The sequence below is a fragment of the Podarcis raffonei genome, chromosome 18 (assembly GCF_027172205.1).
Source record: "Podarcis raffonei isolate rPodRaf1 chromosome 18, rPodRaf1.pri, whole genome shotgun sequence".
NCBI classification, from domain to species: Eukaryota; Metazoa; Chordata; class Lepidosauria; order Squamata; family Lacertidae; genus Podarcis; species Podarcis raffonei.
The window spans coordinates 1,150,377-1,211,324 of NC_070619.1; the positions used below are offsets into that span (position 1 = coordinate 1,150,377).

At 47.2% G+C, this 60,948-nt stretch overlaps 1 protein-coding gene across 1 annotated transcript; it reads left to right on the forward strand.

The window, feature by feature from the left end:
- Window positions 1-34,056: 34,056 nt before the first annotated feature.
- On the forward strand, window positions 34,057-45,193 carry YJU2 (YJU2 splicing factor homolog). Its single transcript, XM_053372547.1, has 8 exons — window positions 34,057-34,182; window positions 36,938-37,038; window positions 37,721-37,865; window positions 38,938-39,072; window positions 39,238-39,419; window positions 40,482-40,605; window positions 42,118-42,280; window positions 43,986-45,193. Exons 1-8 carry the CDS (start codon window positions 34,159-34,161, stop codon window positions 44,105-44,107), a joined length of 996 nt encoding a protein of 331 aa, XP_053228522.1. The 5' UTR covers window positions 34,057-34,158; the 3' UTR covers window positions 44,108-45,193.
- Window positions 45,194-60,948: the final 15,755 nt, after the last annotated feature.

Genomic DNA, 60,948 nt, shown 5'->3' on the forward strand with positions numbered 1-60,948 from the left:
CATGGTACAAGAAGCAAAATCAGATCAGCAATTTCCCGAACTCTCTCCAGAGCTAGAAAACGAACTGCCCCCTTCGCTATGGGGTACAGTGTCGACCTCCGTAGGACTTTTGATATCAGCCATCCCAGTAAAAATCACTTATAGAACCGACCTACCCTTCCCTTGCACCAAACAATACCCTCTACCCAAGGAAGCCATTGAACGACTAACACCCATGATAGAGGATTTCCTAAGAAAGGGGATCCTGGTCCCTTGTGCATCACCTTGTAATACCCCAGTACTCCCCGTGAAGAAACCTTCACCAGAAGGAACCCCAGTCCGATATCGTTTCGTCCAAGATTTGAGGCTAGTGAACCAATTCGTAATACCCCGCCACCCAGTGGTGGGCAACCCAAACTCCCTACTGAACGCCATACCGGCGGAAACAATGTGGTACACTGCTGCGGACTTATGCTCCGCCTTCTTCAGCATACCTTTAGATCCCGCCAGCCAGTTCCTTTTCGCGTTTACCTGGGGACCCAGCCAATTAATCTGGACCAGGCTGCCCCAGGGTTACGTGGAATCACCTGCAATCTTTTCGGCAATATTACATCAAGACTTACAAGATATACACCTACCTGATGGCTCTGCCCTCCTTCTCTACGTAGATGACCTTCTCTTATGTTCTACCAGTGAGGAGGCGTGTAAATTAGACACTAAGCACCTCCTTTCTGAACTAGCACGCAAGGGACACAAGGTGTCCCCCAAAAAGTTGCAGTACTGTAAGCAAGAAGTTAAATACCTCGGGCACATCCTAGGAGTGGAAACCCGAAGCTTAGCAACCGACAGGATCGAGGCTGTCACCAGAATTCCCCTCCCCAAGACAAAACGACAATTGCGCGGCTTCCTTGGGATGGCAGGCTTCTGTAGAGCTTGGATTGCTGGTTATAGTGAAATAACCAAGCCCCTATCTGCTATGACCCACCAGGACCACCCAGATACGCTGGTCTGGGAAGAGGAAGCTTATAAATCCTTTGAACGCTTAAAACGGGAATTACGATCTGCCCCCGCCTTAGGCCTGCCAGACTACAGGATTCCCTTTAACCTGTTCATCCACGAACAAATGGGGGTAGCTTCAGGCGTTCTAACCCAACCCTTCCGAGATAAAGAGAGACCAGTAGCCTACTACAGCTTACAGCTAGATACCACCGCGAAGGGAGCAGTAGGTTGCCTTAGAGCCATTGCTGCCGCCGCAATCCTCCTCGAAAAAGCCCAAGAAACAGTCCTAGTACATAAAATCACCACCCATGTTCCCCACTCTGTCTCCACCCTCCTAACCCTGAGAGGCTGTCACCACTTCTCAAACTCCCGCCTAAACAAATATGAAGCCCTTCTACTAACTCTGTCTAACGTCATCATAAAACGGGTCAACTCCCTCAACCCAGCTACCCTGCTGCCCCTCCCTGATGATGGCACCCCACACCATGATTGCGCCACAATAGTCCGCCAAGCGGAGAAACCCCGAGGGGATCTAGATCACCTCCCCTTAGAGAATCCAGACGTAATACTCTACATGGATGGCAGCTCAAAGGTCATCGATGGGGAAAGAAAGACTGGATACGCTGTTGTCTCCGACTTCAAAGTATTAGAAACAAACCCAATTAATCCTCAGTATAGCGCCCAGGCTGCGGAATTAATTGCCCTCATACGCGCCTGTGAAATTAGTGAAGGTAAAAGGGCTACTATTTACACAGACAGCAAATATTGCTTCGGGCTGGTACACATGACTGGCCAAATTTGGCTCCAAAGAGGCTTCTTAACTGCAGCCGGTTCCCAAATTTCACACGCCGCCCTGGTCGAGAGACTACTGACAGCTATCCACCTACCTACCGCAATAGCAGTTGTCCACTGTAAGGCGCACACCAAGGGAAGGGATCCAGTCTCTAAAGGAAATAGACGGGCTGATAAGGCAGCCCAGGCAGCTGCACTCCGCCCCCCACAGAACGAGTCTGAATTCCAAGCCTTACAGATTCCCCTCGACATAGACCCTACACAAATATACCATTTGGCCCTAGAGGAAGAGAAAACCATGTGGAAATCTATAGGTGCTGTTGACCAAGGTGGTGTCTGGATCCTCCCCGACGGCAGGACCGTCCTGTTAGGATATTTCCGTTCCACCTTAAAAGGGAGCAGGATGTTTGTATAACAGCCTGCGCGTTTCCTGTCTCACAGGATGTTTATGTTGTCTGTTCCTTTCGTTTTCTGCTGTTTTGCCTGAGCAGTCGGAGCAGACGGTCATGTCTTTTTTGTTCTGACCAACGCCAAATAAACCGTAAATATGCTCTCATGCTGTGCAACTTTTGCTGTGTGAATTCTGCTGAAAGAGTGTGCACAAGTCCAAGAATGTGGCTATCTTTTCTTGAGGCTTCGTGCCGCTGATTGCTGATACTGCGTGACTACGGGAGGTCGATGGATCGTCCGGCACCGAGCTTGGGGCTCAGATGGACTTTATCTCCCTGGCAGTATCCCAACAACAGGTTTCGGGCCCAGATTCACGGCACTTGCAGGAGAGTAACACAGCGACAGACTGGTGAGGTATGTGCTGGAAAAGTGAAAGCAGAGGCTTTTCTGAATGCCGGCAAGAGTCTTTGATGTCCGGCAAGTCTAATTGGCCTGGGAGCCGAGCCAGAGGCATCGTGATTTATGTGCTGCCGAGATAAGACGTCTTTGAAGGCAAAAAGACGCAAGGCTCACGTAAAAAGCTGGAATGGATGTTTTCCAAGCTTCGGAGGCCACTGAGTGCCCAAAGTTAAATCGGCACAATTATCAGAGCTGGGCAGAATGGTGTGAGAGTTTGCTGCGTCAGTTTGGAGTCTGGCATACTGTGTTTGAAGCCACTCCAGTTCCTCGGACAGAGAAATGGGAGGGCCAGAATTTGAAGGTCATTGATATAATAGTCTTATCCGTCTCTCTGGAGGAAATAAAGACGCTTGCTGGAAATCTCACGGCACGTGACATGTGGGATGCTTTGAAAAAGGCCCACCTGCCAATCACCCCAGCCCAGGGTTTGAATGCATCGGAGGTCCTGGCTGTTTCCCAGAATGCGAGTGAATGCAGGGATGCTGAGGGCACCGATTGCAAGCTGCAGGGGGAGCAGACTGCCACGTCATCCCAGGCAGCATTCCAGCCTCCAGGGGGAGCCAAAGCGTTGGCAGCTGTGAAGTGCTGGAACTGTGGGAACCAAGGTCATACTCAGAAGTTTTGTCGAAAGACTGGAAATAAACAAAGGAAAAAGCCTGCAGATGGCCCGAAGCAGAAGGGGAGTGGAAGGCCAGGGAAAAACAAGGCTATGTTTGCTGGCACAGCTCCACCAAAGGCTAAAGGCATGTCTGATGGCCAGGAGCAGGGGGGCAAGCTGCAAAAGCCCACGCTGGTAGAAAACAACGTTTTGTTTGCCAGCAAATCTGCTTCGAAGGAAAAGGCCAGGTTTGTTGTGGATTCAGGTTGCACCCGCCATCTTGCCAAGGACCGCCATCTGTTTATCTCCTTCACACCTCAAGATGGAGAGATCCACCTGGCTGATGGAAGGACTTTGCAAATTGCAGGAGTTGGGACTGTGAAACTTGCAAGTCTGCATACTACCATCAGAGATGTCCTTTTTGTTCCAGGAGCTGCGGACAATTTGATTAGTGTCCCACAGCTGACTGGGCGTGGTTTTGAGGTTTCCTTCAAGAGGACTGTCTGTGTCATCAGAAAAGGCAAAGAGGACATGTGGCATGCAAAGTTGATGGATGGTTTGTTCTGTCTAACTTATGATGACATTGTTGTTATATCTAATGCTGATTCTTGTTGTGTTGCCCAAACTAACAAGGTTCTTCATGCAGGATGCATTCACGATGCACATAGAAGATTTTGTCACCTCTCTTGGCAAGCGCTAGCCAAGATGCCTGGGTTGGTTGAAGGTTTGGACATCAAACCCTGTAAATTTCACATGAAATGTGTATCTTGTGCAGAGAACAAGGTGAAGGTTGCTCCAAAAGGCAAGGAGTCTAGCAGGCAGGCTTCCAAACCCTACCAGCTAGTGCACGCAGACCTGGTAGGTCCTCTTGCACCCTCTTTGGGAGGAGCAAGGTACTTCATGGTTCTAATTGATTCTTTTTCCAGGTACATTCATGCGTTTATGCTCGAGCAGAAATCGCAAGCATTTCCTAAGTTCAAGGCATTCTGTGCTTGGTTGGAGAATGCTCACGGTAAACGTATCGGTTGTCTGTTTACTGATCGAGGCGGGGAGTTCACTTCTCAGCAGTTTGAAGCTTTCCTGACTGAGAAGGGAATCCAGCATGACTTGTCAACGCCTAGATCGCCATGGATGAATGGGCTTGCGGAGAGAGCAAATCAAACGTTGCTGCAAGGGATAAAAACCTTGTTGCATGATGCCAACCTCCCTGAGAAGTTTTGGGGGGAGGCTCTCTCGAATTTTGTTTACACTTTTAATCGCAGACTGTCATCACCTATTGGCTGCACTCCCTATGAGAAGATGTTTGGTAAGAAACCTAACACCAAGCACATGAGAATCTTTGGTTCTGACATGTGGGTACACACCCCACAAAGCAACAAGCTTGGGAAGCGTGGGGCACATGGTTTGTTCATGGGGTACGAAAAAGGTGCATACAGGGTATGGATGACTAACTCTAAATCCATAAAGTTCACAAGGAGTGTTGAGTACAATCCTAAGTGGGGGGGAAATGTGGGAATTTTCCAGAGTTACCCAGAGGAGGATGAAGGTGATGTGAAGAAAGCAGATCATGCTGAGAAAGCTGAGGAAACTGAGGATGATGATGATGATCAGAGTTCGGATTCCAGTTCAGTGGGCGGCGCTGCTGCTGGTGTCAGTGACAGTGATGACACAGCAGACTACAAGAGTGCAAAGGCCTCAGTCAGACCATCTGATGAGTCTGACAATGAACTGGAAGAACCACTGTTCACCATTGGTCACTTTTCTCCTAAGAAGGAGGAGATGAGTCCAGAAGACTTGCGTCTGGTTCGCAGGTCTGAAAGGGCGACCAAAGGCAAACCTCCGAAGAGATTTGCTGATGAGTTTGCTAAGATGGCAACTGCTGTTCTTAGTAGCTCAGAGAAGGTGTGGGAACCTTCAAGCTTCAAAGAGGTCCAGGAGTTAACCTCTAAAGATGCTGTGCCTTGGCTTATTGCCATGAAGGCTGAAGTTGATTCCTTGAACAGGAACCAAACTTGGGAGCTGGTACCGGTAGTCCCAGGGATGAGACTGGTTGGCAGCAAATGGGTCTTCAAGGCCAAGACAGACCAGAATGCCAAGGTTGTCAGACACAAAGCCAGATTGGTTGCCAGAGGTTTTTCACAGGTACCAGGACAGGATTACCACGAGACCTACTCACCCACGGTCAAATATGAGAGCGTTCGGCTGATGCTCAAGATCGCTGCGGAGGAGAAACTGCATGTTTCCCATCATGACATTAATACAGCTTTTTTGTACGGGATTTTTAACGAGCAGCTGTACATGCTTCCACCTGACGGGATGCAGATACAGAAGGGAATGGTCTGTAAACTGCGGAAATCCTTATATGGTCTCAAGCAGAGTGCCAGGTGTTGGAACACAAAACTCACTGAGACGTTGCTTTCTCTAGGTTTTCACCAGGGCAAAGCTGATCTGTGTGTGTTTGTCAAGGAGGAGGGGCAAAACAAACTGTATTGTTTATGTTTTGTTGATGATCTTCTGATGTTTTGGAAGAATCAGGCTTTCTACCAAAGCACCCTAGCTCAACTGAAGGAGCACTTTGACATGAAGGATCTTGGTGAGGTATCCAACTATCTTTCTCTGCAGGTGGAGAGGGACCAAGCAGGTAATTTTCTGGTACATCAAACACAGAAAATTGCTGATGTATTAACCAGGTTGAATTTGGTTGGTGCAAACCCAGCAGACACACCGATGGTGACAGGTTACCAGGTAGATAGTACTGCTGAAGCGTTTTCTGACACAACGCTGTACAGATGCATTCTAGGCAAGTTGAATTTCATTGCTAGATGTTCAAGACCTGACATAGCTGTAAGCACTAACCTGCTTAGCAGACATGCTAACAATCCTACTGTTCAGGATTGGAAAGCTCTGAAGCGCATAGCCCGGTATTTGAAAGGGACTATGCACTACAGGCTGAGGTTCACCAGTCAGAAGACTGGAGGTCTTGAAATCTTTGCAGATGCAAGTTTTGGAAGTGACACCACGGATGGTACAAGCACTTCTGGAGTATGCTACATGTACAACCACTGCCTGTTTGACTGGTTGTGCAAAAAGCAGACAACAGTTAGCCTAAGTTCCTGTGAAGCAGAACTCAATGCTCTGTCATTTTCACTCATGGATTGTGAATGGTTGATGCAACTGTTTAAGGACATTGGGGTTTCTGTGAAATGTCCTATACAAGTGTATCAAGACAATAGATCTTGTTTGGCTTTGCTGAACTCGGAGAGTTGCAAGCAAAGGACCAAGTACTTGCAGATTAAGCTACATCGTGCAAGAGAGTGTATTCAGAAAGGACTCATTCAAGTGTCCTACATGCCAGGAAATGAAATTCCTGCTGATCTGTTGTCTAAGGTTGTTAACAGAGAACAACTTAAGGTTTACGCACAAAGGTTGCAATTGGGTTGAACCACAGGTACTACAGGTTACACGGAAAGGGGGAGGATGTTAGGATATTTCCGTTCCACCTTAAAAGGGAGCAGGATGTTTGTATAACAGCCTGCGCGTTTCCTGTCTCACAGGATGTTTATGTTGTCTGTTCCTTTCGTTTTCTGCTGTTTTGCCTGAGCAGTCGGAGCAGACGGTCATGTCTTTTTTGTTCTGACCAACGCCAAATAAACTGTAAATATGCTCTCATGCTGTGCAACTTTTGCTGTGTGAATTCTGCTGAAAGAGTGTGCACAAGTCCAAGAATGTGGCTATCTTTTCTTGAGGCTTCGTGCCGCTGATTGCTGATATTGCCTGACTACGGGAGGTCGATGTATCGTCCGGCACCGAGCTTGGGGCTCAGATGGACTTTATCTCCCTGGCAGTATCCCAACACGTCCTTCCAAAAGCCTGGACTCCAAAATTGGTGAGGATCCTCCACCAACAAGCGCATTGGGGAAAAGAGAAGCTAATAGAACACGTTAAGAGATCTTGGTATGCTCCAGGAATAGCAGCTGCGGCCACTGCAGCTTCAAAGAACTGTATTACCTGTAACGCCTTTAACCCTAAGCATGAGCCCAGAAAACCACCAGGGGCCAGACCATGGGCCTTCGTCCCTTTTGAAAGCTTACAATTAGATTTTATAGATTTGCCCCAATGTCAGGGCTTCAAACATGCCCTAATCATAGTAGATCAATTCTCCTCCTGGGTGGAAGGTTTCCCCTTGCGGAAAGGCACTGCCTCAGTAGTCGCTAGGGCACTCCTACAGGACATTATTCCCCGATACGGAGTGCCCCGCCGCTTGGACAGTGATAGGGGAACCCATTTTACCACTGAAATAGTACAACTAGTGGCCAAAGCCCTCCAGATAAAGTGGGACCTTCATACGCCATACCACCCGCAATCCTCTGGCCAAGTAGAACGGATGAACCAGGAGATAAAAATACAGCTGGGAAAGCTCTGCAGACTCACGGGACTAAAATGGGTGAATGCGCTCCCACTGGTCCTCCATAACATACGGAGTGCCCCAACCGGACCTTTAAAACTATCCCTGTTTGAACTTGTATACGGGAGGGGGTCTCCCAAATAAAACACTTTATATCCCCTCTCAGAGCTTGAGGTGGGGGAAGCAGAACTCACTAATTATATTATTCAGCTCCAGACACAGCTACAGCGCCTCCACCAGTACGCGGCCATCGAGGGACAGAACTTGCCCATCGATGTCCAAGCCCACTCTTTTCATCCAGGGGATTGGATCCTGGTCAAGGTTTACCAGAAACTACCACTCCAACCTGCCTGGGAAGGTCCCTACCAGGTACTCTTGACTTCACCAACCGCCATGAAAGTGGGGGAGAAAACCGCGTGGATACATCACACCAGGTGCAAATCGGCACCACCACCCCAGGAGACACAAGACAGCCTCGGGGAGGACTACACCTTCGAAACTCCGCCCTCCTCGCCGACCTCCTACATCGACGACGACGAGGAACAGACCGGACTGGATCGGGGCCAGAATTGGGCCCAACAGACCAGACCAGATCGGGGCCAGAATCGGGCCCAACAGACCGGACCAGATCGGGGCCAGAATCGGGCCCAACAGACCGGACCAGATCGGGGCCAAAATCGGGCTCAACAGACCGGACCAGACGCCACTCCACCAAACTGGACCTCCAAAATTGTTCCAAGCACCGACTCCATCAAATTATGCTTTAAACGGGTTTGACAGCTCGTTTGACAGTTCATTTGACAGCTCGTTTGACAGCTCCATAGACTGTTCTGCTCCCCTCTCCCTAGCAGCTTCTTTGACAGCTCATTTGACAGCTCATTTGACAGCTCCATAGACTCATTTGACAGCTCGTTTGACAGTTCATTTGACAGCTCCATCGGTTCCTATACTCACTGCTCCGTCTCCACGACTGACAGCCTACCTCTTCTCCCCTCCTCCAGCCCTCAAAATCGCCGACTATGGACCTGATCTTCGCCTCGTTTTTCCTCACCGCCCTGACTGCGACCTCTGCCTTCTCGCCAGACAATTGCACTGGACTACAAACGGACTACCATTTCTTGGATTACCACCGCGTTGAGACCGGCGGGAGGTCCAACCCTGACCGAATGGGGGACTTTGACTTCTGCCTTCCAGAGTCCCGGACCCTGCTGCGCCATTTGCTGGTACCCCGACTCACTGATAACGAATACTGGGAACTTTTTATTCGCGATGAGAACCTGCGGCGCATCGGATCGGCAGCCGTCACCCTCAATCACCCTCACTTCCGGCTGAAATGCTATAATGGGACCTACCTCATTTATGGCAACGGGGAAGTCACAAGGAACCCAAACTGGACCGAGATCGAGGTAGGAGGGGCCATGCATGTATACACGGATTCGAACCACCCCTCCAACAATCTGATCTTCGGGTTCCAGTGCCTCCTTATGACTCCAGAACCCCGCAAGCCTCAACTGCAAGGACTCTGAGACGATTCTGCTGCCTGTGGAGTCTTGGAGTCACCCACGATTGGAAGGGAGCCGAATACCTAGAGGGCTGGTATCACCCTGTGCACCCCCCCGCTCCCCCACATGGGACCACGTTGGGCCCTTGAGGTGTGGTGGCATTGCCAAGGACAGGCGGCTCCTCAACACCACTGACCCACTCCACCCATTAGGCACTGCATCCCGACAACTTGGCACGGACCCCTCTTTCCCAGGGGAGGACCTCCTTTCATCCTGGGAACAAAACTCCTATATCAAACTCCTCAGCCAGGTAGCTAAGGAGGCACCCTACTCGGACTGTTGGATCTGCGCTCATGCACCCAGCCACCTTCAACAGAGTCTTCCCCTTGTCCCCGTACCAGTGACTCTAGAACAATTCCATTCCGGGGATGTCACCTCCTGGAACCTAACCGCGCTCAACTTAACGCGCGGTATCAGTATCTGTACCTTACTGGCCCCACAAGGGGGCCCCTCTGCCGCAGCTTCACCGGGGAAGGAACCTTCATTGGATCCAGCACCTGCAGCACCAACTTAGAAATCCTGACCACTGGCCAAGTCACTGTTACCGACGCAGCGGGCTCCCAGATTTTCCCGAACCTTACACTTGCCTGGGCCACTGCTGTCGGTCACCCATCTATCTGGAAACCTCAACCCACAGACTTCATGTTGCTACAAGCTTTCGCTTCCGGTAGGATGGAATCCTACCTGAGTGGTTTATTTTGGGTGTGCGGCCACCGCGCACACACCTGGGTGAGCCCACACATGTCTGGATCTTGCTTCGTAGGATACATTGTCCCCAGAATAAGAGTGGTCCCACACCTGCCCCCTGGGAGACAAAGGAATAAAAGGGAGAAAACGGAACTGTCAGACCTCTCAGATGTCGCTGAAATGGAGAGACCGTTGGCCGAGCTCTTTTCCCCGCCTATGGGGCAGGGTCCAACCATGTGGATATCCTTTGACTCACAGACATCCTTCTAAAATTCATGCAGGAGGCAACCCAGATTACGGACTCCCTGATGTCAGAACTGTCGGAGGTAAGGCAGCTCAGCTTACAGACTAGGATTGCAACAGACTTTTTACTGTCTAGCCAAGGGGGGACATGTGCTCTAATAGGCACAGAGTGTTGTACATATGTGACTGATCAATCCTGAAATATAACTGGACATCTAAACAACATCCACGAGCTAGCAGGGAGACTAAATGATATACAACATGTAGGACTATCTGATGTCGACTTACGGGGTTGGTTGCCCAAGCTAGGATGGCTTCGACAATTGCCAAAAGCCGTATTTCTCACTGTCCTTGTTGCTGTCCTCTGCATCTCCATCCTCTGTTGTACATTGCATCACCCCTTGTGTTCCCTCCTCCGCTGCCATGCTCCAACAACCCCTTTCTCCCTAAGACCGTTCCCAGCACACTCCTACCTTCCCAGAGTACATGCGGATGAGGCACTTGGGGGAAGGGGAATATGAGATTACCGAACTTTAGGGTGCGGAGAAAAGATTTGCAAGTTCTTACAGACTTTAATGCAAATCTATCTCCGAATGGGGGACTGATACAGAAGGAAGGGGGGGGACTCCTTCCACTGATCACCAGACAATCCGAGGCAATGACCTCGAGGGAACCCTGCCCCGCGCTGACCACCTCACCCCCCCCTCACCGTTCCATAAGCACCACACTCTACCCCAAACCCCACAAATAAAGTGCCTTTCCCTTTCCTACGGGCGAAATAAGCCCAATGCCTATGCTTTCCCCACTCTATCTGTGAGTCGACCGTATGAAGTTGTATTCCCCGTTTCTTTCAATGGCCGCGTTCTACCCAATCAGAACCATGCATTTGCTCTGCAGAGCTGGCTCAGCGAGCTCTTGCACGCCTCATTTAACCTCCTGACAAGCTGCTGACGGCTCCCCGCTGGGAGAACAATGGAACCGAAACTTCTGACCTCGTAAAAGTGTCAATTCTTGTTACAATGTATCTATTTTGTTTCTGATATCAATTACCTAATATAAAGTGGACTAAAATGACTAGAAACCTTTGAAAAATCATATAAAATCAACCACAGCTTCAATTTCTTCGCTCTTTGTGCCGATTGATCCAGTTTCCTCTTGGCTCCACAACACCTCACCGGACTCCATGATCCCTCAAGCGAGGAGTCACGTACTCAGGAAGACCCTAATCCCATCAAATCGCTCTGCCAAGCCTTTCCTCCGGGCGATGCCAGGTGGCAGACCATGCATATATGGACCATTGTTTTCCAACACCGGTGCTCAGGAAGTGCTTATCTCTGCATATCTCTGGCTCTGCATATCTCCCCCTCCCTCCTCCTATGTTAATCCCGTCAGACTTCCGGGGGCGGCGCGAACGGCAATGGCGGTCCCCTTTTACTTGTAAAGGGGAAGCTCCGCAGAAACGGGTCGTCCGCTACAGCGAAGCGGAGACCCTCGTCGGAAATCCACAGGCAGCGATAGCCTGTGGCCATGGGACTCGGCGGGCACCATTAGCGCCCCCCGAAAACGCAAAGGGACCCCGCAAGGGGCTTCAGAGCGTGACGGGGTTGGCGCGGTGCTGTGAGTCGATCGCTCTTTCTGTGGGGTGAAGCCGCAAAGCTGCTGTCGGTGAGCGCTGACCCTTTTCCTGGGACTATTCGGCTTAAAAGAAAACAACTACCCGTGAGTAGGGGATTGAACCAGGACTAAAAATAATTTAATTTGGCATAGAAGCGGGAGACGCAACCAGGAAGTCCGTCTCTCGGCTTTGTTTTAAGAATTAAAGCAACAACATTTAATCAACCTATGCTTTTGGAATTGGGATCTTAAAAGAATTAAATCTGTACATCAAGCAGAAGACCCCACCTCAATTTATTAGGGGTGGAGAAGGGAAAATTGACTTCTACCTCTTTGTTTCTGGATTTATAAAATAACTGAACTCCCGGTTATCGGGCTGTCAACTCTGGAACTAGAAGGCTACTTGGAACTGTTACATTGCATCTTGCACCTTTCTTTGGAGACATTGTAATTTCTTATGAGCAACTCTGCGGAATTTAAAGGATTCTAAAGGATTCTGAAGGTCCTCTGGTGATTGGCTACTGTTAACTTTTCGGGGACACTTTGTGATTTTGGGGAAAACTTTACAAACTGCGACATCTTTAAACATAGTGTCCCTCTAGTGGTGCATTGAAGTTTGACAATATACTGGGGGAATTTTCCATCTGTGGACTAGGGGATTTCCATGGGAAAAGCAGACTGTGGGACTGACCTTGACGCATAGACAAGTGGGATGAGTGGGAAGACAAGATCAGCTAAAGCCAAAACACAGCAGACTACTATAACTTCACAGCTACGCAGATCATCTGTTCCCACGATTTCTGTGACACAAGAGGAAGACCTAGATCAAACTAGGGCTGAAGGAATGGCCTCAGGAGGGGACTTCACTTCAGTGTTAAATAAAATTTTTGAAAAATTGGAGGGTCTGAGTAAGCAAGTGACTGACCAGTCAACTAAAATTGACCAAAATACTGCCAGTATCAACAATCTGACCCAGCAAGTCAGCTTAAATGCGCAAGCCATTGGGAAATTATTGGAAGACACTACTTTAAATCATAAAACAGCTGAGGAGGCCAAGCAGAAAGTTGAGGAAGTCCAAGAAGAAATTAAACCTATGCGTAAACAGATAGGGGAACATCAGGCACTTCTGTCTATGATAGAATTAAAAAATAAGGAAAACAATTTGAGAATAAGGTCAGTACCAGAACTTGATAAAGAGGACTTAATTAATTATTTGACAAAGGAATTTGCAGAATTCTGGTCTCTGGAAGAGGAGAAAGATTTTAAAATTGTAAGTGCATTCAGATTGGGAAAGGGAGGGAGGAAGATTAAGTTGAGAGACTGTCTGATCTCCCTCAGAACGAAGGAAGAAAGAGACAAGATCCTGAGTGCGCACTTTCAGAAGTCTTTAGAGATCAAAGACTCAAGGGTGGAAATTTACAAGGATATTCCGAAACATCTACTAGACCTTAGATCTAACTACGGAGATCTGGTGACACTACTGAGAAGTAACAGAATTATCTTCAGATGGGAATTCCCCCAGGGGATGTCCTTTACCTTTAAAGGGAAAAAAGTTAAAATTAAATCTGTGGAGGACAAGGAAAAATTCTTGAAGGATTACGGAGAAGACCTTCAGAAAGGGGTCGTAGAAGAAATAAGAGACTTAGGACCTGGACTATTAAGTTTGGTACCTACACCTTGGGGGTTGAAAGAGCCTGACAAAGAGATACCACAGTCAAAGGAGGAAAAACTCTTGGGAGCAGTAGGAGGAAAATAGAACTATTTCAACATGTCCCTGCAACTACTAAGTTGGAACATTCATGGTTTGAATTCCCCTGAAAAGAGGAGAAAAATCTTTCATCTATTAAAAAAGGAACAATTGGACATAATTTGTTTACAGGAAACACATGTGATTAGGCTTCACAGGAAAGTTTTAATTTATAAAAAACTAGGCCAAGAATTTATTTCATCAGACAAAGTAAAAAAGAGAGGAGTGGTTATCTATGCAAAAGAAAGCCTATCACCAAAATTTCTTTTTAAAGATGAGCAGGGAAGAATTTTGGCAATTGAAATTCAAACCCAAGGAGAAAAATTTTTGATTCTAGGAATTTATGCACCAAATGAGGGGAAATCGGAATTTTACAAGAAGTTGCATGAGACAATGTTGGACTTTACGGACTATAATAACATCATTATGATGGGAGACATGAATGGAGTGGTATCTACGAACATGGATAAAGCACAAAGACAGACTGTAATGAAAGAGGGCAGACTACCGAAAACTTTTTTTGAACTGACTGACAATATGGACTTGATTGACATTTGGAGAACCAAAAACCCCCTAGGTAGAGAAGGGACATTTTTTTCTGAAGCCAAAATGACATGGACTAAAATTGACCAAATATGGATAACTAGAGGACTGGCACCTAAGATAAAAAAGGTGGAAATCTGCCCAAAAACCTGCTCCGACCATAATGCTGTAAGGATGGAAATGAAACTAACACCTATCGGTTCCTTCAGATGGAAGATGAATGACACCTTGCTAAGAGATCAGGAGAGTGTAAGGAAGGCCCAAAAGACCTTGAGAGACTACTTTGAGGTAAATCTGAAAACTACGGTGGAAAAAAGAGTAATCTGGGACGCAAGTAAAGCGGTCATGAGAGGGTTCTTGATTCAACAGAATGCAATAAAAAAGAGATCTCAAAATGAGAAAAAAGGAAAATTTTTGGAGAAAATAAAAGAAGGAGAGAAGAAGTTAAGATCAAAACCAAACTCAAAAGAGATTTTAAGAGAAATTAAGTTATATCAGGTACAATATATGAAATTGATTAATCAGGAAGTAGAGTGGAAAATTAAACAAGTGAGACAAAAGACTTTTGAGTCAGCTAATAAATGTGGAAAACTATTGGCGTGGCAGTTGAAAAAAAGACAGAAGTTAAATACGATTACAAATCTTGAGATTGAAGGGGAAAATATACAGAACCCGGTGGAGATTAGAAGGTGCTTCCAGAGATATTTTAAACAACTCTACACGCAAGGGCCACAGAAAGAGACTGATATAGATCAATTTTTAAGAACCAATGGACTACAAAAAATATCTCAAGAAAATAAGATAACCTTAAATTATAAAATTACAGATCTTGAGATTGAAGGTGCCATTCAGAATATGCAATTGGGCAAGTCTCCAGGGCCGGACGGACTAACCTCCAAGTACTATAGGATCTTGAAAGACTATTTAATTCAACCATTAAAGGAGGTTTGCAATGAGATTATGGAGGGGAAGAAGGCGCCGGAGTCGTGGAAGGAAGCATACATCACACTGATACCGAAGACAGAATCTGAAAAGACACAACTAAAGAAATACCGTCCCATCTCCCTTTTAAATGTGGATTATAAAATCTTTGCAGATATTTTAGCTAATAGACTTAAAAAAGTGTTAGCTGAAGTAATACATAAGGATCAGGCAGGCTTTCTCTCAGGCAGACATTTATCTGACAATACAAGGAATATAATTGATATTTTGGAGCTGTTGCAAACGAATATTAATACAAAAGCAGCATTAATTTTTATTGATGCGGAGAAGGCCTTTGATAACATTTCTTGGAACTTTATGAAGAAAAATCTTAAAGGGATGGGTGCGGGACAGGGGTTCGAAAATGGTATAGAAGCAATCTATTCAGAACAAAAAGCAAAATTGATAGTAAACAATGTGGTGACAGAAGAATTTAAGATAGAAAAAGGAACACGTCAGGGCTGCCCTATCTCTCCATTATTATTTATTTCGGTCCTGGAGGTGCTGTTGAACATGATCAGAAGGGACCGGTCTATTAAAGGAATTCAGGTCGGAGCCAAACAATATAAATTGAAAGCTTTTGCAGATGACCTGGTTTTGACAGTACAGGAGCCAGAATCTAGTACGAAAAGAGCTTTAGAATTGATTAAAGAATTTGGTCATGTGGCAGGATTTAGATTAAATAAGTTAACATCAGTGGAAAAGGAAAGGTTTCAGAATGAAACAGGTTTAACTGTGGTGAAGAAAGTGAAATACCTAGGGATTAATATGACTGCGAAAAATTTGAATCTATTTAAAGACAATTATGAGAAATGTTGGTTAGAAGTTAAAAAAGATTTAGAAATTTGGTCTAATTTGAAGCTTTCCTTGTTGGGTCGAATTGCAGCTATAAAGATGAATGTTTTGCCAAAAATGTTATTTTTGTTTCAATCATTGCAAATTTTGGACAAGATGGATTGTTTCAAGAAGTGGCAGAGAGATATTTCTAGATTTGTCTGGCAGGGCAAGAAGCCCAGAATAAAGTTTAAAATATTAACTGATGTAAAGGAAAGAGGTGGATTTGCCCTGCCAGACCTTAAATTGTACTATGAATCAGCAGCTTTCTGCTGGTTGAAAGACTGGCTGCTTCTTGAGAACACAGACATTTTGGATTTAGAAGGGTTTAATAATGTTTTTGGGTGGCATGCATATTTGTGGTACGACAAGGTTAAAGCACATAAAGCATTTAAAAACCATATTGTCAGGAAAGCATTGTTCAATGTCTGGATAAGATATAAAGACTTGTTGGAAAATAAAACCCCAAGGTGGCTGTCGCCAATGGAAGCTAAGGCTCAGAAAAAGCTCAATATGGAGGCCAAATGGCCAAAATATTGGGAAATTTTGGAGCAAGAAGGTGACAAATTGAAATTGCAGAGTTTTGAGAAATTAAAAGATAAAGTGCGAGACGGGCTTCATTATTATCAAATAAGAGAGGCCTATAATTTGGATAAAAAAATTGGCTTCCAGGTGGAGAAATCAAAATTGGAAATAGAATTGCTAGAACCAAAAACCAAGATATTGTCAAGAATGTATAACTTGCTGTTGAAATGGAATACACAGGATGAAACGGTCAAATCAGCTATGATTAAATGGGTGCAGGACATAGGTTATAACATTATGTTTGCTGACTGGGAGCAGTTGTGGACCACCGGTATGAAGTTTACGGCATGTAATGCCTTAAAGGAGAATATTATGAAAATGATTTACAGGTGGTACATGACCCCAGTTAAGCTTGCAAAAATTTATCACCTGCCAGACAACAAATGTTGGAAATGTAAAGAAGCTGAGGGAACATTCTTTCATCTTTGGCGGACATGCCCAAGGGTTAAGGCTTACTGGGAAATGATCTATAATGAACTGAAGAAGGTATTTAAATTTACCTTTCCTAAGAAACCAGAGGCCTTCCTTTTGGGCATAGTCGGCCAATTGGTGCCAAAGAAAGACAGAACATTTTTTATGTACGCAACAACAGCAGCAAGAATACTTCTCGCTAAATATTGGAAGACACAAGATTTGCCCACCGTGGAAGAATGGCAGATGCAAGTGATTGACTATATGGAGATGGCAGAAATGACCGGCAGAATCCGAGACCAGGGAGAAGAGTTGGATGGAAGAGGATTGGAAAAAGTTCAAGGATTATCTACAGAAATATTATAAAATGTTTGAATGTTAAAATGATGTGGGATGTGAAGGTAACATGGCATTTGGGACATGGTTAAAAGAGGTATGAAAAAAGAATTTTAAAAAAGAGAAGGGGGGTATGACTAGAATAATATGTCAAAGTATATAGGGTGGAGTAAAGGATCAAGATAAGGGAAATTAGAGACATAATAAGTGGGAATATACAATTATAAACGAGGTTTGAAAGAGGGTTAGAATTTGCTGAATTTGACGGAATAAAGAGGAATACAAAAAAGGGAGATGTGAGGAGGTCAGGAAAAGAGGGATATAGAACCTTGAAACTTAAAAGTGGATTCTTTTTCTTTTTTCTTTTCTTTATTAAGTGTGTATTTTCTGTTTTCTGTTTTGATATATGTGTTTGTTTGATTTCTATGTTTTGTAAAATTCCAATGAACATTTATTTTTTTAAAAAACATATGTTAATCCCGTCTAACCCGACCCCTCTTTAATGTATTCATGACACAATTCTGTGTAACTCAACTCCTCTTTAATATATTCATGATGCAATGATGATGTATTTCGCACTGTACCCTGGGACATGGAGGGAAGTTTCAAAAGTTCATGTCACCCCTTTCTCGGGGTTCAATCTCGCCTTGAACCTGTTGTGCAATAAACTGGGATCTTCCGCAGTTTGCTCCTGTCTCCGGCTGAGCTCATTTTCCTCCGCAGGGACCCGCGGACTTAGTCCGATGAGCTGGGTGGCAGAGCAGCCTCGCACCCAGATTTTACCATAACAGAGGGAGAAGAGGTGGCTTACAAATTTACCCCAAGATATGTCCTCTGGGCTGGGCAGGCGGTCACAGTAAGTCATGGCTCTTTCCTCGGGCAGCCCCACTGGAGGAGTTCCACAAAATATTAAACACTGTGCCAGGAAAGAAACTGGTCTATGGCACACTGGAAGAAAAGAACGACGAAGGGCTTGGCAAAAAGAGAAAGGAAACCAAGGAGGAGATGATCAAGCCTACGTTACGGACACGGGTTTTCACTTCCCTAAAAATACAATCTTTACAAATCTCGATTTGCTTTTGGCAACAATATCAGGATTTGGCAAATAAGAACAAGGAATTGGAGAAAGAATTCAAAAGCACAAAACACCTGTGTGGCAGGCATTCTTTTTTTCTTCTCACAAAAGAAAAACCACCTCTGAAATAAATGCATTTTAAGCTTGTTGAATTAAAAAGAGAACCTCGGAAAGTACTTATTTCATTGAAGGGGTACAGTTAGGGTTACCCCAGAAAGCCCTAAAAACTGTTTGTGAATTCCCCCCCCAGCCATGCCTTGCTTCAAGCATTTTTAAAACTGCATTTTCCTCTAAGACAAAAAGCGTCAGCTAAGCAGTCCTCTCTGTAACAAAAAAGCTGTAGCAAAAAGCTGAGCTGAGAAGAGTAAAGCTTTTTGCTTTCCAGATCCAAGATGACCTTGTTCTGGCACATTGACTTGCAACATACTTCCGGGAGCAGAGCCAGAGAACGAAAAGAAACATTTCTATGTAAAACCTGTGAAGGGGGAAAGGGAAGAAGGGGGGGGGGTTGGGGAATAGGATAAAAACCTGATGTAAAATGCTTTTTGCTGCGGCCTGTCTTTTGTGAACTGAATCACACAGGTGCCTCTGCCCCCCCCCAAGATGGCAGAATAAAAAGCTCTTTCTCTGGATTTAACCCCTTGGTGTCGTTTGGCTTCTTTTGTCTCTGCTTGGGTGCAACATTTTCCTACCCATGGTTAATAAGGCTACAGGAGGAGCAAGCCCCTGTACTATTTACTATTAAAGGGGGGGTGTCCTTCTGGACTCCCATTGCCTCCCCCCAAACGCAGAGGGCTCCCCCTCCCCACAGAGGTCAGAAGCGGGGAGCCCCAACCCCCCCTGCCTCCTCCATGGGAAGCAGCTCCTCCTAGGGACCCTGGCAGGATGGGGCCATTGGATGTGGCAGGGGTGCCCCCCTGCCCTTGAGCCACCATAGCTGTGGCACAGCCTGCCCCTCACCCTATAAGTGAACCCCACCCCTCCCTCACTCTCCATCCTGCTCTCAGGGTCTGGCCCCCCAGGACCCCTCCTGCTCCATCCATGTGGGTATGTGGGGGAGCTCCCACTCTGCCCTAGGCCTTGCTCCAAGTTTGTGATGCTGGTTGGCTGTGGGGTGGGCAGAGAGAGGCAGCAGAGAGGAGGTGATTTTTTGGGGGGGAGGCCTGCAGGACCTCACCAGGAGGAAGGCCACTTGAGGGTGGAGCCAGAGAAAAGACTCCCCCAGGCCCAAAGGACAGCAGAAAGGGGCCACATTTGCTGCTTTTGTGGTGTGCATGCGCCTATGTCTTGCTCTGGGGACCGCCCCCCCAAAAAAAGGTCCAGAGAGGGTCCGGGCTTGAGAGCGCTGGGGTAGAAAGTGGCCCCTTGGCCCCCGCCTTTTATTATCCTCTCCAAAAGATGCGCAGGCACTGAAAGCAGTGCCCACGGTCACCCTGAAAGTCTTGGTGTCCCTTGCAAAGCTGGCTGCTGCACTGACTGCCATCGCTGGCTTTCCTGTTAACAGCCGGACGTGGCTCCGTGGGCTGGGGGGGGCTGGCAAACCCCAGAAGTGGCCCCTTGGAGTGGGATTTCTGAACCTGAGCTGCCAGTGAAACAGCCGGGCCTTCAAACTTTGCTCCAGGCATGGCGGAGCTCAAGTGTCACAGGTGAGCTGCCGCACTAGCATCCGTCACAGGGCAAGGAAGCAACCTTTGGGGTGGTGGCAGGTAACCTGTCCTAGTTTGTGTCTGCAGAGGTGGCTCCAGAAAGCTGCCTGGGTTCACAGGGGTGTGTGAGATGAAAGACCAGGTAGGGTTGGGGATTTCAAAACATGCACACGCGCCGGGGGTTGCAGCAGTGGCAAGGTCCACAAAAGCACTCAGGAATTCCATGCCCCTTAATTCTGTATCTGGTCCTTGCGGCTATACCCATCCATGAGACAGGCTCTGGGAGAAAAGCCTGAGGAAGTATCTGCACCCGCTGCCTTGTGGACATCTTTGGGAGGGGGAAAGGATCAGGAGTAAACCCTGCATAAATCTGGAGCAAAGTCCCTAAGGCGGCTGGATGGCACCTTCCACGCCTCCTTCCGGCAAATCCTGCAGCCCAGCGGATGCCCAACGTCTTGCTCTGCTTTCCTTTTTTACCCCATCAGTGAGGCCAAGGGGGGGGTGTCTCATTGTCTGGGCAGCCCAGGACCCCCAGACACACGACCGATAGGGAACCCACTTAAGGACTCTCTACAGGCTATGGATACCCCGTAAAGGAAAAGGAGCAGGGGTTTTTTTCTTATAAAGGTTAAACAGGAGTTAAGGTTGGAAAGGAGCAGGCTGGTGTGTTTGCCCGGGAAAGAAGCAAAAACCAGCCCTGCGGAGGAGGCCTGTGCAGCAGCGCAGGAAGGAGGAGCTGTTGGCCTCTTCGCAAGCTGCACCATTTATTCTGCTTTGAGGGCTGGAAAAGGTTCCCCAGTAAATTGGAAAGCAGATTCTTTTCACATTTCAAGTGCTGCCTTTTTCATACAGTCGGTTGCAAGAAATGCGGCAGAGTCACAGCACTTGCCTACTCAAGAGTTGTGTTCTGTGTGGCTGATTCTCACAGTACATGACTGAAGCCTTGTGCAGGAAAAAGAAGAGGCCTCCGACCATTGGTCCAATTAGCTCAGTACTGACCACACTGACTGGCAGGGGCAGCACCCGGGGGGGGGGGGCAGGAATCCTGGCCAGCTCCAGTTGGAGATGCAGGGGGCCGTCAGTGCTGCAACCGAGTTATGACTGACTAGAACCTGCACCCTCTCCTGACTCAAGTGCAAGCAACATCCAATTCAGTGGGATCTGCTCCCTGGAAAACCGCCCAGCGTAACAGGATTAACTTAGCAAAGTTTTGTTCACACTGCAATGAGCACAGATGGTCTGGCAGAGATTCTCTTAAGAACCTGCAAGAAGCACAGCTTTGCTGCTAAATATATATTTTAACACAGTGTACTCCGAGTTTCTGCTCAGTGACTGTTGTGAAAACGTAAGTGCTGAGCCACCCGTCCCTCTCACGCTGGCCACCTAAGCACAGGCCTGGCACGCTCGGATTCAGAAAAGGGGAATGTGGAACCAAGGCGGTGGAAATAAGACCCCCCTGACTTGTGGCAGGTTTTTATGGTTCTCCAGACCCAGCTAAAGAAGGGCAAGGAGTTGGGTGTTCAGGGCAGAGCCCAGCTCCCATGAACGCCTGCCCCCCTTTTGGGCCGGGACTGTCCCTTGCAGAGAATTGGCAGCTGTCTCTCCAACTTCCCTTTGGGGGGCAGTGGGAAAGCAGGAGGGGACCTATGGGAAATGTGCATCTAAAGGTCAGATAGTTCTTTATGTCCTATCACCCTCTGACAGGAGGGGGTTCTACAGGGTGGGCCCCACAGCTGAGAAGGCCCCCTGCATAGCTCCCTGTAGCTTCACTTAATTGCAGTGAGGGGAGATAACCAGAGGATGGACCACTCTGGTTTCTGCCCCAATAAGCTGGCCAAGAAACAGGAATGATGGACTCCTCCAGAATTTCTTCTCAGGAAAGCAGCAACTGTCCCGTATGGACAGTGCTCCATCCTGCGCCACATGGCACAGCATTTCCCAGGGGGAGAGGTACTGCCTGCAAAAACTCCTTTGTGATGGTAGATGATGTTCTGCTGCACTTTTGAGTTTGTGAGTCTATTTCGGAATGTGCTGCAAAGTTAACCCAATGTTTCTGCTGCAAAAGCCTAGTTGAGCACAATGCTCTCTCAAGCTAAAATGCAGTGTATGTATTTCATTAAGCATATGCCTAGGAAAATATGGTGCTCCTTCTAAGAAAATTTGTTATTAAAAGGTAGAAGCTTCCATAGTCAGCGATTGTTTGAGTCCTGATATCAGTCTTTATAAGACTTCTTGGCCTCTTTTCTTAGAAAATGCCCCCCCTTCAGTCTCTTTCAGTTTTTTCTCCTTCTTACTTCTGTGCCAGGTAAATTTACTCTCGAGTAAGCTTCCTTTAAAAGGAAAGTGCAAAGAAAGCGGGGGCGAACTTTGCTAAAAGTACCCTGCATCTCACTTTCCTATGTGTGGTAATTTTAAAATCCTAATTAGGCTTACTATTCCTATGCAAGTCCAGGAAAAATTGTTCACTTTTGTATTCCTTATAAATCAAATTTATGGCTGTTTTGTTATTTGTAAGTGGTTATAGCAACTGAAATTAACCCTATGCTTTATAAAAGATCCTCTCCCTATCTTAGGAAAACTGTTCACTTGTATCTTTCTTTAAAGATCATTTCTCTAGGAACTTGCACTCTTTAGTCTAACTCTCACTCAAATTAGCTGCAAGATCTGCTAAAAGGGTTCTGTTTAAAGTTGGGTACTTTTATTTTTCTTTTGCTTAGTACATGTGCGTACTTGCATGATAGGAGCATTGCTGTGTTTCCTTTCCTTTCCCAGTTATGCATCTGTACTTAAATGTGTGTGTCTCTTTCGTAGTACAAATCTTGCTGTGAACCCTATATTTTGGAGGGTTGGACTAGATGACCCCAAGGTCCCTTTCAACTCTCCCAATTTGTGGTTTTAAAAGGTGAGAGGTGAAACCGTGATGTTATTGAAGCAGAGCTGGCAATATCAAGCATTTGAGTGATAACAGTTTTTATCATTTTGTCTATTATTTAAAGATCAGACTTCCAAGTCTATTCAAAGTTTAAGCACATAACAATTCATATAGTCAAGTAGAATGAGCCTTGACCATCCTGTAAATAAAAGGCAGAAAAATTTGTCTGCAAATGCTAAGGCAGAAATGACTGAGAATGTTAAAGATCCTATGAATTCTGACTCTGGCCATTTTTTCCCATATATAAGGGCGTGGCTGATTGTTGCATGAATGACCAGAGGGAAATCACACAAAATGATAGCCCACATTTTTTAATAAACACCTGCGCTCAATTCCTGTAAATAAAGGAAGCGCTCCCTTTGCTTGGGCTGCAGGAAAACAATATTGGCCAGATGAGAAGGAAACATGATCCCTTAGAACTGAGTTAACAGAAATTTAATTTGACCAACTACTATTGCTAGCTTTGGTGAATACTTGAATTGCTGAGTTTCTTATTTTTTTAAAAAAATCTAACCCTATTTTTAAAATCTACTCCTTACGCTTCCCTTCCTTTATTCTAATGGTAATTTAGCCAAAAGATGCAACATTTTAAATGGTATAAAAGATTTGCTGAGACATGAACTCTGCACATGCACAGAGGTTAGGTCAGCTTAAAAAAACACACACTAAATACATCAACAACAAACCAGACCCAACCACCAACCCATCCCCCAGGGTAATGGGAGAGGAGCTAGGTGCTGCTCCTTATATACTAGATCCAACAACTCAGCAGCGCCTGCTATGTTTCACAGCGGTAAAGCTGGGTCTCGTTATTTTGCTCTGGCCCTGGCCCCTTAAAGACATACACATCGGGTGGAACAATGATGAACCTTTACATTTCAAGAAACCATTCAACACACTCTCCCTCCACCAGTTTGTCTCTCTCTCCCTGAGGGACTGCGCCTACACAGCTGGAGACTGCGCCTGCATGGAAACGTCCTCTGCTCCTCCCTTGTCAGTCCCCTCCTGGTTCTGGGAGACAAGTGGTGCAGGAGAGGGTGTCCCTTCCCTTGCCTAGTCTGCCTCCTGCTCCTCTTCCTCCAGCTCTGAAGCTTCCCTTGCCTCTGACTCTTGCCTCCGGGCTGCTACAGGTCTCCACAAATCGCTGCTCCCCTCTCCCGAAATGAACCCGCAGACTCCTGATGGGAAAGAAGCCCGGGGGGTGCTTACTTCCCACCTGGACTCTTGACAGTCCCCTTCAATTTGTGTTTAAGAAACGTTTTTCCTGCGTTTAAATTGGCCTTAGGTAACATCCAGCAGCTGCTTACCTTAAATGTGCCATCTAAAATAAAAATGCAAGCTTGCTTCAAAATTTTAAATCTAAGAAAGCCATGTTGGGCCTTATCAATCTTAAACAAGACAAAAATGAGAATGAAGTGTGCAAATGTTTGTTATTTGAAAAAGGCTCCAAAGAGTCTACAGACCAATCTCCCTACTTAATGTGGATTATAAAATTTTTGCAAATATACTGGCTAATAGGCTAAAAAAGGTTTTATCTGAGTATATTCATAAAGACCAGGCAGGATTTCTGCCTGGAAGACATATGAAAGACAATATTAGAAATGTCATGGATATTTTGAAAAGTTAGAAGCAAGAAAGAGTTGTAAAGCAATGTTAATGTTTATTGATGCTGAGAAAGCCTTTGACAATGTTTCTTGGAGTTTTATGTTACATAACTTAGAGAGTATGGGGAGAGGTCATGATTTTATAAATGGTATTAAAGCGATCTATCAAGAACAAAAAGCTAAAATTATTGTAAATAATGTGGTTTCAGAGGAAATTAGAATTGAGAAGTGAACCAGGCAAGGGTGCCCACTGTCCCCTCTGCTGTTTATCTCGGTACTGGAGGTCTTGTTCATCTTTTCTAATCATACTTAGCAAGTCAAAGGTATCACAGTAGGTTCGAAACAATACAAATTAAAAGCCTTTGCTGATGATTTGGTTCTGACATTACAAGATCCAGACTCCAGTGCAGTTAAAGCACTGGAGCTAATACATGAGTTTGGTCAGGTAGCAGGATTTAAATTAAACAAGAGCAAGACCAAAGTAATAGAGAAAAATCTGGATAATGAAGAAAGGAAAATATTACAAGAAAAAACGGGCCTAGATTTTGTGAAAAAAGAAATATTTTGGGGTGAACCTGTCTGGGAAAAAATTGCATCTGTATAAGGATAACTATGAGAAAATATGGAATGAAATTAAAAGAGATTTAGAGGTATGGTCTAACTTAAAATTGTCATTAATGGGCCGGATTTCTGTGATTAAGATGAATGTGCTGCCAAAGATGCTTTTTTTGTTTCAAGCCCTCCCAGTTATAGACAATGTGAAATGTTTTAAAGAATGGCAAAAAGCTCTTTCTAGATTTTTCTGGCAGGGGAGGAAACCCAGAATTAAATACAAATTACTTACGGATTCTAAAGAAAGAGGGGGATTCTCTCTGCCAGACTTAAAAATCTATTTTGAAGCTACTGCACTTTGTTGGATTAAAGAATGGATGAAATTAGAAGATACAGATTTATTAGATTTGGGGGGATTTGATAATGTGTTTGGTTGGCATGCATATTTGTGGTATGATAAAGTAAAAGCCCATAAAGCATTTAAAAATCATATAATTAGGAAATCGTTGTATAATGTTTGGATAAAATACAAAGACCTTTTAGAAAGAAAGACACCCAGATGGCTTTCACCAATGGAGGCAAAGGCCCAGAAAAAAATAAATATGGATACCAAATGGTTGAGATATTATGACTTATTAATAGAGGAAGAGAAGGGTTATAAATTAAGACCATTTGAGCAAATTAAAGGTAAGCTAAACTGGCTACATTATCACCAGATTAACGAATTGTATAAATTGGATAAGAAAAATGGTTTTGCCTTGGAAAAATCTAAGTTGGAGATGGAGTTGTTAGATACTGAAGGTAAAAACTTATCTAAAATGTACAAGCTTTTGCTGGAGTGGCATACGAAAGATGAACAAGTTAAATCGGTGATGATAGATTGGGCAAGAGATTTAGGACATAATATAATGTTTGAGGACTGGGAAAGATTGTGGAAGAAAGGAGTGAAGTTCACCCCATGTACTTTGTTAAAGGAAAATATTATGAAGATGATGTTGTTCAGTTTCTGTTAATTGATTCTCATGAAAACTTACAGATTCTGGCTTCACACAATTAACTCAAGGCAGTGTCAATTTAGTCTTGGCATAAAGCCAAGGTCAGCTTGACCTAGAAACTACTTACTCTGATTGGTTAATGACCAGCACTCAACTCTGTTATCTAGGAATGCTAGCACAGTTTGGGTTAGGTGTGTGTTAGGAGTAGCAGTGCTGTGTATGGTTAAGAGAGAGAGAGAGAAAGAAAGGATTTATTTTGCTTTGTTTTGTATGCAGAAACTCTGCTGGTTTTATTTTTCCTTTTAATAAATCCTGTAAATAGTTATTCTGAGTCTAGCTGACTAGTCATTTCCACCTCAACTAGCTTCTTCGCTGTGCAGGAAAACTCTGCTACGTTTGGGCTAAAGCCATTAGAGCTATGCCTGACACTTCAAAGTTCCATGATGGAATTTGACTCCTGTAAAATTAGCAAAGATGTATCATAATTGTGATAATACATGTTGGAAATGTAAAGAAAAAGAAGGAACATTCTTTCATATGTGGTGGACCTGCCCCAGGATGAAAGACTTCTGGGAAAAGATTTATAATGAATTGAAAAAAATGTTGAAATATACATTTATAAAGAAACCAGAGGCCTTTCTTGTAATAACAGGTTCGGAATTGCCCAAGAAAGAGATTAATTTATTTTTGTATGCCACAACTGCGGCTCGTATTTTGTTAGCTAAAAAGTGGAAAACTCAAGAATTACCAACAGTAGAAGAATGGCAGATGAAGATGATGGATTTTATGGAGCTAGCCGATCTAACCGGAAAAGTCCGCGACCAGAAGGAGGAGGAACACCACGAAGAATGGAAGAAATTTAATGACTATTTCGCTACATTTGTTAAGCTAAAATAACTGGAAATAGCTTCCAGCTGCTTGCTCTTCTTTCAAAGGACTCCAGAAGAGCTCCTGAGATCCGCGGCAGCTCACGAGTAGACACTCGCCTTCAGAGCCTGTTGAAACTCCCAGCACGGAAACATCAAATGGATGCACGAAGAATGCTTGCCAAGCAGAAGTTGGCCGCATACAAAAATGGGCATTTCTCTGTCCCAGCAACTCCTCTAAGGACAACAATCGTTTCAAGGCAGAGACCAGAATGGGTTTTAAGGAAAGATAATATAAAAGAGACTGTTGATCCTCTGCAAGCAATTCAGATGGTATTGGATACACTTGGAATTCCTTATTACTAAAGAATGACTTTTAAAATGATATTTAAAAAAGCATTGTCAGGATCAGCTTTCATATTATGTAGACTGTCATATAAATCTATATCCAGGAATAAAATTGAGAATGTATTGAAGAAAAAGAATCTTGATGTAATTTGTTTACAGGAAACGCATGTGGCCAAAAAACATAAACATATTTTGACAAATAAAAGGTTTGGGGTTGAGTTTATTAACTCAAATGTGAACAAAAAAAGGAGGGGTAGTGATCTATGTTAAGGAAAAATGGGAACCCAAACTAATCTGATTATTGGCCAAGTATTATAAAATTTTAGAAGATCAATTAACTCTGGTGTTATGCGAGGTCATGAACAGCATTTTGCGAGGAGGGAAGATACCAGAGACTTGGAAGGAGGCACATATCATGATGATTCCCAAACCCGACACTGATAGATTGAAAATAAAAAATGACAGACCCATATCACTACTAAACAATGATTACAAATTTTTTGCAGAAGTATTGGCAAATAGACTTAAAAAATAAATATAAAGGGTAGAAAAATTTGTCTGCAAATGGTAAGGCTGAAATGACTGAGAATGTTAAAGATCCTATGAATTCTGACTCTGGCCGTTTTTTCCCATATATAAGGGCGTGGCTGATTATTCCATGAATGACCAGAGGGAAATCACATAAAATGATAGCCCACATTTTTTAATAAACACCTGCGCTCAATTCCTGTAAATAAAGGAAGCGCTCCCTTTGCTTGGGCTGCAGGAAAACAATATTGGCCAGATGAGAAGGAAACATGATCCCTTAGAACTGAGTTAACAGAAATTTAATTTGACCAACTACTATTGCTAGCTTTGGTGAATACTTGAATTGCTGAGTTTCTTATTTTTTTAAAAAAATCTAACCCTATTTTTAAAATCTACTCCTTACGCTTCCCTTCCTTTATTCTAATGGTAATTTAGCCAAAAGATGCAACATTTTAAATGGTATAAAAGATTTGCTGAGACATGAACTCTGCACATGCACAGAGGTTAGGTCAGCTTAAAACACACACACTAAATACATCAACAACAAACCAGACCCAACCACCAACCCATCCCCCAGGGTAATGGGAGAGGAGCTAGGTGCTGCTCCTTATATACTAGACCCAACAACTCAGCAGCACCTGCTATGTTTCACAGCGGTAAAGCTGGGTCTCGTTATTTTGCTCTGGCCCTGGCCCCTTACAGACATACACATCGGGTGGAACAATGATGAACCTTTACATTTCAAGAAACCATTCAACACACTCTCCCTCCACCAGTTTGTCTCTCTCTCCCTGAGGGACTGCGCCTACACAGCTGGAGACTGCGCCTGCATGGAAACGTCCTCTGCTCCTCCCTTGCCAGTCCCCTCCTGGTTCTGGGAGACAAGTGGTGCAGGAGAGGGTGTCCCTTCCCTTGCTCCTCTTCCTCCAGCTCTGAAGCTTCCCTTGCCTCTGACTCTTGCCTCCGGGCTGCTACAGGTCTCCACAAATCGCTGCTCCCCTCTCCCGAAATGAACCCGCAGACTCCTGATGGGAAAGAAGCCCGGGGGGTGCTTACTTCCCACCTGGACTCTTGACAGTCCCCTTCAATTTGTGTTTAAGAAACGTTTTTCCTGCGTTTAAATTGGCCTTAGGTAACATCCAGCAGCTGCTTACCTTAAATGTGCCATCTAAAATAAAAATGCAAGCTTGCTTCAAAATTTTAAATCTAAGAAAGCCATGTTGGGCCTTATCAATCTTAAACAAGACAAAAATGAGAATGAAGTGTGCAAATGTTTGTTATTTGCAAAAGGCTACAAAGAGTCTTCCTCCAAGTGGTAGGAAGAAAAGGAAAATCCTGTATATGTCCTTGTGTTCTGAAAGGAGGATTACCCCACCTCTTCCCTCTATAGCTTAAGTGAGGAGGGTCTGATGGTAGATGATGTTTTGCTGCAACTTTTGAGTTTGTGAGTCTATTTCGGAATCTGTTGCAAAGTTAACCTAATGTTTCTGCTGCAAAAGCCTAGTTGAGCACAATGCTCTCTCAAGCTAAAATGCAGTGTATGTATTTCATTAAGCATATGCCTAGGAAAATATGGTGCTCCTTCTAAGAAAATTTGTTATTAAAAGGTAGAAGCTTCCATAGTCAGCGATTGTTTGAGTCCTGATATCAGTCTCTATAAGACTTCTTGGCATCTTTTCTTAGAAAATGCCCCCCCCCCCCGTTTCAGTCTCTTTCAGTTTTTTCTCCTTCTTACTTCTGTGCCTTACTTCAGGTGCTGCTGAGTTGTGTTCATCAAGCTGTGTCAGCAATTGGGTCTAGTATATAACCCTAACCCTGACCCGGAGGGGGGGGTTGGAGGGAGAAAGCTTTTATTTTTCAAAAAAAATTGATTGATTGAATTGATTTTGTTATGTAAGCCTTTTTTCAGAAACCATATATATATTAATGTTATGTAGTTATGCACTGTAGTATGAATGAATTGTTTTTTGTATTCTTTGTCTTATAGAATATATATAATAATGTTATGTTACAAAGCAAATTTACGGTAATAAAACAGGTTAAAATTTTTATTTTTTAAAAAAGGTGAAAGATTGTGAGGAGGAAAGCTCCCAGGGGACAGCTGGGAAGGCCGTCCACTTTTTGTGTGAGACAAGAGTTAAGGGTTGATTTTGAGAAAGGACACTGATTTCTTTTCCCTTTCTGTTTTGTTTTTATTTAGATTAGGTTCTTTTATCTTAATGTATTTTTTAAAACTGTAGCCTTTTAGGCCCTTTAATCCATGGGTAGGAAAATTGGTTGCACCCGAGCAGAGACAAAAGGAGCCAAACGACACCAAGGGGTTAAATCCAGAGAAAGAGCTTTTTATTCTGCCATCTTGGGGGGGGGGGCAGAGGCACCTGTGTGATTGAGTTTACAAAAGACAGGCCGCAGCAAAAAGCATTTTACATCAGGTTTTTATCCTGTTCCCCAAACCCCCTTTCTTCCCTCTCCCCCTTCAAAGATTTTACATAGAAATGTTTCTTTTCGTTCTCTGGCTCTGCTCCCGGAAGTATGTTGCAAGTCAATGTGCCAGAACAAGGTCATCTTGGATCTGGGAAGCGAAAAGCTTTACTCTTCTCAGCTCAGCTCTTTGCTACAGCATTTTTGTTACAGAGAGGACTGCTTAGCTGACGCTTTTTGTCTTAGAGGAAAATGCAGTTTTAAAAATGCTTAAAGCAAGGCATGGCTGGGGGGGGGGAATTCACAAACAGTTTTAGGGCTTACTGGGGTAACCCTAACTGTACCCTTTCAAAACTATTATTAAAATCTTATTTTTTAAAAAAAGGAAGGCAGGATCCCATCAGAGGACTGACTTGGAAGGACCTGGCAAGTAACATGTGCATCATTTTTAAAGTGCATGTTTCTTTGTTTTAAGGGCAGAAAACCTTGTTCTTCCTCCAACCAATATCTGATGTGAGTCGCAGGCAGTGCAAGGCAGAGGGCAAAGTATTTGGAGCCTCATTCCAGGTTTGCAGAAAGCAAGACCTTGATATGCTAAGCATCTGGCAGCTGACCAGAGCAGAATTTCACTTTCAGATGCAGCAGCAAACCACTGAGCGAGCGCAGGATTTTAAAAGCTCATATCCAGGACAGTAAAAATGGCACTGGCCACAAGCAGAGCAGTCAAATTTACACACCAGGGAGAAGTCAATGGTTTGTCAGCAACTCAGTTTTATTCAGAGGAGACCCACAACCAAAGTCAGCCGTGTCTTTTACTTTCAGTAGGTCTACTCTAAGCAACACTAACCCTGGATAAACCCTAGCGTCCATGCTCCATTGTCTTGCAACTTTAGCTCCAAGCAGAGAATGTTTCATTCAACGTGGATTCCTGAAAAGAAACCGGAGATCTGCACCCACTGGGTCCCAAATCTATTCCCCATGTCAGCATGAAGGCTGGCTAACAAACTCACCAAGAGCTTGTGAGAACTTTGGTCCTAACTTCATGTCACACGCAAAAGGTGTGCAGCAAACAGTTCCAGAGAGCCGCACCTTCTGCAGGGAAGCAGCTCCTGGAATGGGGGTGTAATTTGGAGCAAAAAAGTGTATGTGTGGGGTGGTGGGCTCTTAGCATCCTTTTCTCCAGCCTGTTCCCCCCCCCCCCCCCAGATTCTTTCCACAATATTTAAGGAGAGGGAATGCTTTCCTGCTGGAAAGCAGCAGGCAGGGAAAGCAGATAGCCTCAAGACCAGCCTTGGGAAGCCTGCAGCCTGGGGTCCAAATTCAGCCCTCCAGATCTCTCTGTGTCCCTTGAGAATCTCTCCCTGGGTGGAAAGCATCCTCACACTGTGAGAATGCCTTCCCTTCCCTTCCGGCCCAGGCACACTCACTCTTAAGGAATGCGGCCGAGTTGACTGAAGGATGGCTAACTTTGCTATTTACAAAGAATGGCACGTGGTCAGGTGCTGGAGCGGGGGGGGGGGGGGAGCAAGTGGAGAATGTTGGCTATTCACAGGTTAGTAGCGCTGCAGAGAGCTTGCTGACTAAAAAATTTTATCAAGGTTTTAAGAACAAAAACAAAAACTCCTTTTACACTAAAGATAACAACAACAAACCAGACCCAACCACCAACCCATCCCCCAGGGTAATGGGAGAGGAGCTAGGTGCTGCTCTTTATATACTAGACCCAATTGCTGACACAGCTTGATAAACACAACTCAGCAGCACCTGCTATGTTTCACGGCTGCAAGACTGGGTCCCGTTATTTGCCCTGGCCCTGGCCCTTAAAGACATACACAACTTGTGAAACAATAATGAACCTTTACATTTTACAGTGACGCTGATTCCTGAAGCGTCTGCGGGCCAGATTGAGAAGGCGACTGGGCCGGATCTGGCCCCCTGGCCTTAGGTTGCCAACCCCTGGCCAGGAATGATGGCAGCTGTTGTTTGTAGCTGAACAACAAAGGTTGTTGGAGGCCCAAAGGTTCCCCCCTCCTGCCCTACCCAGCAGTAGGCCTGGCCATAATGGAGAGAGGTCTGTAAGCATCTCTATACATCAGGGATGGGGACTCCAACTTGCCTCTGCTCCAACAAGCATGGCCAACGGGAAGGGATGATGGGAGTTGTAGTCCAGTGTGGGGTGTGGTGCCAAGAGACTACCAAGCCGTGGTCTGTTGGGGACCAGGAGGGTGGAGACTGTCAGTCTTTGTGGGCCAGAGGCAGGTTCAGGGTCCGAAACAGGGAAGGACCACAGCAGGTCAGGGCTGTAGCTCAGCGGTGGAGCAAAAGGTCCCTGGTTCAGTCCTGGCATCCCCAGGTATTAGCGCAGATAACAGGTGAAAGTGTGTTATATTGGGGGCAACTACTTTGATATATAGCGGGACGCGGGTGGCGCTGTGGGTAAAAGCCTCAGCGCCTAGGGCTTGCCGATTGAAAGGTCGGTGGTTTGAATCCCCGCGGCGGGGTGCGCTCCCGTTGCTCGGTCCCAGCGCCTGCCAACCTAGCAGTTCGAAAGCACCCCCAGGTGCAAGTAGATAAATAGGGACCGCTTACTAGCGGGAAGGTAAACGGCGTTCCGTGTGCTGCGCTGGCTCGCCAGATGCAGCTTTGTCACGCTGGCTACGTGACCCGGAAGTGTCTGTGGACAGCGCTGGCCCACGGCCTCTAGAGTGAGATGGGCGCACAACCCCAGAGTCTGGCAAGACTGGCCCGTACGGGCAGGGGTACCTTTACCTTTACCTTTTTACTTTGATATATATCCCCACTAACAAAGGCCTGATCCTTAACAAAAATCCTGGCTACATCTATGGGGAGGGGGAATAAAAAACTGAGAAATGGAGATTGTCAGATCTGCTCAACCCTATGCAATATTTTTCCCACCTGAGGGCAAAGCCTCATAAGGCTACAGTCATAAGGCCGTAAGGTTATTATGGTTGGGAGATTTTTATCTAGGGATGTTCTAATATAGCTTGTGGAAAAAATTGTAGTTAAATATGCTAGCAAAAGAATAGGTGTTATATGCTTTTGCAGAAATTGCAGTTAAGAAGAACAGCAAAAAGAACAAATATATGCCTCAGTGAAATAGAGAACATGGCTTTATTGCTAAAAACCGCATGTAGAGGGGTGAAAACATAATGCCAAATAAGGAAAATCACAAATATGAGAGATGGTCGCCAGCTTCAGAGGAATGGGAGAAGGGGAACAGGGGCGGGGAGTTTAATGTTGTACTAGGCGGACGTGATAGGTTGTGACCCCTGGACAGGAGGGGAATTTTGCCCTCGGAGAGAGCAAAAAAGCTTCTGCGATTATTTTCGGGTGTGCCTGCCTTGGTCACCCATCTTGCAAGTATGTTTTTGTGTTCGCTCAAATAAATGCATGCTGTTTCATCAATTTTGCTTAGAATTTATTTCAGGGGACCAGTGTTTTTATATCTAGCAATTGTCTCTCAAGACAGGCAGATGCCAACAACCTATAAGCAAACATGTCCAAAATTCTGAGCATGTTCTCCTCCGCTTTTCTTTTTCTCCTCTGGGGTCTTGTTTTCAGCCATCAGCCTCAGGGGAAAAGGGCAGATCCGGAACCCGTTTGTGGTGTCGCCTCAGAACCCCTTGAGAAAGCAAGAAAACCAGATTGCGCACAGCAAATTCTGGAGCTCAATGGCTCCCCCTTCTTCGAATTCTGTCCTGCCTGAAAGACTCGCTCCTCCTTCGGCAGCGAACCTACAATGTTCGCAGAACCGCGCCTTCCCCGTCGCCCCGGAACCAAAATGCGCGGGGTCTCGTTGCCTGGACGGACGGCCTTGAAGCGAAGGACAACGCATCTCACGCACGCACGCACGCACGCTGTACGCTCTAGGAGGAAGAGATTCGGTGATGGGAGCCAATCGGAAAGCGCCGGGAGCGCCGGCCGGAGAGGGCGCGCTTGCAGCCAATCGCAGGCGGGAAGAGGCGGGGCGGAGCGGAGAGGTCCCGGCGAGGCTGAAGCGGCGAGATGTCGGAGAGGAAAGTGTTAAATGTGAGTGGAAGGGGGGAGGGGGCTGTGACGTCAGCGGTCAGTTCTGGGGTCTCCCTCACAGGGTGGTTGTGAAGATGAAAAGATGAGGGGACCCCAAAGTGAGGCTTGGCTGGGGGGGGGGAGACCTGTGGGGGGATCCCGGGGCCCGAGGGGGGGCTGGGAAGGAGTGGGGAGGGGGGTCGAGGTCTGCCCCCAGGAGGGAGGGAGGGAGGGAGCCAGGACAGAATCGGGCCCTGGGGAGGGAGGGGGAAACTGGACCTGGGGGTCCCTTCCAACGCTGGGATTCCAGTGGCCCCTTGGTTCTCAAACTCGATCCCTTCCGGAAGTCCATTCCAAAACCAAAGCGTTCCAAAACCAAGGCGCGCTTTCCCCGCCCCTGTTCCCCTTCTCCCATTGATCCATAAAAGGAAAGCAATAACCAATATACTGTACAATAAATAAGACAGCATTGTATATGATAAAAACGAAAAAAAAACATTCTTACCTGCACTGATGACGGTCATTGCTTGGATGGGGGGCTTTTATCCATTTCCGCAGTCACACAGTCAATCAATGAGGAGCTGAACAGGGTACCACACAGTCACAAAAACAAATGAACCGAAAAAGCCACAAAAACACAAAATAAATAGCAAAAACAAAAGCGCCAAACTTAATCCATTCCAGAAGTCCGTTTGACTTCCAAAATGTTCAAAAACCAAGGCGCAGCTTCTGATTGGCACGGGCGCCCCTGAAACAATAGCCAACAGCCGCAGCAGACGTTAGGCTTCCAAAAAACGTTCGAAAACTGGAACACTTCCCAAGGCATTTGGGAACCAAGTTACCACTGCATATGGTTCTGTGTTATTGGGTAGAGAGACAGGCAGATAAAAGGCTCCTGTGTGGCTGGAGGGATGAAGAGGAGAGGTGGGGGGGAGGCATTGGGAAACAGCGGGGCTGGCAATCGGTTAATGGGGAGCCCCTGGTTGGGGTGGGGGAGAGAAGCCTACCTCGCAGGACTGGGGCGCTTTGATTGATTGATAGATTTGAATCTGGGTTGCCACTTCACTGGCTTTTCTGTGCTCATAAACCCAAGTTCAAACCTTAGGAAAGACCCTCTTTGAGACCCCGATGAGCCAGCCAGACAATGCCGGGTTATTCATTTGTATTTTATTTTATTTATAAAATATATTCAACTTGACTGTAAGAACAAACAAACCTCAAAGTGGTTTACAAACAACAAAGCAGTAAAACTGACAGAAAAAAACACAAAAATGTGTAAAAGTTAAAGTACTAAAACAGTTACAGATAGGTAGCCGTGTTGATCTGCCATAGTCAAAACAAAAATTTGTTGTTGTTTTTTTTTGGTATCTGAAGAAGTGTGCATGCACACGAAAGCTCATACCAAGAACTAACTTAGTTGGTCTTTAAGGTGCTACTGGAAGGAAAAAATTTTTTTGTTAGTACTAAAACAGATTCAGATAACCTCCATTTTCTGTATGTCCTTATAGCATTTACATCTCGTTTCCCTAAGAGATCTGGTTCTTCCAACCCCCATTCTATATCATTTATTACTGCTTTTACATCACTCCTTTCCTCCAAGGAGCTCAAGATGGCATACTGATTTGCCCCCTCCCTCCCTCCGCATGTTATCCCCTGAGGAAGATTAGGCTGTTGGCATCAGCACTGTGTTACCAGCACAGAAATGACCTCTCCAAGGAAAAAGTGTGGGGGCTGTGAGTCTGGGGGTCCTGGGCTGGGTCCAGAGGAGAGCAGAGCAAGATGCTTGGCTGAAGGAGTTGCTGGAAGGAGGAGTACAAGGCACAATCCACGTGCCTTAGGGACTTGTGAATTTGTGTAGGGATTACTCCTGGGCCTTTTCTTCTCCTGAAGATGCCCCACAAGGCAGTAGAGGTTTAGAACCAGGGTTTTCCTTCTCCCAGATGGGCTCCCTTCCAGCATCTCCTGCAGCCCAGCTGGTGCCAAATGTCTTGCTCTGCTTTCCTTTGGGCCACAGCAGCGAGGCTGAGAGGGGGTCTTGTCATCTGGGTCGCCCAGGACCTCCAGACACACAGCCCAGGCTTGTGCCCCGGGGAGATCACTTGGGTGCTGCTAATGCAGCAAAAACAATGTGGGAGGCAGCAGTTGCAAGTTAGCAGACTCTTCAGCCACAGCAGGCGCTGTGATTCTCCAGCAGTTTGACTTCACCCCTGGAGGCGCAATCTATGATCTCTCAAGACAGACGGATGTCAACACATGTGACTTCAGGTGTGAGGCAGGTAGAGAGATGGTTTTCAATATGCAACCAGGAACCTTGAAGTGCACTCCCAGTTGGCAAGGGAAATCTGGCTTCCTCAACTCCCTTGCTCAGCCAACACCAGTGTTGGTGCTTTTGAAGACATCGTGTGGTCAACTGGTGAGCAGATTTCTCAAGCAGACCCAAAAAGGTTCACCACTCCTTGCTGCAAGAGAGAACAAAGAGGCCAAGTTCACTGTGTCACAGGAGCAAATTTCAGCCAGTCTCTCCAGGGCTGGGAAATTGGGATAGACAAATAAATAAGGAGCTTGAAAAGCAAATTGACCAGAGAAGCTTGCGGAATAGAGAATTGGCTGGCCCTGTCTCATTTGGGATGGAGGTTGTGCTAAGTTGCTTACTAGGTGTTTTTATGCTACTGGAAAACAGATGTGGTTTTGTGACCACCAGCTCCTGGGCACTGCAAAGCCTGCATGAGAACGATCTGCTCTTTCATCTGACCCATCTTTTTTCCTTGTGTCCTAGAAATACTACCCTCCTGACTTTGATCCATCTAAGATCCCCAAGCTTAAACTTCCAAAGGACAGGCAGTATGTGGTCCGACTGATGGCACCTTTCAACATGCGGTAAGGAAGAATGTTGCGTGAGACCCTTTCCCCCCCTGAGAATTTTTGGGCCTTATTGGCTCAGTTACATCGCCAGAGCTTTCTGTGTGAAATGATTTAGTTGTGTGGAACCTAAAAAGATTTCATTTGAGATATAATAACGAAGAATAAAGAACCAGATGTGAACCTGAGAATTGAGATTACAGTTTCTGGTCTAATAATAATAATAATAATAATAATAATAATAATAGTAATAATAATTAACAATAATAATTTATTACTTATACCCCATTCATCTGGCCAGGCCTCCCCAGCCACTCTGGGCGGCTTCCAACAGGATATTAAAAACACAATAAAACATCAGACATTAAAAACTTTCCTAAACAGGGAAGCAATACAGGGTTATAATACTCACAGCAATCTGTGCAGATTTACGTTTTCTTGTACTTTATTACATCAATACACACACAGTACTGCATTTTTCAGTGAAAACATTGCCACACTCTCTTCTTTCCCTTACTCTTACCATACTTGTATGTTTAACCATATTTACAATATCCTCGTCTTAGTTATCTATTCCTCCAAAGCTGGCATTCTTAATTTTTTTGCCCCCAAGATTAAGTAATAGTCATCCTAGCATCTTGTTCTCATACTGGCCACCCAGAGGCCCCAATAAGAAGAAGCAGCTGTTTAAACTCTCTAGGTGCAAGACCTGTGGCGAGTACATCTACAAAGGAAAGAAGTTCAACGCCCGGAAGGAGACTGTCCAGAATGAGTCTTACCTGGGGCTTCCCATCTTCCGGTTTTATATCAAATGCACCCGCTGCCTTGCAGAAATCACCTTCAAGGTACGAGCTGTCTTCATCCTTCTTTTTCCCCAGTGCAGCTGAAAAACAAATAATGGAAAGACACCATTTGAGGCATCAATGCAATAGCAAATTGGAAACACGGGTCAGTGGGAAAGCATTCTGCACCAACTGCAGGTTCTGGGTCAAGCACAAGGGAACCCCCAAATTGAGTGGCATTTCAGTGATCCAGCCTTGAGGTGACCAGCACATGATGGAGAAGAAAGTCCTTGTCCTTGAGGTGTGTTGATCATGCATTCCTTAGCACAGGGTGATTACAGGTATCTCCCCACATATGCAGAGGTTACATTCTGGGCTCCTGCAGATAAGCAAACACCCTCTAAACACCCTCGCTGCTGCTCTCTCTCCAATCTGGACCAAAAATACTGTATCCAGAAATTGTGGATAATTAGAATTGAAGCTCTGGGGCCTGCAGGAGGCAGGGAGGCTGAGCGGTTTTAAACAAAGCCCCACTGTGTCTCCAGACTTTGGTGGCTTCCTCCACCCTCCCTGACGTTCTCTTTGGGCTCTGGGGAGGGTCTCCTTGCGAGCCACATGGACTCTCCAATGCTCTCCTGCCATTTCCAGCTTTGGATCAAATTATTTATTTCCCTGTACTGCTTGTATGTGCAGTTGCGTGTGAGTCAATCGCGCGTAAGTGGAAGGACACCTGTAGAGCCAAGAGAATTGGCTTTGTGATTCTGCCTCCCTGCTATGCATCCTAAATAAATTGGCAGCGTTTGATTATTTGTGTTCCTTTAGCTAAGTATGGCTCAAGGCAGCTTGGGCAAATAAAGTTTTTTGTTTAGTAAGAACGTAACAAGAGTCCTGCTGGGTCAGACCCCAAAGGTCCCTCATCTAGTCCAGCATCTTTCTTTCCCCAGTGGACTTGAAGGCCAGAGCCTCTCCTGCTGTGAGGAACAAAGCAGCAGCAGCTGGATCAGGCTTAGCCCAGCATGCTGTCCTCACAGTGGCCAACCGTGCGCTCACTAGCAGTCGTGCACAGGCCAGGAGCAACTTGGCCTATGGGTCTCCCACTGAAATAGCTCCCTCTTGCTTCCTGTGTCCCCGTCAGACAGACCCCGAGAACACAGACTATGCCATGGAGCATGGGGCCACGCGGAACTTCCAGGCCGAGAAGCTACTGGAGGAAGAGGAGAAGCGCCTGCAGAAAGAGAGAGAGGATGAAGAGCTGAACAACCCAATGAAGGTATTTTCCACCAGTCCCACGAGGGAAACCTTCCCTTTCATTTAAGCTCCTCTTCATTAATTGCTGTAGGTTGCTTTGAGTTAATTTGGTTAAACTGGTTAGTTTAATTGAGTGAGTGTAAGAATAACAAAGTAATAAAACATATGTTCCTGCTTTACCCCGAAGGTTTTGGAGAACAGGACCAAGGACTCCAAGCTGGAGATGGAAGTTCTGGAGAACCTCCAGGAGCTGAAGGAGCTGAACCAGCGCCAGGCCCACGTGGACTTTGAGTCCATGCTGCAGCAGTACAAAGACTATGAGGAGCAGCAGAAAGAGCGGGAGCTGGAGGAGGACGAGCAGGAGACAAAGTGAGAGCCAGGGCTGCCTCACATACACCAAAACGTGTGTGTGTGTGTGTGTGTGTGTGTGTGTGCGCTTTATTGCTAACTAGGGGCTGCTACCCCCGCTTGCTTTGCTTGCCTAACCCTCTCCTTCCCCTTAGAGCTTGCCAAAAGCATGATGCTGTTTGTTTATACCCTGCCCATTGGCTGGGTTTCCCCAGTCACTCTGGATGGCTTACAGCATATATAAAAACTTAGTAAAACTGCCCCCCCCCTGCTTATCATTTCCCCTGCCAGGCCTGCCCCCACGTTGGAGGTGCAGGTGAGAAGGGCAGGGAGAACTGCAAAAAGCTTAACCCTTCTCATGCTGCCCTGGCCATCTTGCCACCTCTTCTGGCAATCTTGTTCCTTCCTGTGCTCCTCCTCCTGATGGAACAGCTCTTCTTCCTAATTTGCTGGGTGGCAGCAGCAGCAGGAGCATGTCCCTGAGGGAGGTGGCTGACAGTAGCACCAGCCAGTGGTGTTGCTGGTCGGCCAGACAAAGTGGATCCCGGAGGCAGGGGCCCTGGCGCTGGGAGACTGCTTGTTCCCTGCTTGGCAGGGGGTTGGACCCGATGGCCCTTGTGGTCTCTTCCAACTCTAGGATTCTGTGACTGAGGAGCCGATGGAGTTTGTGGGCAGCTGCAGCCCACTTGCAGTTTGCCTGGGCTTCCTGTCCACTCCTTCCTGTCACACCGTCGGTCAGGGTTTCCCAGACTTGGATCTGCTTTTGGACTGCGATTCCCATAATCCCAGACCACTGGTCCTGCTGACTAGGGATGATGGGAGCTGAGACCCAAGTTTGGGAAGCCCTTCTGTAGCTCATCGTGCCACCTGCCTATGGCCAACTAGCTAGCAGCATGGCTACATTTTTACATGTTTATTACATAGTAAAATTTAGAATTGCTTTCCACCCCTACTCCCTGAACCCTGGTTTCCTTTGACAAAATCCTTCCTTTAGAGCAGCTAGCAGCAATCTGAAATTTTTGGGCACAATGAGCTAACCTTCTACATTCCTGTGTTCTGCCTGCTTGTATGTCGCCCCGCCAGAACTATGCTGGAACAAGCTCAGAGCAGGAGGCTGCTACAAGACTCTGATTCAGAGGACGAGGACTCTGCTTCACGTCCTGCTAAGCCGTTTGCAAAAGCAAAGCCTACAGACATCCTGCAAGAGGTATTGTGCGGAGAGGACTGTCCCACCACAGACAGCTGCCTTGAGAGATGTACCCCCACCCCACCCCCTGAGCCCCAGGTCATTGGCCATGTCTCCATTGCATTGCTAGTGATGAGTTCATACTTGGCACCTCTGCCTGCCCACACCATGCAAAAGGGAATTCCCTTCCCAATCTCGGGCACCACCTTTGATTTTAGGGTGTGTTTACAGTAGCAGGAGGAAAACAGCAAGATCATGACTGTTGAGGCAGATGCAGCCAGAATAGTGTGGATTGCTGAACAATAGCTACAACTTTATGTGTGGTCTGGAGGCTCCATCTGGTGGAAAACACTGCAGCTGGAGTGTTGATGGGGATAGACAGGTGCTCAAAAGCTTGCACGGGCTGCCCCTTCGCTACCAGGCCAGGTGGAAGGTTCCGGTATTAATTTACACGGCCTTTAACAATTTGGGTCTAATAATAATAATAATAATTTTATTATTTATACCCTGCCCATCTGGCTGGATTTCCCCAGCCACTCTGGGCGGCTTCCAACCGAATATTAAAAACAATACAGAATCAAACATTAAAAACTTCCCTAAACAGGGCTGCCTTCAGTTGTCTTTTAAAAGTAAAATAGGCAACACTACTGAGGGGACCCTCTGCCTGGTTCCCTGTAACCTCACTTCTCACAGTGAGGGAAGCACCAGAAGACCTCAGTGTCTGGGCTGGACGATGGGGGTGGAGACGCTCTGTCAGGTATACAGGACCAAGGCCATTTAGGGCTTTCAAGGTCAGCACCAAGACTTTGAATTGTGCTCAGAAACGTCCTGGGGTTTCCCAGTGCCTCCAGGTACGCCTCATCTCTTGCATCCCTGCTTGATCACTGAAGTCTTTTGGGAAGACTGTTAGTGGTCTCCCTTGACACAGATGCTTGGCTTGGATCCGCCAGGAGCCCAGGCACCCATAAGCACATAAAAAGAAACCCGCAAGGAGGATCCGAGCTCAAGAGCACTCTCCTCTGTTGCCGTTCACAGCAGTGGGTTCTGTATTTGGGGCCTAATCTTACAGGAACTTCTAGTTGAGGTTTTTGAACTTCCAGCACTTACTGAAGGCTTTTCATTCCATCAGGAACTTCAGTCACATTCAGATTTTATAGTTTTCATTTTTAATCTTACTGCATTGGGCATCTGGTCCAGTGCTTAGAGGCAGCTGTGACAAAACAGTATTGAATTGTTGAAATAAATAAATGAACTCCCATCATTGGCTGTGCTTGCTGGGGGTGTTGGGAGTTGTAGTTCAGCGATACCTGGCAGAGTAGAGGGTCCCCTGCACCTGGTGCATTCAGTGGAAGAAAACAAAGATGACTTACTATACATGCATAATTTTAAAGTTTTTGTTTGTGCCAACCACAGTTGCAGAGTTGAGCAGATAGGGTGCGGGAGTTGTTAGCCTTTTAACCCCCAGCGTGCAACACAAAATCTTATTGTGCTCCCCTGTCCCATCCCGCCCCCCCCCCCCCGGTCTCATCTCAGTACTCAGAGCCTCAAGCAAAGAAGCTGAAGGTGGAAAGCTGGGAGAGGAGCATCGGGAAACTCTCAAGCAAGGTCAAACTATCTGGGCTGGTGACGGCCAAGAGGAAGCCAGTTAGTAGTGCGGCCAATGGAGCAGACAGTGGAGATGCACCGCCAGGCGCAGGTAAGGGAGGGGGTGGAGAGCTTAAAAGTATTTATTTCTCTCTCTCTCTCTCTCTCTCTCTCTCTCTCTCTCTCTCTCTCACACACACACACACACACACACACACACACACACAAATAGCCATGTCAACTAGTTCCTTTATTAGGCTGACCAAAGTGTTACAAAATAGTGGGCAAGGTTTTCGGGTTCTCTTCCATCAGATTTGATGGTAAACTTAGGTTCTAGGGAGTAGGGTGGGAATAATAGACTGGTGTCAAAACCCTAAGACCCTGCATTTCATCACAGTCGTGGGTGGAAGCCGCAGAAGCTAAGATAAGCTTCTGTTAGCTGCTTTGCAGGTTTTACATTGCCCCAAGGACTAATGGGATGATGATAATAATAGTAACTTTATTATTTGAACCCCAGCCACTCAAGGCAGCTTCCAACAAATATCATAACAAAACATCAAACATTAAAAACTTCCCAATACAGGATTGCCTTCAGTTGTCTTCTAAAAGTCATTTAGTTGTTTGTCTCCTTGACATCTGATGGGAGGGCGTTCCACAGGGCAGGTGCCACTACCAAGATGGCCCTCTGCCTGGTTCCCTGTAACTTCTTTTATCACAGGGAAGGGAACCCCCAAAAGACCCTTGGAGGCTGAACAATGAGGGTGGAGATGCTCCTTCAGGTATACAGGGCCTTTAAAGCCATTTAGGGTTTTAAAGGTCAGCACCAACACTTTGAATTGTGCTCAGAAACGTAATGGGATCAATGTAGATCCTTTAGGACTGGTGTTATATGGTCCCATCAGCCGCTCCCAGTCACCAGTCTGGCAGCTGCTTTCTGGATTAGTTGTAGTTTCCGAGTTGCCTTCCCAGGTAGCCCCACGTAGAGCGCGTGGCAGTAGTCTTACATGGCTTTCCAGGTAAGAATGCCAGAGCCTGCTAGATCAGGCCAGTGGCCCATTAGTCCAGCCTCATGTTCTCCCAGTGGCCCCCCAGATCCCCAAAGGGAAATCCACAAGGAGGATTTGAACTCAAGTCTTGTGTCCCCAGCTGTGGTTTCCAGCAACTGGTATTCAGAAGCATTGCTGCCTCTGACTCTGGAAGTGGAGGAGAGTCTGTGTGGCTGGTAGCCGTTGAGAGTCATAAATTGTCTAAGCCTCTTTTAGAGCCACACAACTTGGTAGCCCTCACGGCCATCTTGTGCCATCTAGCTCTGCGCTGCGCCAAGAAGCTCTTCCTTCAGCTGTCCTGAATCTTCCAATCTTCAGCTTCATTGGATGCCCATGAGTTCCAATATTACGAGAGAGAGGGGAAATGTGTCTCTGCCTTTTTTGTGAACCGACAAAGTCCCAAATGCTGCAGCCTTTCCTTCCAGGAGAGTTACTCCGTCTCCTTTATATATTTGGTGGCCCTCTTCGGAAGCTTTTCAAATTCCACAACCTCCTTTCTGAGGATACCGGAACTGTACACAGTATTCCCAAGGTGGTCGCACCATAGATTTGATAATGGCATCGTGATGCTGGCAGTTCTTGTTTCCTGTTGCTGAACTGCAGCTCCCACCACCCCTGACTGCTGAACATGCTGGCTGTTGGAGCTGCTGGAAGTTGAGTCCAGCAGCATCTGGAGCATCCCCATCCCTGATCTAGAATATACTTTGAGGTCTCTGCCTCCCCAGCTTGTGCAAAACGTCAAACCTTTGCTTCTGTTTTGGCTGTTTCCAGGTGCTGGGAGTACAAGCAGCCCCTCTGGGGGGGCCTCTCTGGCTTCCGTCCCCAAAGCAGGAGCTTCCTCCCTCAGCCTTCTGGGAGCCTATTCTGACAGCGAGGACAGCAAGAGCGACTGAGCGCCACAGGAGAGTGACAACCCCCAAGCTTCACACAATACTTCCCTGGTAGTTGGTCTCCCTACATGGTGGTATCTTGTCCACCCGCACACCAAACCACCTGCAGATGTTTTTCCCTCTGTGGAATCTTTCTCCACCAGCTGCAACATTTGCCTTGGTCTGCTCCTCCCGATGTGACTTGGGCATCCGCTAACGGGTCTCCTTTCTGCCACCTCCAGACCGTGAGGCAGACAGGCCAGCCTCCTCCTGGATTCCTGTGGTGGTTTGGTACAGAGAAAGCAAAGCTGGAAGGGCCCTCTGCAGAGCCAGCCCCCGGAGAGTGCTGAAGCCCCAGGCCAGGCCAGGGAAGTTCCCTCTCTGGTCTTCTCTGCAGCCCTCCCTTACCAGACCACTCGGTGCAGCTGGTTCCTTCCAGAGGAGCAGGACCCCGAATGCAAGGGGGCTGGCTAGTGAACAGCCAGCGTGGGGGGAAATAGGACCTCCACGACCCCAACCAGCACAAGAAGTCCCACCCACCCCAAGAAGTGGGGGGCCGTTGCTTTGTTTACCGAGTTGAAGATCCTCCAAGTTGACAGAGCCACGTTCCGTCCCCTGCTCTCTAATGGACGTTTCCAAAAACCAGAAGCCTAGCACAGTGTGTGGGTGTCATCCATCCACCATTTTGAATTTGACAATGAAAGAAGAACAGCCTGTTGTCATCCCCACAAACACAGATAGATGTCTGCCATTTTGATAACGACTTGGAAGGAAATGGGGGGAGGGGCTTACCATGTTTGTTCATGCTAATCTGTTTGCATGTGGTCAGACGGGACATGAGATTAAGCACACCTTGCGTGCTCAGGTTTTATTCATCTTAAGTAGCAGCTACTCAAGGGTTCAAGGCATTCTAGACTGGGCTGCAGGAGGCAAAGGTTAAGCCTTCTCCCCCCCCCCTTCCTGAAAACCAAGTTATGTGCTTAACCTCAGGTGGATTGTTTTGTCCTCATCTCCCAAAGTCCTGGGGCTTGTTTAGTAGAATATCCGCCCTTGTCTGTCTGCATCAATCAAGCTGCCATCAGTGTAACTTAATAAAAGATACAGGTGAAAGTGTGTTCTCTTCCCCCCTTATTAGAGGTAACCGCCCACACACTTCTGCTGCGCCTTTCTGCTTGCGTGGTGGTGAGGCGTTCTCAAAGTAAAGGAAGGATTGAACTCTGATGAATAAGAATACACACAGAAGCTTGAACCAGCAAGACTCTGGGAAGGGTGCGTATAATAATCTCAGTCTCTATCCCCCTGGCCCAGGTCGTTTTATTCACAAAAGAACTTTTTACCGAGTGTTCTAAGAACCAATCAGATTTCTTCTGAGCATTTCAACAAACCCCACTGGGGACCAAGTTAAACTACCAAAACTAATTAAGCATGGGGTAAATAAAACAGAACTACAAAGGAGTGCATTTGGCAACCCCAGGAGGTGATAAACAAGCAATATAAATGATAAGAAGGATGGCCAGGAAGACAGCGATCATTATCACCTTCAGGTGAGATCTGTTTCCTGGCCCTAAGATTAACATCCTAAGATTAACATATCAGAAAAGCTACATCAAAGAAGCTGCCCACTGTCTTTGATGACCCAGGCAAGACAGACACATATTACACAACGGAGTGCGAAAGATCCTGAGTGCCAGGCGGGTGGCGGGGAGGCAACTTCAGGGTCCAAGGTCATTTGGCAGAAGGTAAAAGGATGCGGGTGGCGCTGTGGGTTAAACCACAGAGCCTAGGGCTTGCTGATCAGAAGGTCGATGGTTCGAATCCCCATGATGGGGTGAGCTCCCGTTGCTCTGTCCCTGCTCCTGCCAACCTAGCAGTTCGAAAGCACACCAATGCAAGTAGATAAATAGGTACCGCTCAGTTTTTAATTATCATTCTGATTTCATTTTCTCACTTTTATGGAAACCTTAGGTGTTTATTTCAATTACATTTAACAACTGGTACTAGGACTTGCACATCGGTTTGTGGCTTCGTTTTTCCTAGTAGGCAAATTTTGGGGATGCGGGTGGCGCTGTGGTCTAAACCACTGAGCCTCTTGGGCTTGCCGATCAGAAGGTTGGTGGTTCAAATCCCAGCAACGGGGTGAGCTCTGGTTGCTCTGTCCCAGCTCCTGCCAACCTAGCAGTTCGAAAGCACACCAATGCAAGTAGATAAATAGGTACCGCTGCAGCGGGAAGGTAAACGGCGTTTCCGTGCGCTGCTCTGATTCACCAGAAGTGGCTTAGTCCTGCTGGCCACATAACCTGGAAGCCGTACGCCGGCTCCCTCAGCCAGTAAAGCGAGATGAGCACTGCAACCCCAGAGTCGGTCACGACTGGACCTAATGGTCAGGGGTCCCTTTACCTTAAAAGGAAAGCAGGTGGGGGGGGGGTTTCTGTCCGCTTGAATTGGACCAACCTAATGCATGTTGGAAGCCTGTAAGAAGGGCCTGAGCACAAGAGCCACTCTCCCCTCCTGTAGTTTCCTGCAGTGGGTATTCAGAAGCATCGCTGCCTCCAAGCAGGGGCAGAGCAGAGCCATCCTGGCTAGTAGCCATTGGTGGCACTCTCTTCCATGAATTTGTCCAACCCTCTTGTAAGCCCATCCAAGTTGGTGGCCTCCTGTGGAAGGGAGTTCCACAGTTTATGTGCAGTGGGAAGAAGGACTTTCCTATATTTGTCCTGAATCTTCCAGCATTGATCTTCATTGAATGCCTGTGGGCTCCAGTGTCATGAAAGAGAGACGGACGCCTTTCCCAACCCGCTTCCTCCCTGCCAGGCCTTCCCTCCCCTTCTATCCTGTCTCCTCTCACTTGCCTTTTCTCCAAAACAAAAAGTCCCAAGCGCTGCAGCTTTTCCTTAAAGGGGATCCCATTGTATGGCAGAGGGGAGAGGAAGACAATGATCTTGGCCAGGATGCCCTTAACGCATCACACCTTCCGCCTTGTACAATAAGATGATAATTTTTTAAAAAAGTAGTGTTTGCAAGTAGAGTAATGGCTGTCGCTTCTGTTTTGGTTGTTCCACCTTATACATGAGAAGAAGATCTCTGTCCAAGTGAGCTGCAGCGGAAAGTCTCTTTGGCAGAAGTCCGAGTTCTGGCTTAGCCATAAAGAGCTCCCTGGCCCGGGGCTGGAAGGAGCAGCCTGTCTGATTCTGCCAAACTTCAATGAGCTAGTGTTACCAGAGGGACCAAATCACTTTCTCTTTGCCATTTTATACATTCTTATCTTGTCGCCTCTTCCTCACACCAATGAAATCACAGGGGCCTTTTCTGCTGATCTCATAATGTACCTCTGCTGCTAACAGACATCACTCTCAGTTCCTCTTGCAGCCTGCAGGGGGCATCTTGCAGTGAGAGTTATTTTTAAATGGCAGCTGGAACAAGGCAAAGGGTCTGCAGTTCTGAACTGCATCTTCCCCTGATGAGCGGATCCTATTAGGACAGCTGGCAGGCTTCTTGATCCCTCCGTAGTCTGTTCCGCCTCCTCCTAGATGCTCTGGTGTGAATGGCGCATGGATAAAGAGGACGGGAGTGGGAAGTCTGCTCTTACACGGAGCGCAAAAGGAAAAGGCTCTGGTGAGAGCTGTTGTGGCCCAGAAGCACCTGCCGGGGCGCTGGGTTGGCGAAGGCTGCCTTCTCTGCTCCAGAGTTGAGCTGGCTTTCTTTATTTTGGAGCATTCCTGCCTCACTCTTCAGCCAAAAGGCTCCCAGTGTGTCTTGCATACAATTGCTTTGAAACAAGCCCTCAGACCCTGAGATGTCAGGACCCAAAGTTGAGGCTGAGGGTCGGCTCCTGGTGATTTAATGGGGGGCTGGTGATACCACAGGGCAGGCTCAGGTGATGCTGCGCACTCTCCCACTAATGAGCCCCAGAGACGGAGGTTAATTGGGAGAGGGGTGGAGGGAGCAGAGGATGGCAGGACCCCCCTCCCCAGATAATGCAAGAGTGCAAGCTGCATGCACAGTCTTTTTAATGTTGTTGTTGAAGGCACTCTCGCCCACTGTGAGATTCAAGACCTGCCCCTGCCTCCTGAAGGTCTTGCAAACCTAATAATGAGCAATTGACATTGAAAGACTTCAAGGATTGGAGGCACCTGATGGGGTCAGGAAAAAGAAGCAATTGCAGGCGGAGGCAACAGTGCTTCTGAATACCACTTGCCAGGAAGTGGAGATGGCTCTTAACACCTGGGCATCTTGTTGGCCCTTGTGAGAACGGGATGCTGAGCCAGGCAGGCCTCCATTTCCCTCATCCAGCAGGCTCTTCTGATCTCCTTAAGACCTCTGGCTAAATCTCTTTCGGGTCAAGTACCTTACTCCCATCTGAATAGTCATTCGCAAAGGGAGCAAACTCACTTTTTAAAAAAAGTCTACATGCGTATCTCATCATCCAAACACCAAGCATTCTCAGGAAATGATTCGTTAAACTTGGACTACAGCCATGTGCTCTCAGTGGGGCTACCTTGGAAGGTGACTCAGAAATTACAACTAGTCTAGAGCGCAGCTGCCAGACGGGTGACTGGGAGAGGCTGCCAGGACCATATAACCCTGGTCCTAAAGGATCTACGTTGGCTCCTAGTACATTTCCGGGCTCAATTCAAAGTGCTGGTGCTGACCTTTAAAGCCCTAAACAGCCTTGGCCCTGCAGACATGAAGGAGCGTCTCCACCCCCATCATTCAGCCCGGACACCGAGGTCCAGCTCCGAGGGCCTTCTGGCGGTTCCCTCCCTGCGAGAAGCCAAGTTACAGGGAACCAGGCAGAGGGCCTTCTCGGTAGTGGTGCCCGCCCTGTGGAACGCCTTCCCATCAGATGTCAAGGAGATAAAGAACTTTTAGAAGACATCTGAAAGCAGCCCTGTTTAGGGAAGTTTTTAATGTTTGATTATTTGTTATGCTTTTATAGTGGCGGAAGCAACCCAGTTTGATGGGTAGGGTATTGTAATAATAAATTTACTTTGATTCCTGTGGGAAATTTTCTAATGCATTTCTGGACAGGGAATTTTGACCCCAAAATGATGAAAAAAATCTGGGAAAACCCTTGTAAAAGGCAGGCAAGCAAGGAAAAAAATGCTCTCTTATTTCTCCAGTCTCTGGTGAAACAGCTGCCACAGACCAGCAAAACACATAAAGTAAGGCTTATTTAAGGCTGCTTATTTGGCTTATATGGCTGTTGGTGTTTGGATAGAATAATAGAATCGTAGAGCTGGCAGGTATTCCAAGTGTCATCTAGTCCAGCCCCTGCAATGCAGGAATCTGCCAGGTGCCCCTCCAGCCTCAAGGAGGCTGAGCCCACTCTCTTCCAAGGGAGACCGTTCCACTGTCAAGCAGCTTTTGCCGTCAGTTCCTTCTGATATTTAGTGGGAAACTTATTTCTTGTAATTTGCAGCCATGGGTTTGAGTCGTACCCTCTGGAGCAGGAGAAAAGAAGCTTGTTCCCTCTTCCCTGTGACAGACCTTGAGATACTTGAAGATGGCTGTCATATCTCTTCTCAGTCTCCTCTTTTCCAGGCTAAACAGATGCAGCTCCTTCAACCGTTCCTCATCAGGCTTGGTTTCCAGACCCCAGGTCATCTTGTTCACCTACCTCTGCACACCTTCCAGATTGTCAACATCCTTCTTAAATTGTGGTGCCCAGAACTGGACGCAGTACTCCAGTTGTGGTCTGACCAAGGCAGAAGAGAGCAGTACTTCTGCTTCCCTTGACCAGGACACTGTGTTTCTGTTGATGCAGCCTAGAATAGCATTAGCCTTTTTTTGCTGCTGCATCACACTGTGGACTCATGTTCAACTTGTGGTCCACCAAGACCCCTCAGTCCTTTTCACATGTACTGCCCGTAATCAGGTGTCACCCATCTTATATTTGTGCGTCTGGCTATTCTTGCCTTAAGTGCAGAACCTGACATTTGTTCCTATTGAAATTCATTTTGTTAGCTTGGGCCCAGTTAAGGTAATTTTGTTCCAATCTGTTAAGGTAATTTTGAATCCTGATTCAGTCTTCTGCGGCATTAGCAGGACCTGCATGTAAATGTGCAGTCACCGTGTGTTGCAGCTGTGAGCTGAGCCGTGTCCTGTTCCAGGGAGAGGAGGAAAAGGAAATGGGTCCCAGGACTTAAACCCCAGCTGGAACCAGTCCCTGCTCCTGGTTATGGCCTCCTGCGTATCCTGTCCGCTGCTCCCTGCCCTCTGCTTGCTGGTGGAGCCCCTCTGCTAATGAACCGCAGGCACAGGGCCTTTTTCTCCCTGCCTCAGCGATGAGTTATAGCGAGAGGCAGCAAACCGTTGCGCTGGGAGATGAATCTCCATTAGAGGAGACAGACTTTTCCCTGGGCTTTCCTCCAGCCCTCTGCCTGAGGGAGCTGGCAAGGGCGCCAGCAGTGCCAACCAGCTTTGTCTCTTGGCAGAGTTGGAGGTCGCTGGGTGACGCAGAGATTTATCATGCACCGTTTCTTGAAAGCCTCCCCATCAGTCGGGTAATGAACTGTTTTTTCTCCCCCCCCCTTGCCCCCCCCCCGCTCCAAAAAATTACGATTTGAATCCAGTCGAAAGCACTAAGTGCCTTCAGGAGGGCAGCTTAAAGCATGGCAAGAAATAAGAGTAGGGCGCTGCAGCGAAATGTTGCAGCAGGTTTCCAGCCCCTCTCTCTGGGACTTCAGCCAGTCTGGAACAAGAGCCTTATTATAGTGCTGCTCAGAATTTGTTTTTGAAAATAATTTATCTCTTCTGATCCAACTGAGCTGTTAGGTTGGCTTAAATCACATCCATAGTGCACATTTAAAGCACCTTTATCCCACCTTAGCCATCAGAGAATTTTCTTATTCATAAGACACTTGGAAATATTTATACTTAAGGGGAAGGAAATTCACATTTTTTAAGCCTTTCTTTCTTTCTTTCTTTCTTTCTTTCTTTCTTTCTTTCTTTCTTTCTTTCTCTCTCTCTCTCTCTCTCTCTCTCTCTCTCTCTCTCTCTCTCTCTTTCTTTCTTTTGTTTCTAATCTGCACTTTTATCTTTTTTAAAAAGTCAAACATTTAAAGGTGAAATGCAATGGACGAGAATAAAATCCAGCAGAATTATCCATCTAAAACATTGATAAAATACTGATCGATATTTGACTGGTATCGATTTCCCCTGATTAAAAAGGGGAAAGAAATTCATGTTGCAAAGGCCTGTCTGAACAGGCTAGTTTTTTAAACTGGCAGTTTTATTCTTAATTCCTTTCCTAACAATCCCTAGTATGGCATTTGCCTTTTTCACAGCGGCTGCACACTAGGTTGATGTCTTTATTGACCCATCTGTTCTGACCCCAAGGTCTCCGGGGTTCTTTAGCTGTGATTCCTGCGTTGCAGGGGGTTGGACTAGATGGCCCTTGAGGTACCTTCTAAGTGTACAATTCTGTGATTTTATGAAAGACATCTGAAAGAAGGCAGGGGCAGTTCCTGGTGAACCTCAAGTGGCAGGGAGTTCCACAGAGTAGGTGGGGCCTGCTGCTCCAGAGCCTCGGTCCCTAGTGAGGGCAGCCATCTATCCTGAGGAACAGCAGAGTGTATCTTCAGGGCTGAATCAAACCACTGAAGAATCACAGCACCTGCTGTGGCTGAAGAGACTGGGATTTAGGGTAGGAGAGCTGAAAAGAATGCCAAGATATTTCACACCTGGCAACCAACGCATCCCTTTGGTTTCAGATAGCACATGGGAAGGCGAGTCTAAAAAGGCCAGGACACAATTCTTCATGGCCCTTTAGCAGCTACGGCGGCTCATTTACCAGAAGTAGCATTAACTAGAGATCAGGAAGCTTAGTTTGGTCAGAATCGAGTGAACACTTCCAAAGTTAATGCTAAATACCTTACTTTCTGGTAAATGAGCCACGATAGCAGCCGGACGACAGGAAATTTGTGGCCCAGGCTTTTTAGACTCATCTACCTGAAACCAAAGAGGTGTCTTGGTTGCCAGACGTGATTTCTTTCCAGCTCCCCTCCCCCACTATACCTCCTGCGTTGTTTTTGCTGCATTAGCTGCACCGGTGTGACCTCTTGGGGGCGCAAGCCTGGGCCATGTGTCTGGGGGTCCTGGGCTGCCCAGGCGACAAGACCCCCCTCTTGGCTTCACTGGAGGGGTCCAAAGGAAAGCAGAGCAAGACGGTAGGCACCAACTTGACTGCAGGAGTTGCCAGAAGGACAAGGCGCCACCCCAACTCCTCCCCAGATTTCTGTAGAGTTTACTCCTGAGCCTTTTCTTCCCCCAAAGATCTCCCGCAAGGCAGCAGAGGTTAAGGATCTTAGCTTTCCTTCTCCTAGACAGGCTCCCTTCCCAGGTTGATGATGAGCCCCATTTGCCCCCCATTTCCCTCTACAGCACAGGCAGAAACTGCCTTCTTGCCAGTTGGACCCAGCCTTCCGCTCCGTCCGCCAGAGTCTGCATGCAGGGCCAGCCCCCGACTCCCTGGGGGCTTGAGACCCCTTGGCTTCCCTCACCTGGTGGGGCTGCTGTTGACTGCTGGCAGCTTCTAGAAGCCACCCATATTGCTTACACAATACTGACATAATAAATAACAATATAAAATTTAATAATACTTCAATTACTTTCCCTTGGTGTAATAGGGCTCACGCTTTGCAGTCTTGCCTTGTTTAGCCACTGTGTCTCTGTTATAAATAGTTCAAGCTGCTACCTTCCGCACATTCACATGCCTTGGGTTTAATTTATTTTGCTTTTATTTTACGTCTGTGTTGGTTTGACGGTGATCTGTAATTGTATATGCACTGTGCATTTTGTCACCAGATCATGTTTGATAATGTTGTAGTTTGCAGAATCTCTTAAGTCTTTTTTATTAGTAGTACATTATTTGAATAAGAATAAGAATGGTGATGATGTTGAGGTATTGGAGCATGGAGCACTCCAAATCATTTGCACAGAAAACCGTAGATCTAGCTGAAAGGTGACACAGGGACATCTGCCCTGATCGTTGCAATGCATCCTTTATTATTACCAATTGCATATTATTATTGTGTAAGCTCGGAAGCTGGTGTGTAGCTGTGACTCTCATGGCGGGACATCCACTTCTGAGTTTCCCACCACACTGCTCCTGCCACCCCCACGTTGAGGGGAACAAGGTGCAATGGCTTGAAGGCCCCCAACCCTCTCCCCGGATCCCCAGAGCACAGAGGACCGCTCTCCGCAAGCAGCCACCCTCCCATCTGTTGGCGCTTGGCGTTCTCTCTCTCTCCCGCCTCCCTGCCCTTCGGTGATCAATGTAATTGCTCAGCCTCTGTTAAATGCGATTCCTTTCATGCTGCTCCCTAATGATGATGGGGGACTCCTCCCTCTCACGCATATTAAGCAGCAACCGTTGGGCTGTCGCAAGGATGGTTCCAGGAGCCCGATTTGCGAAAGAGAGACAATAAGACTCTTTTCCAGAGACGAGAGCTGGTTTTCTGCACGTTTCCCCACGCGGCACTTGGATAATTTAAGAGTCTGGGCTTGGTGGCCCTGTGTCCCCCGCCAGACCCCCGGGGCTGATCTGGAGCCCACAGATTTGCTCAGCCTCCCCTCCAAGAGCCAGACGGGCTTTGAAGGCCTTGAAGGCAGATGGGTGTCCTATGGGAGACAGTGGCGGCCACCACATTGGACTGCTTCAAGAGAGGATTCGACTAATTCCTTGAGGAGCAGGAGGCTATTGATCAATGGCTACTACTAGCCACAATGGCTACGTTCTCCCTCCGCTGTCAAAGACCCACCACTTCTGAATCCCAGTGGCTGTGAACCACCAGTGGCGGGGAGAGCGATGCTGCTGCGCTCGGGTCCTGCTTCCAGGCTTCCCATTGGGACATCGGTGGGCTGTGGGCCTCATCCAGCAGGGCTCCGCTTCAGTCCCAGGTTCATTCCAGTTAAAAGAAAATCAGGAGACGGGTGGTGTGAAGGCTGCCTGCCTGAGTCCACAAGGAGCGCCTGCCTGTCAGATCAGCAGTCGGCAAAGCTTCCTGGCTTCAATTTCTGATACAAACATGCCATCAGTCTGGGCTGAAATTAAGACTCTGTTTTTCCCTTATCCTCTCTTGACGTGATGGCCGTGTCTTCCTCTCCCGCCACGGAGGTTGCCTGACTCCCTTGTCTTGCCCCCTCGCTTAGCCCTTATCCTGCCCCTCTCCTCCGCATCTCCCTCTCTGCCTGGCTGGCTCCCCGACAGCTCCATCCGTCACCCGCTGTCGCTCGTGATTCTTATCCTCTTCTTCCGCTGAGCTTTGTCAAACTTTATCTGGGATTCCTTCTGCCATAACAATTGCACTCCCCTTCGTCTGGTGGAGGAGGGTTCTCAGGTTTGAATTCTGGGGCACATTTCTTAAATCTGAATGTTGGGGGTTTTTTTAGTTTGGTGGTGGGCAGGGGAAACGGCAAAGGGAGAGGTTCACATGAATGAAGAAAATGGGTCGGCCACATTCACGCCATGTATTTAAACCGCTGCGATGCCTCTTTGAACAGGCATGGCTTCCCGCAAAGGATTGATTCTGGGAACTGTAGTTTGTTAGGAGACGACCTGCCGTATTTCTTCTCCCAGAGCTAAAATTCCCAGAGTGGTTTAACAGCCAGTCCCTCCTTTCAGGGAAGATGACTGGCACCAGCAGGAGCCCAGAGGGCATGTTGCTTCTTGAATCAGCACATCAGATGAGGATGATGATGATGATAATTTGTACCCCACCCCTCTGACTGGGTTGCCCCAGCCACTCTGGGTGGCTTCTAACATATATAAAAGCATAATAAAATCTTACACATTAAAATGCTTCACTACACAAGGCGGCCTTCAGATATCTTCTAAAGGTTATATAGTTACTTATCTCCTTGACAGGAGGCTGTTCCACAGGGAGGGCGCCACCACTGAGAAGGCCCTCTGCTGCTTCCTTGTAGCTTCACCTCTCACAGTGCCAGAAGGCAATGGGGGTGGAGACGCTCCTTCAGGTATACTGGGCTGAGGCCATTTAGGGCTTTTAAGGTCAGCACTTTGGATTGTGCTAGAAACATATTGTGAGCCAATGGAGGTCTTTCAGGACCGCTATTCTATGGTCTCAGCAGCTGCCACCAGTCACCACTCTGGCAGCTGCATTCTGGGTTAGCTGTAGTTTCCGAATCACCTTTAAAGGGAGCCCCACAGAGAGCTTGCATCTGCCATGCCTGCAATCCTCACCTTGCGTAGGTAACATACTGATTTGAGCATTACAGTTGGGTTTAACAGCTCCATCCACAATGGCTTTGCTTCCACCGTCAGAGGCAGTCATGCAACCAAATCCCTGCTCGGAAGACACAGGAGGGGAGAGTGTTGCTTTTGGGTTCAGTTCCTGCTTGCTGTCCCCCCCCCCCCAGGCATCCGGGTGGCCCCTGTGAGAACAGGAGGCTGGACTAGGTGGGCCATTGGCCTGATCCTGCAGCCAGGCTCTTCTGACGTTCTTATATCAATGTTGGAAGATTCAGGACAGATCTTCACGCAGCGCATAGTTATGCTGTATCAGATTTGCTCCCACAAGAGGCAGTGACGGCCACCAACTTGGATCAGTCAGATTCATGGAAGAGAAGGCTATTGATGGCTGCTCACTGCCAGGGCCACACTCTGCCTCCAGGCAGAGGGGAGAGCAATCCTTGTGGGTTTCCCACGGGGCCACCTGGACTAGATGGGCCCGTGGCCTGACTCTGCAGACTTGGCTTAGAATCATAGAGTTGGAAGAGACCACAAGGGCCATCGAGTCCAACCCCCTGCCAAGCAGGAAACATATGGAACCTCCAGGTCCAGAGGCAGTCTATCTGTCCAAGGTTCTTAGGGGCCACCGTGGGAACAGGGTGCTGGACTGAATGGGTCACTGGCCTGATCCAGTAGGCTTGCCCTTAGGCTTCTAGCAGAAAAATGTAACCCCCGTCTTAGGCCTTCATCCCGTGAGAGCCTTGAGGTGACTGAGGACTCAAAGCACCGCCCCAAAGGCGCCACCGTCTCCCTCAGAAGGAGAACCATTTCTCGCCACGTGGAAGTGGCTTGCATGGTTCTGCCGGGAGAGAGCATCCGGGGAGCTGTCGTGTGCAAAAGATTTATGTGATGAGGAATAAGAGGCGACACGGGCTTATTAAGTTACTTCGTTCCAGCTGCGTTTGGAGAGGGAGTCTCCCCTGCAGCGAGTTTCGTCTGGCTGGGAGGTCTGCCTGTGGGATGCCGGGACAAGCAAGCAGGCCTCCCTTGGGACCGGGTGCTGGGCTGGATGTGGCCCCTTTGGTCTGATCCAGCCACCAGGCTCTTCTGGTGCCCTTTGACAAAGCTCTCGCACACAAACTGGCAAGAGGAAGGTTTGGCTGGCATGGGCACCAAGCAGCTCCCAGCCTTTCTGCCCACCCTCCAAGTGGGCAGTCCCAGAATTACAAAAGCCACCCCGGCTTCTGATTTTCAAGCTTGGCTGCTGGAGAGCAGGCAAGGAGAAGGGGCTGCCACCCCTGAGTCACCCCTGAGCCCTGGGTGACATGCTGACTCTGGGGGGCAGGCAGAGGGAGGGCCGGTCTGGGTGGGTGGGAAGAAGGGGGAGCGGAGCGCAAGGAGTCTTGATTCTTTTCAAAATGCTTTGTGCACCTGCATCAAATCTTGCCCCTTTCTAAAAGTTATTTATTGGTGTGTGTGTGTTTATTTTTGTAAATCTACCAAAGAATAAAGTCAAATCAGGAATGAGGGGTTTTCTCAGGACGGTGGGAGGCGTGTGTGCTGTGTCCCCTTAGTGAAGTGACGGTGGCTCTCGCCTTCCTTTTGATAGGAAATGCTCTGCACTGGGGGGGTCATAGAGGGTCAGTTGGGGGAAGTGAGAAATGTCCCCGTTTTCAGCTCAGGAATGTTGGAGGGTATATAGTAGCCCCCAGTAACCTTTCCCCACAAAAACAGCCATGACCAGCTGCCTAGCCAGCCAGGCGCATTTTGGACCATATACCTAGAGGCAGCGGCATAGGGATTCGCTTCATTTTAATAGAAATTAAGCTGTCTGCATCCCAGGGATTCTTCAAAGCAGTGGCTGGGCCTTGCGTCCCCCTCCATCCCCGAGTCTTGCCGGAGGCTGATGGCTGTTCCTCAGCCCGTGCCCCTCTCGGTCACCCCGGCGCTCTCGGCTGCCGCTGTGCTAAACGTTCAGTCCCTCTGCGACAGGGCTTCCGGCAACTTAGTGCGCAATGTAATAAACCTGCATGTTCTGGAGATTTTTCTCTCCCTTTCTGTTCTCTTGCTTCTCTTCCCCCAGTCGTGGCGGCTGGTGGAATTGCATTAGTCCCTGTTAAAAACGGCTGGTGGCGGGGTAATAAATTGGATGTGTCAGGCCTTTTTGCTTCTTCATCTCCTTTCATTACCTTGAGCGGTAATTTATCTCTCCCCAGTGACCATCGGTGGGAAGGAGAGCGGCGAGCAGGAGGGCCTGTGATGCTTTCAGGGATGGGGGGGGGCTTGAGATGGGGGCCAAGTGGAGCAAAGGAACCGGGCAGCCAAGGACCACTGACAGGTGTGCATTTGAAATCAGAACCCCAGGTGGATTTTGTTTCCAAGAATATTCAAATGCATATTATTCTCATTAGTTTCTCTTTCTACTCTCTGTTACAGACACTGTTTGATTTGGGTCTCCTTTTAAAACAGGGCCAGAAATCAAGAGGAGGGAATATTCCACTTGGCACATTAGCACTTGGCATTAACAAAAAAATCACTTGCAGGATTTTAAGCTTGCAAAAGGCATTTTGCTCATCTTCCACTGGGGGTCAAGGAGACCTTGACTGAAGCCGTCACTCTGTCACTACTCAACCGGGGATCCAGCAGGACTTAAAGTCTAAATAGAGAGGCGTTAGGGATGCGATGGAAAGCTTACTTCTCTATTACCAGGGATTCACTCACTCATTCATTTTATTTCCTTATTGCATTCATATCCCACCTTTTCTCCAGCAGCAACATCCCAAAATCTTAAGTGCCTGCTTCCACCATTTTGAAAATATATTTCTTTCTGTGTCTGCTGTTCAGTGTTGTTAAGTCACAAGCGCTGGTGACCCTCGTCCTCAGGTTGTCCGGTGGGGAATAGTTGTAATACGCTTTTATTAAATATTTTGTCTTCAATTGCAAAAGCAAAATTAAAACAGCAGGGGGCGTGGGCGCTGGCAAGATGCAGGATGCAATTAAGATAATACTCGCATTAGCCACGACAGATTTCCATTGTTCCTGTTTAAAGGTATTTTCTGCTTTCTAAATTAATGCATTCTTCTCGGGCACGGCACAGATTTTTGCCCGTTCTTCCCAAAATCAACCTTCCTTTCTCAGTTTCATACAGTGGTCCTCGTTTTACCTCTGGAAATGGCCAGAGGCTTGTTTCATCCAGTGCCTTGCAGTGGGGTACTTTTGAGAAGCCTTTTGGGATAGCTCCGTTGAGAAGCCTGTGGGATAGCTCCGTTGGCAGAGTATGAGAATCTTACTCTCAGGCTTGTGGGTTCGAGCCCCACTCTGGGCAAAAGATGCCTGCATTGCAGGGGGTTGGACAAGATGACCCTTGTAGTCCCTTCCAACTCTACCATTATGGAATTCTATGAATCCCCTCTCCTTCTCCTCCTGTCCCCTGGGATTTTGAGGTAGAAGAAGGACGTATTAAGAGTCTCCTGAATCAGGCCAAAGGCCCACCTGCAGCCTAGGACCCTCGTACCTACGGGACCGCCTCTCCTGGTATGCCCCACGGAGGACCTTAAGGTCCACAAATGAAAACATTTTGGAGGTCCCAAGTCGCAAGGTGGTTAGATTGGTCTCAACTAGGGCCAGGGCCTTTTCAGTACTGGCCCCGATCTGGTGAAAGGCTCTGTCCCAAGAGACCAGGGCCCTGCGGACTTGACATCTTTCCGTAGGGCCTGCAAGACAGAGCTGTTCCGCCTGGCCCTTGGTCTGGACTCAGTCTGACCCTTATGTTTCCCTCCCCTTATGGTCTTGATCTATGGGCTACTTTTCAAATGAGGCTGCATTTTAAATTGCATTTTAACCTGTATTTTAAATTGGTTCCCCCCTATTATGTTTTTACTATGATTTTATTGGTGTTAGCTGCCTTGAGCCCGGCTCTGGCTAGGGAGGGCGGGGTATAAATAAAAACTATTATTGTTGTTGTTGTCATAGAATCAAAGAACTGTAGAGTTGGAAGGGACCACAAGCAGGGATGAAACTAGGCTCATTTTCACCCGGGTCAAATACCCAGTTTGGCACACCCCTCCATGTGCATTTGTGTACACACACACACAGGCTTCACCCAGGGCAAAATCCCAGCTCCGCCACAAGGGTCATCTGGTCCAACCCCCTGCAATGCAGGAATCGTTTGTCCAACATCCTGCTCTCACAGTGGCCAACCAGGTGTCTGTGGAAGTCACCGGTGCCCTGAAAACAAAAGCAGACTGTCACTCACCTGGAGATTCAGGACCTCTCCCTGGGGCTGAAGAGGCTCAGGCACACCTGGGGACCCCACACCAGCCCTGGAGGTCTGCCGGCCCTCGGCTGGACGCCTTCCCAACTTCCTCTCGCTTCCTTTTCTGACCTGTTGAAAATGTACATTGTAATTGAAGCACCTCAAGCAGTATAGGATCTGCAGGTTACGCCAGCCCCACGTTCGCTGCCCTCAAGGGTGCGGAGGGGACGGTTCTGTGCCTCCTCTGGCAGATGTGCATGAAATCCTAGAATCAAAGAATGGTAGAACTGGAAGGGACCCAAGGCTTCTTCCAACAGGCTTTTGGGACCTGACCGTATTTTAAGGAAAGGCCTTTCAACAGCGCTGTGCCCTTCTTACTCTCTGCATTCTAATAGGGTGGCTTTCATATCATTTTGATTGTATTGTAGTTTAATCACTTTTTAAGCTATTATCCTAAATAGGTTTTCTCCTTTCTGTGTTTTATCTATGTTGGTTTATAATTTTTGTGAGCTGCCTTGAGTCCTGGTTCTGGGAGAAAGGTGGGAGGCAAACAAACATACAAACAAACAAACAAACAAACAAACAAATGATTGATGTTGCAGGTTCAATCCCTGGCCTCTCAAGCTGTCCCCTGCCCCAAACCCTGGAGAGCAGCTGCCGGTCAGAGTAGACCAGGGGTCAGCAACCTTTTTCAGCCGTGGGCTGGTCCACTGTCCCTCAGACCATTGGGGGGGGGCGGACTATATTTTTTTTGGGGGGGATGAACGAATTCCTATGCCCCACAAATAACCCAGAGATGCATTTTAAATAAAAGGACACATTCTACTCATGTAAAAACACACTGATTCCCAGACCGTCCATGGGCTGGATTGAGAAGGCGATTGGGCCGGATCTGGCCCCCGGGCCTTAGGTTGCCTACCCCTGGAGCAGACATTGCTAAGCTAGATGGACTAAGGGCCTGATGAGGTATGAGTTGGGTCTTTGTTCAGAACCACGAGGAATCAAAACTTGCTTTGCTTTTAGGAGAGGGCCGGAGCCCACTGGTGGAGCCGCTGCTTTGCATGCAGAGGGTCCCAGGTTTGAATCCCAGGCATCCCAGGTTGGGCTGGGATTCCCCCCCTGCCTGAAATACCAAAGAGCTGCTGCTGGTCAGTGTAGACATTATAAAGCTAGATGGATCAATAGGCCTGATTCTGCACAAGTCGGCTTCCTAGGTTCCTTCCCTCCTTTTCTTCCCCTCAGCTGAACTTTGGCTGGCTAGTGGCACAAAACAGAGTCCAGGAGGGGTGAATGTTACACCTTTGAAATATGGCCACCCCATAAATATTTTGGGGGGAACTCTAGGCATGCTCAGAGGCAACATCCAACATCCTATTCTACATCAGGAAGCTTCTGCCACGTTTGATCTCACTGCAGACA

What these genes read in the sequence shown, in the direction of transcription:
- YJU2 (XM_053372547.1), top strand. Translation starts at nt 34,159, where the DNA reads ATGTCGGAGAGGAAAGTGTTAAAT. An exon ending in CGGAGAGGAAAGTGTTAAAT is followed by an intron (nt 34,183 to 36,937) that starts GTGAGTGGAAGG and finishes CTTGTGTCCTAG; the next exon opens with AAATACTACCCTCCTGACTT. An exon ending in AGATGCACCGCCAGGCGCAG is followed by an intron (nt 42,281 to 43,985) that starts GTAAGGGAGGGG and finishes GGCTGTTTCCAG; the next exon opens with GTGCTGGGAGTACAAGCAGC.